This window comes from Zingiber officinale, chromosome 5A (genome assembly GCF_018446385.1).
Source record: "Zingiber officinale cultivar Zhangliang chromosome 5A, Zo_v1.1, whole genome shotgun sequence".
NCBI classification, from domain to species: domain Eukaryota; kingdom Viridiplantae; phylum Streptophyta; class Magnoliopsida; order Zingiberales; family Zingiberaceae; genus Zingiber; species Zingiber officinale.
Window position 1 is genome coordinate 122,331,434 of NC_055994.1, and position 72,089 is coordinate 122,403,522.

The 72,089-nt window shown below is 35.8% G+C and overlaps 3 protein-coding genes across 4 annotated transcripts; 2 read left to right on the forward strand and 1 right to left on the reverse strand.

Moving 5' to 3' along the window:
• Window positions 1-12,861: 12,861 nt before the first annotated feature.
• Window positions 12,862-14,175, forward strand: LOC121981528 (caffeoylshikimate esterase-like). Its single transcript, XM_042534096.1, has one exon. It carries the CDS (start codon window positions 12,913-12,915, stop codon window positions 13,927-13,929), a length of 1,017 nt encoding a protein of 338 aa, XP_042390030.1. The 5' UTR covers window positions 12,862-12,912; the 3' UTR covers window positions 13,930-14,175.
• Window positions 14,176-24,538: 10,363 nt separating this feature from the next.
• On the forward strand, window positions 24,539-40,127 carry LOC121981529 (NAD-dependent protein deacylase SRT2-like). Its single transcript, XM_042534097.1, has 11 exons — window positions 24,539-24,754; window positions 31,758-31,800; window positions 31,894-32,146; window positions 32,274-32,339; window positions 32,422-32,467; window positions 35,867-36,027; window positions 36,104-36,233; window positions 37,346-37,510; window positions 39,263-39,390; window positions 39,665-39,764; window positions 39,842-40,127. Exons 1-11 carry the CDS (start codon window positions 24,722-24,724, stop codon window positions 39,875-39,877), a joined length of 1,161 nt encoding a protein of 386 aa, XP_042390031.1. The 5' UTR covers window positions 24,539-24,721; the 3' UTR covers window positions 39,878-40,127.
• Window positions 40,128-43,529: 3,402 nt separating this feature from the next.
• Window positions 43,530-46,991, reverse strand: LOC121981530 (inactive protein kinase SELMODRAFT_444075-like). 2 transcript variants are annotated; one of them, XR_006111832.1, is made up of 11 exons: window positions 46,658-46,991; window positions 46,474-46,580; window positions 46,273-46,394; window positions 46,060-46,184; window positions 45,427-45,963; window positions 45,081-45,329; window positions 44,825-44,991; window positions 44,666-44,745; window positions 44,372-44,568; window positions 44,140-44,289; window positions 43,530-44,042 (listed from the first exon to the last, which is right to left on the reverse strand). XR_006111832.1 is itself a non-coding variant. In XM_042534099.1 (11 exons), exons 1-11 carry the CDS (start codon window positions 46,947-46,949, stop codon window positions 43,788-43,790), a joined length of 2,232 nt encoding a protein of 743 aa, XP_042390033.1. In that variant the 5' UTR covers window positions 46,950-46,991; the 3' UTR covers window positions 43,530-43,787. The 2 variants fall into 2 exon arrangements, 1 of the variants encoding a protein (XP_042390033.1); XM_042534099.1 differs by having other exon boundaries at window positions 44,421-44,568.
• Window positions 46,992-72,089: the final 25,098 nt, after the last annotated feature.

The following is a 72,089-nucleotide window of genomic DNA, read 5'->3' on the forward strand; positions in this document are numbered from 1 at the left end:
ATAATAACTGAGGTCTTTGTTCTTTTATAAAGTCAGTATAAAAGAAACGACCTCTAATGGTCCTACTCAATACACTCTGAATGTACTAGTGTAATTATATAGTCAAGATAAACTAATACCTAATTACACTACGACCTTCTAATGGTTTGTTCCTTTCCATTTTGGTCGTGAGCTTCTGTTTATAATTTATAAGGTACTGATAACATTATCTTCTGCATATGACATCACATGCTATGTTATCTACAATATAAATTAATTGAACAACTACAAACAAATGTAGATAAATTGACCAAATGTGATTCTTTATTTAACATGAATGTTTACAAAGCTTAGGCTTTCAGTATACACTCCAACAGTACCACCTCCTCGAGAATATCCAAATGAGTTTGAGGAGAATCCAAATGAGGATTTTATAAAGTGTTTTGATGTCAGTCTACCTGTGTTTAGTACCCTTGTTGAGCCTAGAAAGATAAGGATTATGTTAGCTACTACAGTACTAGTGTCATCCTAGTGGGAGTAGTGATGACATATCTATTATCTAGAGTTATTTATGAATTTATGTATTGTCCTTATGTTTATTTGCACTAGCATATGTGTTATGTATTAATAGCATGTTTGATTGAATGTGTGGCATATATGCATGTTATGTGTTAATCACATGTTTGTTATTAATGGTTTGTTCATTTATTTGATGAATTGTATGTAATATGATTGAACAATATTGATTAGATTTGATCGTACGAACAATAAGTGGAAATATAATTACCACTTGATTTTGTAAATTAAATTAGACTACATTGATGAATTACATACAAAGCTATGGATTACATTGAATTACTAAATAATATATTTATTTATATTAGATTATGACTACTAAAAATATCACAGCTGAACTAAATAAAGGAGAGAAATTAAATGGAGATAATTATAAAATATGACACCTCAAGATGTACTATGTACTTGAGGAATAGAAAGTTATTGGGACTGCCAATCAAGTTATAGAAGAACCTACAGATAGTCTTATAATACAACACAAGTGTGATCTAGATACCGATAAGGTATGAAAGAAAAAGGACTCTACTATTAAAAGAATCTTGATCAATTCTATGATTGATAACTTGGTTTGTGAGTATGAGCGGTTTCCAATGGCTCATGTTGTTTGGGTTGTCCTTAGAGACAACTGACTATTAAATTTGACAATTGCAAGAAGCGCCCGAATGTCACCATAGCCCAACACCTAAGGGAAATGGCAAATATGATCCGGGAGAAAAAGGCTATTGGTCATGAGTTGACCAATGAACAACAAGTTTAGGTAGTAATCCGCTCCCTTTCTAATTCTTGAGAAACAATGAAACAAAATTTTATCACAGTGAAAGTATCAAAGCTTTCACTGATGTCTCACGCTATGTTGAACTAGAGGGGAAGATAATAGAATCTCTAAGGATTTCTAGACAGGTTTTTATACCTAAAGGTTCTGTTGGATCCAAGAATAAGAAAAATAATTCAAGAAAGATAGTACTGTTGTTGCTGTTGGGCCCAAATAAACAGAAATTTAAAGAGAAGAAACATGGAATGAAATCTAAAAGCAAGCTAACTTGCTAGAACTATATCAAGAATAACCATTTTGCTCAGGAATATACTAGTCAAAAAAGGTATATCCATGTCTATCTTTTATTCATAAGCATTATGTTGCCAGCACAATATTGCTAACTAATTCTTATCCTTTGTGGACTATAGATTCAAGAGCAATAAACCATGTAGCTCATGAACGAGTTACATTAGTAGAGTACCATTGGATATCAATTGACAAAAAGTGAGTATACATGGGAAAAAATGGAAAGATTTAAGTCAAAGGAAATGACATATGCAAACTCAACCTTTATGGTGGACATATCTTGTTTCTACATGATGCCCTTGTGCTCTTGAAATCTGACAAAATTTAGTTTCTTTCACTAGTCTTCTTGAATTGGGATACAATTTGAACTTTTACAGTAGGTGTGTAGAACTTATTATTAACTTTATGTTAATTGGATATGGTTTTTTAACGAATAGTTTCATGGTTCTTGATGTAGAACATATATTGATTATGAAATTGATAGTTATTTTTTAAATATTACTCTTACTAGTGATGCTGATATTGATGTTCAAATTTGACATACTAGATTAGCACATATCAGATAAGAACGAATGAATAGATTAGTTAGAGTGAGAGTATGTTAAGCATTCATGCTAAGATTAACTTATATATATGCGAGTATTATCTTGCTAGAAAAGCAATTAGGAAACTATTTGGTAAGACTACTAGAGCTGAATTACCATTGTAGTTAATTCCTTAAGACATTTTGATTTAATGAATGTAAAGGATAAACATAGTGTAGGATTGATGCATGTGAAGGGAAGGGAAGGGGGGGGAGGTAAATCACGTGATTTTAAAAACTTTTCATAGAAACATAAAATAAACAACATGAACTCAAGCAATTACTTAGTTCAGAGTTTTCAGTAGCTCCTACTCCAAAACTCATGATCCCTCGGATCATATGGTAAGCAATTCACTAAAAATCTTTTCTGAAACTATCAGAAAAGAGAATCAAGTACAAATGATCAGAGGAAGTGCTATAATCTTACACTTCATCTATTCAATAAAAACAATAGACAATTGCAACTTTAAATTAAAATGTATCGACTCGTAGTAGAGGGAAGTTGAAACTTGGAGTCTGTGTCACAACGTTGTAACAGAGCAGTTTGCGCATGATCCAAGAAATCGAATGATGAAACGATCACATAGAGGGGTTGTTCTAAGGCTACTGGTCGAGACTCCTTTTATAGCCATCTTTAGGCGCTTGGACCACCTCCGAACGCCTAGATTGAAGCCTATTCAATCATGTTTCGTCGCTGATTTACCCATGTTCGGAGGCCCGGACCCAGTCTGGACCATGTTACACCAGGCGCCCAGACTGGGTCTATGCATCCAGATATAGATAAATCAACGACGAAGCAGGATCAAATAGGCTTCAATCTAGACACTCGGGGATGGTAAAAAATTGGAACTAAATGAATTTATTTATGAAAATAATAATAAAAATGGATAATTAAATATGAAATAGGTTTATATGAATTTATAAAAAAATTTAAATTTTGTTTAGATTTTAAATAAACTATTTTAAATTTTATGAGAATAAATGGATAATAGAAGAGCCGGTTTAAAATGACCATTTAAATGGGAGTTATTGATATATAAAATTAAGTTAGGTTTTTTCAATCTCATGTTCGTCGTTTCTCCTTCGCCCAAGCGGACGCCCGCCGCGAGAACGACCACGCGGCCTCTGCGTGCCGGCCGTGGACTTGCGTCCCTCTCCTCCATCTACATCACCGGTTGCCTGTCTCTCTGATCGCTGGCCGCCGCCCCTCTCCTCTGCGCGCCTCACCCTACGCCCGTGGTGCTGACCGTTGCAAGAGCGATCAGCGTCACTTCCTACGTGCCAACCGCCAGCACCGCTACTCCTCCCACACAACCGGCTGATGCTGGCGTTGTGTCCGTCTCCTTCCCTGACTGTCAGCGCTGCCTGCTTGGTCTTCGGTCTGGCTGTCTCCCTCGCGAGTGCCATCTTCTTCCCCCCGTCAACCAGCCGAGACCACTGCTGCAACGCCACCAGCCACTGCCTCTGCTTGAGACACCGAAAATCTACACAAACCACCGCGAGGAGACCTCTGTTGTCCACGCGTGCTCGCGTCGCTGCCGATGGTCACTACCTTGCTCCTCACCGTCGGCCTTACCCTGTCCCAACTGCTGAGGGTTGCTGCGGAAGGTAAGGGGATAATTGTAGTTTCTTTGATATGTAATTAATTAGGATTTAAGTGTGTTTGGAGTTTGGGTGATCGATTAACAAATTTAAATTAATTAGTGTAGTTGATTAAGTGTTAACTAGTTTGATTGATTTAAGAAAAATTGATGACTAATTTATATATATTGATGATTAATGGAGATTATTAGGTTAATTCATGATGGGTCGGATTAGCACTCGAATATTATGAGAGTTAACCGTTAGTGATTAAATAAATCCACTTAAGGTTACGCAAAGTATTAATTCAACTTATAATTGATTGGATATCAATTTAGAGTTAATTAAGTTATTGACTAGTACTAGTCAATTGAATTAATAATAAGACAAAGGTTAGATTAAATTGTGAATGGATTAATTGGTTAATTAATGTATTAATTAAGTAGATTAATTGGTTCATGGGTTAATTAACTAAAGGACTATCAATTAGTTAAGAATTTGCTATATCATGTTTTAGAATGTTAAACGATCACTAAGAAGAGGGGAAAACAATAAATAACCTACATATACTAGTCATTGTTACTAGAAGTGTTATAGTACTTAGTTTTATTTCGAATCATATACTTGTAGGATTCAAGAGCGAAGTAAACCTCTCTGACTTGAAGACGGATAGGATGATCTATATTTGAGGTGGGTAGTTTCTACTTATCTTCTTTAGATTTTTTTTATCTTAGTGCATGATTATATTTGTTTATATAGTGATTAAATAGCGTTTACTTGCTTATCCTGACTTCACTCTAATTATTTCTTGAGTTGATACTTAACTACTTGTACTTAGTTTGATCTATTCGATATTCCTGCAGTCTCGTTGATATCCATGCTATTTATACTTATACCTTTATGTAACGATACCATATGGTGGGATATCGAATTCCCTACTATACCTTGTTAATTTTATAGGCTCATACTTATAATTTAGTAAGATCATACCGTAGTGTAGGGTATCGAGTATCCTACTAGACCTTTATTTGTTACTTATGTTCATGCCTATACACTAGCGAGGTTACACTGAGGTGTAGTTATAGAGTATTATATTAGATGAGATATTATGATTAGATGACTAGGATTTTCCTTGGTTGTGATTGTTTCTATTGTATTTACTGTTGTAATACTTAGATACATATCATTAGACTAGTCACTTATTGCATGTCTATGTATTTAAACTACAACAAATAGTAATATTGAGCTATCAAATGTAAACCGTAGCTAGATAGATAAGTATCCTACTTAACCCCTTGCTGGTTGTTGGCCCGGTGACAATTTACTATAGAGACCATTCAGTTGTGTAGCTAGCAGAGTCTACACTTGGAGGTGATTGTCACTACTTATCATTTTTGGTTTGTACACTTATACATTTTGTCTGCCCATGGAACCATCCATGGTAGAGTATTCTTCCGCTGATAGTGATTGGTTACTTACCATGACTACCCACGGGACAATCCATGGTAAAGTGTTCTCCTATAGTCAGTGGGTGAGGAGCTAGATAGCTACCTCATCCTGTCCGCTCATGGGGCCATCCATGATAGAGCGTTCTCTCACGGACAGTGACTATTTATATACCTTGACCATCTACTAGATCCATTTAGGGTAACATGTTGTTGTGCATAAACAAGACTTGTTAGATTCTTGTTATATGCTAGTTGTGTATTTGTGTGTGTAGGTCTGGATGTACTACATATACTCTCGATTTATTAATTTTACTTGGTGAGCAGGTTAGTGGAATGTCACATTGTTAGTTATGCTTTTGGTTGGCAGATGATTATATTGGTGTTATTACTTTTGTAGCAAGTATTTTATTTAAGACTGTACCTTTTGATCTCCTTACCTTATATAGATCATGCACTATCTTTCTATCTACTTGTTGAGTCATTGTACTTACTACCCCTTGCTTTTCCTTTATCTTTTAGGTTACTAGATAGAGAATGTGTTGTGTCATTTAGAGGACCTGCTGGCCAGTGCCACTCGAGTTGGATTTTTATTGAGTTGCTTAGGTTTGGTTTATTTTCCACTGCTAGTATTTATGGTTTTCCTTCCACATTAATTTTAAGTATGTTCACATGTACATGCATACATATACACCTTAGTTGTTATGAGTTTGGTGATTTTATATTGCATTGATGGTTGTGTTGGCTATTATTAGTTTGATATTAGTTATTTCTTATATTGTCACTAGGGGTACCATCCGGTTTGACGGATAAGTATACCCTAGGGGCATGACACCTAGACCACTAACGTGTTCGTACCTCGTCGAAGCTTTATCTCTGAGTATTTGTCCTAGTCTGGGTGCCTGGACTCTGACGTGTGCCGACTAATCCGAGTGTGCCACCTCAACTAGTCGTCTGCCTAGTTTTGGGCCAATCTAGGTGCCTAGACTCAATCTGAGCGCCTGGATCCTTCTTGGGCGCCTAGAGACCCTTTTTCCAGTCATTTGATTTCCTACATCATAAGGTTAGTATAACTAAGTATAACCTGTAAAATAGAGTTAGTACAATATCAAAATATGATCAATTTATGACTTAAATCATATCTTTTCAAGACTAGGATTTAGTCATGGTCTTAGCTTAGACATCTGAGATGGCTCTAAGTTGGATCACACCTATAGTCCCACTAGGACTCGTTCTTACCAGATCTCTCTCCTTTAGTGGCTTACCTTCACTTGTCATTTGCAATCACTTGACTTGTCTCTTGACCCACCAAGTCTTCCTGCCAGTGTCAAGTCCACATACCCAACTAGACTTCGGCCAATTGTCAGGTTTAGCAAATCTAGCCGAACTTTCTACTAGATATCGGTTCACTCCTTAACCTATCTGGACTTCGTGCCAGTTATCAGATCCTCAGATCTAACTAGACTTCAGTTTGGTGTCAGGTCCTCTAGACCTATTAATTTCTGTACACTTGGTAATAAGGTCAGATAACAAAACATTTAACTTTAATCCATTTGTCATTTATAAAAATCTAAGTTTGACCATTGGTGTTAACTGCACCAACACATAGAACTTTCTGTTTCATTACATTTATTAATAACTTCACATATGTGGTTTTGTGTATTTGATTTTTCTCATAAATCTAAATCATTAGATTGCTTTAAATGTCATTTAAACAAAGTTGAAAATCAATTATATCATAAGGTTAAAAGCAATATTTATCTAATTAATTCAAGACAATATATAGCGATAAAAGAATTATTAGACAACTCACAATCTCATAAACTTCACAGTAAAATAAAATTGCTAACAGAAGAAATTGAACTTTTCTAGATATAATTAGGTCTATGATAGTTCAAGCTAATTTATTGATTTCGTATTGGGGAGATGCATTATTAGTAGTAACCTATATACTTAATCGAGTGCTTTCTAAATCTATTCCATCTACCTCATATGAATTTTAGACAAGTAGAAAACTAAATTTAAGTCATTTAAGACATTGAGGATTAGCTGTCTATATTCATGATAAAACTGACAAATATAAAAAATTAGGAGCCAAGAATAAAAAGTATATCTTGTAAGGTATTATGATACCTCCAAGGGTGCGTTTGGTTCAAGTCATCATGTATAACCTTGGTTATGTGATTACCAGGTAATCACATAACCAAGGTTATAGGGAATAAAACATAACCAAATGTTGTTTGGTTCAACTTAGGTAATGCAACAAAAATTTGTTTGTCTGAAGGTTTTAATGAATACCCTAGTTTAATATTTTACCGTATTACCCTCAGTTACAAAACCAACTATACATATTATTATTATTATTATTATTATTATTATTTTTAATGTTTTTTTACTTTTCTTTTTCCTTGTATATTTTTTTACTTTTTTATGTGTTTTTTTATTTTTTAATGTTTTTATATTTTTATATTATTTATATTTATATATATATATATTTTACATTTTTTAAATTTTAATTTTTATTTATTTATTTTATTTTTAAATTTTTTAAATTTTTATAATTTTTTTTTAATTTTTTTAAAATTTTTAAATTTTAAAAAAAAAATTAAATTTTTAAATGTTTATAAATTTTTTTTTAATTTTTTAAAATTTTAATTTTTTTAAATTTTTTAAATTTTTATAACATTTTTAAAATTTTTATTTTTAAAATTTTTATTTTTTTAAATTATTTATTTTTTAAAAAAAAATAAATTTTTAAATTTTTTAAAACATTTTTTTTATTTTTTTACATTTTTAAATATTTTTTTTATATTTTTTCTCTTTTTTTCATGTTTTTTTCTTATTGGAGGGTATTTTTGGTAAAAAAAATTCGTTAACCCCGGAATCAACAAAAACCTTAGTTTTCTGAGATTTTCCGATTCCGGGCTACATGACCCTTTTGCTGACGTGTCAGGCATGGAACATTACTTGGGAATCATCAAATACCTAAACCAAACAAGGTTTTTGTTGATAACCTTGGATGGATAACCAAGGTTATCAAGAATAACCTCGAACCAAACGCACCCCAAGAGTTATATTTTCATTGGCGAGTAGCAAAATTGAATCATTTCTGAAATAGAGTTAAGAGATGTAATATTTTTTGAAACCGAGTTCTCATTGAGGTGGCATTGATAAAATTATTCCTTTATCTACAATAGAAGAGAGGAGAATGGTAATTTGTCAACAAACAATGTATCACAAGAGAAGCCTAAGTCTAGTCAACCTAATGGGAGTGATTTGACAATTAATGAGTTGATTTCTCAATAGTCCAATATACGAAGGAGTAATCATATGATTCCATATAAAAGGTTTGACATTGATAATGAGGCCTTAATGATTCTCTCAGTTGACAATGAAGAACCTCAAACTATTAAAGAAACATTGAAATGCTCAGTTAGAGAAAAGTGAAAAAGTTTCAATGAATGAAGAAATGGAGTCAATGAAAAAATAATTATAGTTGAGAATTAGATAATCTTCCTCCACGCTTAAAGGCTATTGGAAATAAATGGATTCTCAAAATTAAGAGAAAAATGGATGAATTGATTGATCAATAAAAGGCTAGTTTAGTTGCAGAAGCATATATCTAACAAGAATGTATTGATTTTGAAGACATTTTCTCTCGTCGTAAAATTTATGTCAATTCGTATTATTTTAGGAAATCTATATGACACAGCTAGAAGATTACATTGTTGAAGACCAAGAGGACAAAGTGTGTAGACTTAAAAAGTCTATTTATGGTATAAAATAAGCATCAAGACAATGAAATATAAAATTTAATAAAATTATTTTATTTTATTATATTGAAATGATCAATAAAGATCATTGTGTCTATTTTAAAAGATAAAAAAGAATGTTTGTCATCTTATTTTCTATGTTGATATGTTAATAGCTGGAAGTGACATAGAGTTTGTGATAGAAGTCAAAGTATGACTTTCATCACAATTTGACATAAAAGAAATGGAAGGAGCTGAGTGCATCTTAGGAGTAAAGATCATAACAGATCGATTAAAGAGGCTATTGAGTTTGTCTAAAGAGGTTTATATTACTAAGATATTACAAAGCTTCAACATGTCGAATTGCAACATTGAACAGACATCTGTAGCGAAAGATAATGTTCTGAGCAAAAGTATGTGTTCCAAAACTCTTGAAGAAATAACCCAATGAACAAAAGACATATGTCAGTGTCATTGGTAATTTAATGTACACTATATTGTGTACACGTCTTGATATCAGCTATAGTGTTGACTTAATTAATCATTTTCAGTCAAACTCAAGACTAAGGCATTGGAAAGCAGTGAAGATGATATTTAAATATCTTAAAGGGACAACATATTATTGTCTTTATTTCTAAGAATCTAATATGAGCCTAAAAAGCTACACATATGTAGATTGGGCTAGGGACCTTAACAATAAAAAATCCGCATCTGACTATGCTTTATTTCTGAATGGTGGAGTCATCTCGTGAAATAGCAAGAAATAAACTTGTGTAGCATTATCAACAATGAAAGCTAAATATGTGGCATGTGCAGCAACCGTGCAAGAAGTTGTCTGGTTAAGAAAGTTCCTAAAATCTCGAAAAATTATTAGGACAAAAAGAGATCTATTATTATTTATTGTGATAATCAAGCTGCCATAACTTTTCTATAAGGATCCTAAATATCACAACAAAAGCAAGAACATATCTATTAAGTATAATTTTTGTTAGGGATATAGTTCATAAAGAAAAGATATTTCTTGAGTATATATCTATACAGGTTATTTTTCTTGATCCTTTTACTAAGTCATTGAATAAAGAGTCATTTTAAGAACATATGAAGTCTTTGGGACTTTATAGAATGTAATATATTATAAGATGTTTAATTGTGGAATGTCATGATCTATTCAATGTATATGTTATTGTTAAATTTGGATAAAGTTTTGGTGAGCATGTTAAGTTTTGGATAAAGTTCAATGTATATTTAATTGTGGCAAGTTAAGATTGGTCCTCTCACATGGACAATCATTTCTATTTGTTAAGAATAAATAAAGGTAATATCAATACTTATGGGACAACTAATGAAGTTGTGAATAGAGACATACCCATAAATTAATGTCACCTTGAAAGTAGTATCAAGATGAGATTATTTGTAAATTGATAATGATTGGAGTAAATGTACTCACCATTTACTAAACCTGTTGAAAGATAATTTGAATTCATGAGTTGAATTCAGAATTAAACATTAGATATGTCTATATCAAAATTTGCATGATATTAAATTTGTAAAACCATACACTCTTTATTAGTAAAGAAAATAACATTATAGCATGTGATTCATATCACATATGTTATAACGATAATAAAATTAGTATGAGAATGAATCCTTACTTCTCTACTATGTAAGACTTTTGAAATTATAAGATAATACCAGTTTTACCCTCAATAACTTTTTTAGTTGTCTATTTGAAGTTTTTAATCAGTATTTACTATTTTAGTATATATCTTAATAACTATGGTTGATTCAATTTATAGAACATGACTAAGAAAATGACTGATTAATATGAATGAATCCTAGCTAAAAAAAGAATAAATAGATTTATATTTTTTATATTTATTCACTGGTCGACCAATATATTTTTTATTTAGTACTAAAAATGTGATTGTGAATAATTGTAATGATTGAAAATGTTGAACATATTTTTGACATAATAGTCATTACGAGATATTAGAGATGTTCATATTGATGTAAATTATTTAATGTAAAGTAAATACAAGATATTGATGTCTCCAATTTATTTTGAAATGTGACTATGTAAAATATGATAATTTTCTTTGCTTTAATAGCTTAGTATATTATTGTTGTACAAACTATTTTTTCTCAAGTATAAATTGATTATTTGTGGCTTGATTGGACTAATGAGAGATGTTGGTAGTGAGCATGCAGTTACCATGCTGCACATGAAGTTTTTTTTTTTAAAAAAAAAAAATACTGCTACGTGCAATTTTGGAAAACTTCCTATTTATCCCTTTATAAAAGCATCCAAGTAAAAAGTAGAGAAACACTCGAAGTTTTGCAAGATAAGATTATTCTAACAAAGAGGAATTTAGCTCATGAGATCTAGGGGTGATTCGTCGTGATCTTAACACAAGAAGACAATACATCAATCCCAAGTGAGATTATCTTTTTTATTATTGAATTGAATTACTGAAATGACAAATGTTCATGCTTTAAGTCTAATAGCTCTACTCAATGGTTCCTTCCAACTCGGCATCTTAGACATCAATCGATTACGGTAGTCGACTATAATACTTTCTATTCACTTTTGAGTTGAAAAATACTATTAAAAAAAATATTATTCATAAGTCGACTGTTATAGTCGACTGAAAGATGATTCACAGTGCTGAAAATACTATTTACATCAAATTATTTTATGCCAAGAGATTCTCATACCTTAGTAACTTTCTTGCATGATTAATACTAGTCAATCTTGACTTCTTATGACCTCCTTGTCTAATATTAAATTGACTTCAATTTACTTGACTTTCCTTATTAAAGGTCTTTCTTCTCTAGGATTTCTTCCAACTTTTAATATCATGTCAATCTTGATTTGTCAGAATTTTATCATTGTCAAACATCTAATCCATTTTGACTTATTTAGACTTCCATTCACATGCTTAACATCTGATCATTTATAACTTATCAGGACTTCACCTCTTATTCTTAATATTTGATTCTACTTGTTAGGATTTTACTCCTTATTAAATGTTTGATCAACCGTGATCCATTTGAATTTTTTTCTTTGTTAGACTTTCAATTACCAAGTATTAAAGTATCTGATTAATCATGATTCACTTGAACTTCTTCATTATTAAATATTCGATTAACCTTAATATACTGATGTCTCACTCAACTATCAATCAAATCCAATTTGAATTTGGTCAATCTAGAGCTCGATTGCACCATCAAACTTGAATAAAGGGAACAATTGATCGTAAAAAGGGCAGTCTTGTAAAATAAATAGTCACTAATAATCTAAATCAAACACAGTATCACTTGGATACAAGATGAAATTTAATGTATGCAAATACTAGTGCCTTGTCGAGTGTAGTGGCACTCTCAACAACTAACGTTGCACATATTGACCATTATGTTGTCATATCCAAAGTCGAATGGAATGTGTTCTGGGGTATAATACGATAGTAAAGTGACGGAGCTCTTTCTCAATGCTCCACATTTTTGAACATCCACGTAGAAGCTAGGGATCTCTTTATTATTCATCTATATTTTTTGAATTTATCTGATGATCAATTTATGGGCTCGGGCTGTCTATCTCATGGCCTCATTACTCGGATCGTAAGAGTCGGATAAAATTAAAAAAAAAATCGAATGGAACGAATATATATATGCATGAAAACCACGATGGTCTTCACAAAGAAGACGTGAGAAATGATAATTACACGTAGTACCACAAAAAACGTTGTAACAGTAAGTGAGAAGGAAAAAAAAGGACAAAATGCTTTTTAAAATATTATCTTCCCTTTCCACCGATATTTTATTTTTATTTTATTATATTAAACCAAAACAGGAAGTTATTTTGGTAGTTGGGGAAAAGGGGAATTTATTGCTTTTTGCCCCGTCAAAATCATCGACGGAAGAGGGCAAAAAAAAATTATGGATCTGGAGACGAAGACGAAGATGGTCCATCCGGTGGCGGAGGCCGACGAGCGCAGCCCCTTCGGCCCCCTCACCGCCGACGAGTTCTACGCCCGCCACGGCGTCACTCACTCATCCTCCTACTTCGTTAACCCCCGCGGCCTCCGCATCTTCACTCAGTGGTGGGAACCCCTCCCCTCCGCGCCGCCGCCTCTCGCCATCGTCTGCATCGTCCACGGGTTCACCGGCGAGTCCAGCTGGTTCATCCAGCTCACCGCCGTCCACTTCGCCAAGCACGGATTCGCCGTCGCGGCCCTCGACCACCAGGGCCACGGCTTCTCCGAGGGCCTCCAAACCCACATCCCCGACATCGGCCCCGTCGTCGATGACTGCGCCACCTTCTTCGACGCCTTCCGCGCGCGCTACCCGCCGTCCCTCCCTTGCTTCCTCTACTCCGAGTCGCTGGGAGGCGCCATTGCGCTGCTGCTCCACCTCCGCGAAAAGGCCGGGACCGTGGGTCGCGGTTGGGACGGCGCCGTGCTCAACGGCGCCATGTGCGGCGTGAGCGCCAAGTTCAAGCCGCCGTGGCCGCTGGAGCACCTGCTCTCCCTCGCCGCCGCTGTCGTCCCCACTTGGCGAGTCGCCTTCACGCGCGGATCCATCCCGGACGTGTCCTTCAAGGTGGAGCGCAAGCGGCGGCTGGCGCTAGCAAGCCCCTGCCGCACGGTGGCGCCGCCGCGAGCCGCCACCGCGCTGGAGCTGCTCCGCGTGTGCCGGGAGGTGCAGGGGCGGTTCGAGGAGGTGACGATCCCGATGCTGATCGTGCACGGCGAGGCCGACGTCGTCTGCGACCCTGCCTGCGTGGAGGAGCTCCACCGCCGGGCCGCCAGCAAGGACAAGACGCTGCGGATCTACCCGGGAATGTGGCATCAGCTGGTGGGGGAGGACGACGAGAGCGTAGAGCAGGTGTTCAACGAAATCATCGAGTGGCTTCGTGCCCGATCACTTCGCCGTCCGGCGCCCGAGCAGGCTTGAGCCTCGGCTTGGCTCGATCCATCGTCCGGCGCAGTCTTCCCTATTTTATCGAATAAAGTAGTAGATTTGAAATGCCATCAGTTGTTACTTTGTGTGAAGCATCCAGAGTCTTCTGTAACTTGTTCATCGGTTCGTCCTGTTGTCGTGTTTACTGTAAGAACTGTAATAGAACTAATTATGTTAAAATAGTAATATTTAATTGTACTAATAAACGATGAGCATACAATAAACTTTAATAATAGCAAAGGGTTAAGAAATTGTGTATCTCCGGTCGAAGCGTCGGACGTGCCGACTGTCTTTAGAGAATTGATTGCCGCCCACGGTGCAAAGGCTCTCTGGCAAAATCCTCCCAAGATCCGACAACCGCTCGCGTCGCTCATAGGTGCACTCCAAAACGAGCACCGCACTCGGACTCAACCTCAAATCGCAAACCAAGCCTCAGAACTCGGAACAAGGGGAGAGAAGAAGAAGCAGAAGGCAGAAGAAATGCTTTTCTTCGATGTGTTTTTAGAAGGAACGGAGGAAGTGTATTTATACACTTCGAAACAGTGCAGAGGAAGGGACGCACTTCCTCTTCTCACGCGCGGATGCGTTGTATCGCATCCTCATACGACGCGCTCCGCGCGGATGCGTTGTATCGACGCGGAGCGCTGCTTCGTTTCCTCACGCGGACCAGAAACGAGACCAAACCAGAAACCAAACTGGTTTGGTTCAGACTGAACCAAACCAGCAAAAAACAGACCGGGCCGCCCGTGAGCGCAAGGCCCATGGGCTGGGGATTTGCACCCCCCCTGCGCGCGTTAATCGCGCACGTGACGCCCGGTTTATGGATGTCCGGCTCGAACCCCCCAAATCCACTCGATTTGGGCTTGGCCCGCTCATGCGTGTAGGTCTTCTTATTATTGCTAAGCAAGGATGGAAGGGCTTCATATATAAGCCCTTCCAAGCTTTTCCACTTAGCAATGTGGAACTAAAAACCACTAAAAAAATTGCTTTGAATTTAAAACAAAACTCAACAATCCCCCACAAATTCAAAGCAATTTTTTTAGTCAAAAACAAAGATATGTTCTGAGGCTTGGTTGCAATGAGCTTTTAGTGAAAATACCTTCCGGTTTGAATTTGCACCTAAGTACACCAATCTTATTCACATAGGTTTGAAGAGAACAGAGTCTTGATCTTAAACCTTTTATATGTGAAGATCAATTGGTAACAACTCATCACTGGCGACGGTTGAATCCTTCTGGGTTGGTGCATTACAGCCATGCCACCGAATCTTGTTTCATAAGTGCTAAGGAGAGTTGCCTAGACCCCCCACACTGCGGCCTCACAGTTACACTTACATAGGTGAGTTCTCCAAGGATGTACTGCAAGCATCCTGTCATTAAGACCTTGAACTCATTAAGAGCTCTTAAGCTCATCCTTACTAGCAGTCAAGCATCTATCCAGGGAAGAGACTATGAGATTATATCTCAATTAATTTGATGCCTACGTTTCACCCTTATAGCTTGTTTGTACCACATTGAACCTATTTTTTGGGATCTCCAATCAGATAGGTTGGGTTGCCGCTATAGATGAAACCAGGACAGGCCTCAGTCCCATTCCCTTACTGGATCTCTTGATTTTCTCAGAATCAATTCCTTTAGTGAGTGGGTCAGCAATATTGTCTTTTGAACTTACAAAGTCCAATGACACCACTCCAAGAGACACTAGCTCACGAATAGACTTTAATCTTATTCGTACATGTCTCTTCTGTTTCTGGTTATACTTGGAGCTTCTAATCTGAGCTATTGTTGTTTGATTATCACGGTGTACTTTGAAATAGAAGGTATTGGCTTCATCATCAAGGGAATTTCGAAAGAAGACCCTTAAGCCAATCGGCCATCGTGGTATCCAAAGCACACCCTCGATGTAGAGGTTATAATCGTCTGCTTACAGACCTCCAAGCAATGCACCGCCTCAGTGTAAAGACATAACCAAGAACGCCTTTACACTCAAGCGATGTCGACTATCCAATGGCATCACTATATCCCTCCGGATCGCAGGAATCTCCATACCACAAGCCCAAGGATATAGTGCCTTTCAGATATCTGAGTACTCTATCTAATGCATCCCAATGCGTTCTGTCCGGACAGCTGGTAAACCTGCTCAATTTCGATATAGCAAAAGAAATGTCAGGTCTAGAACAATTAGCTAAATACATTAAACTACCTATTATTTGCGAGTATCTTAATTGAGACACTGCCACACCACTATTATTCTTGTGGAGAGTTTTTGAAGGGTCATATGGTGTGACAACAGATTTAACTTGGCTATAGCCATATTTCTCTAATACTCTCTCAACATAGAGTGATTGAGAAATTGTTATTCCTTCAGTTGATCGAGTCAACTTCAGCCCTAAAATCATATCAGCACAACCCATATCCTTCATATCAAACTTACCACTTAAGAGGGCCTTAGTCTCTTTTATAATAGAAAGGTTAGTTCCAAACAGTAGAATATCATCTACATATAAGCATAGGATAATACAATTATCACCTTTCATTTTAGCATATACACATTTATCAGAGTCATTCACTTCAAAGCCAAATGATAGCATAGCTCTATCAAATTTTTCGTGCCACTGCTTTGGGGCTTGCTTCAAACTATAAAGAAATTTGACTAACCTACAAACTTTGTTCTCATTTTCAGAAACTACATATCCCTCAGGTTGATCCATATATATCTCTTCTTCAAGATCTCCATTAAGGAATGTCGTTTTGACATCCATTTGATGGATCTCAAGATGATATATGGACGCCAATGCTATTAACAATCGGATTGTAGTAATTCTTGTAACAGGAGAATAAGTGTTAAAATAATCAATCCCTTCTTTCTGTTTGAATCCCTTAGCAACTAGGCGGGCTTTGAATTTATCTACTGACCCATCAGGTTTTAGTTTTCTTTTAAACACCCATTTACATCCTATAGTGTTACACCCAGGAGGTAAATCTACCAACTCCCAAGTGGCACTAGAGATAATAGAGTCCATTTCACTTTTAATGACCTCTTTCCAGTGCTTAGCTTCAGGAGAAGCCATAACATCTCTATATGTCACAGGGTCACCTTCTATATTATAGGTGATAAAGTCCTGGCCTAAATCCGTAGACACACGTTGCCTCTTGCTCCTTCTCGGTTCTGTATACTCACTAGATTCATCTAGTCTAGAGTGACTTGAGGAAGGTGTACCCACTACGGATAATGGGACCTCTACGGAAGAAGGCTCATTTCTAGTAGGAATACTAGATTGAGGTGTTCTCGTCTTCATAGGAAATATATCCTCAAAAAATGGAGCATCGCGAAGTTCTACAATAGTATTTGCATCTATTCCAGGAATTTCTGATTTAATAATCAAGAACCTATATGCAATACTATTTTGAGCATAACCCAAGAAGATACCATCTACGGTCTTTGGACCAAGTTTTTTCCTTCTGTGTTCAGGTACTAGTACCTTTGCAAGGCACCCCCACACTTTAAGGTATTTCAAACTTGTCCTTCGGCCTTTCCAAAGCTCATATGGGGTTTTATCCCTTGACTTCATTGGGACTCTATTTAGCACATGACATGTAGTGTATAGAGCCTCCCCCCATATAAAGTTGGGTAACCCAGAACTGCCTAACATGGAATTAATCATATCTTCAAGGGTTCGATTTTTTCGTTCTGCTATACCGTTGGATTGAGGACTATATGGAGCAGTTACCTCATGGATTATACCTGTATTTTGACAAAATTTTTGAAACAGGTTCGAGGTAAATTCTCCACCCCTATCAGACCTTAACCTCTTAATAGTTTTATCGGTTTGATTCTCAGCTTCAGATTTAAAGTTCATAAATTTATCTAAAGCTTCATCCTTGGTTTTTAGCAAATAAACATAACAATAACGAGAGTGATCATCAATGAAGGTAATGAAATACCTTTTATGATCTCTCGTTATTACACCGTTAAACTCACAACAGTCAGTATGAATCAATTCTAAAATATCAGAATTTCTATCAACTGATTTGAAGGGTTTACGGGTTTGTTTATATTGCATACAAATTTCACATTTTTTCTTATCATTTATAGCATGCTTAGGGATCATGTCAAGATTCATCATCCTTTTTACGATATTAAAATTGACATGTCCTAATCTGTCATGCCACAGATCATAAGACTCAATGTTATATGAACAACCAATATCAGAAGTTTTATTTAAAGTAGCATTTTCTACATTGAGTTTAAATAAACCTTCATTAAGGTAACCTTTTCCAATAAAGGTTCCTAAATGTAATATTACAACTTTATTACATTTAAAGTTCAACTCATAATCAGCACGGACTAACTTTGATCCGCTAATCAAATTCCGACGGACCGCTGAAACGTGATGCACCTCATGTAGTGACAGGACTTTTCCAGAGGTGAACCTCAGGTCAATTTGTCCTATCCCAAACACCCTGGCTGCAGAATGGTTCCCCATGGTCACGGAAGTGCCTTCAATTACCTATCGCTGGTGTCGTCACTAGCAGTCACGACATTTACTTGTGCCTTAGTATTGCTTTGGTTTTTCTCCTTGTCCTTTCGCTTAGGGCAGAATTTGGCATAATGTCCAACCTGTCCACATGCCCAGCAAGACTTAGGTTTGGTTCCAGTTTTCTTTTGAACCTTTGGGTTGGGTTTCATCTTGTTTTTCATTTTCTGGTTTTTGAATTTCCTCTTGTCAGATGAGACTACTACATTTGCCTTTGGAATAAAATCCATAGGCATTCTTGTTTCATCACTTTTATGTTGCTTTCGATGTTCTTCTTCGATATTTAAGGCAATCATCAAATCTTCGAGAGAGATTTTACCTCTTCGATGTTTAAGAGTCATGCCAAAATCTTCCCAACTCGGAGGCAATTTTTCGATGATAGACAAGACCTGAAATTTTTCAGGTAATGGCATATCTCCTTCAGCAAGACCATGAATTTGAACTTGGAATTCATGTGTCTGCTCAACCACAGATTTACCTTCAACCATTTTGAAGTTCAGGAATTTTGCCACAGTATACTTTTCTAAACCAGAATCTTCGGAGTTGTATTTTTTATCCAAAGATTTCCACAGCTCTTTAGCTGAAGAGGTTAAACAGTCAAATAGTGCGTCTGAGAGGGCAGACAGGATTCTCCCATGGCAGAGATAATCCCTTTGCTTAAACCTCTCTAAGGTAGCACTACGGGCAGATTCCTCTTCATTAGGTGAAGGAGGGTCTGTTTCTATAACGGAGAATAGCCCTAGCGTAGTAAGCCAAAATTTCATTCGTTGTTGCCAACGTCATCAGTTTGCCCGTAAAATCTGGTCGGGCACTAGCCTCATCAGACCCCGTTACCCTATCGTTCATCATGTTTATTGATGCTACAATCAATTCTCTAAAAATTGTAAGAACTGTAATAGAACTAATTATGCTAAAACAGTAATATTTAATTGCACTAATAAACGACGAGCATGCAATAAACTTTAATAACAGCAAAGGGTTAAGAAATTGTGTATCTCCGGTCGAAGCGTCGGACGTGCCGACTGTCTTTAGAGAATTGATTGCCGCCCACGGTGCAAAGGCTCTCCGGCAAAATCCTCCCAAGATCCGACAACTGCTCGCGTCGCTCGTAGGTGCACTCCAAAACGAGCACCGCACTTGGACTCAACCTCAAATCGCAAACCAAGCCTCAGAACTCGGAACAAGGGGAGAGAAGAAGAAGCAGAAGGCAGAAGAAATGCTTTTCTTCGGTGTGTTTTTAGAAGGAACGGAGGAAGTGTATTTATACACTTCGAAATAGTGCAGAGGAAGGGACGCACTTCCTCTTCTCACGCGCGGATGCGTTGTATCGCATCCTCATACGACGCGCTCCGCGCGGATGCGTTGTATCGACGCGGAGCGCTGCTTCGTTTCCTCACGCGGACCAGAAACGAGACCAAACCAGAAACTAAACTGGTTTGGTTCAGACTGAACCAAACCAGCAAAAACAGACCGGGCCGCCCGTGAGCGCAAGGCCCACGGGCTGGGGATTTGCACCCCCCCACGTGACGCCCGGTTTATGGATTTCCGGCTCGAACCCCCCAAATCCACTCGATTTGGGCTTGGCCCGCGCATGCGTGTAGGTCTTCTTATTATTGCTAAGCAAGGATAGAAGAGCTTCATATATAAGCCCTTCCAAGCTTCTCCACTTAACAATGTGGGACTAAAAACCACTACAAAAATTACTTTGAATTTAAAACAAAACTCAACATTTACTTGGACCGAAACTAGTAGTGGCGCCTAAAGTCTTCTTCTCTTTGGCAATTTCTTCTTCCTGCAGGTGTTGAGGAGGCTGAATTGAAGACAACATTGGAAGGGACATTTCAGCATGGTAGTGCATCAATGTCACTTAGTCGTGTTGGATATCGCTCTAGCACAAGCAACATTACCAAGAAAAATGGGCACATTAAATTTGAATCCTATAAGTTAATAAGAAGGTTGTAGGCAAAAAATAATCAAAAAAATCCAATGAAGCCAGTGTAAATCAGTGTTGCAAAAGATTGCAGTGGTAGTGAACTCTTGAATGATCGTTAGGTGTTCTTTGAAGGCAAAAGTGATGAACAATTGTGGCTTAAGAGACTACGCAAGTCTAAAGGACTTGTGAGGCAATGAACAATTCATCATACAAGAGGTATGGTATTATGGCATGGTACTATTGCTAGCTACTAAAATTTGAAGATATTTGGATGTCATGTTTATGTGCTGTGTAGATAATGAAGGCTTGGAACTTAGATTTATCAAGAATGTTTGTTCTCGGCTATAAGTCTAGGGTTAAGGGAACTTGGATGTTGGATCTATAGAGTATGTTTTTTCCTTGGCTACAAGTCTAGGGTTAATAAGGGATATAAGCAAATTGCCAAATCCATTAGAATTTTGTTAGCAACTCATTTCAGGCTTTCATCTATTTTATTTGGGTAACTAAAGATGGAGTAATTAGTTGTGTTGATTTTGATTTTACTGGAGACCTTGACAAAAGAAGATCTCTTATAAAGTATGTTTTAACTATTGATGGTTGTGCTATCAATTGAAATGCTACGTTGCAGACTACAATTTAGTATCTACTATTGTGGTTAAGTACATGATTATCACTGAGGCTTATAAAAAAGTTATTTGGATGATGGGGTTGTTTGGTGAACTCGGTGAAGACTTGCATATTCCCATAGTTTGTGATGGTGAGAGTGATATTTTCATCACCAAAGATCAAATATTTCTTGAGAGAGTAAAACACATTGGTGTCATATCATTTTGTGTTGCTTGTGGTGATATTCTTGTTGCTGATACGATGTCATTTCCTGTGGCAAAGTTTAATCATTGCTTCCACTTCCGCTGGTGTTCCTTGTTGATCTATGTCATTTGGGGTTTTTGTGGGAGAGGTGGAGAATGTTTTTGTTAAAAATTGTAGTCTTATTTTATTTCCTTTCTTTGGAATTTGTATCGAGGTGGAGATCGTTAGAGTTTGTAATTTGAATTTTGTTGGGTAAAAAGTAATTAGAGTTTCTCACACACATATTTATCAAATTAGAAATTTGGCAGTATGTCATGTGAGCCACAAACACTCTTTAGTGGAATAAAAATTTATGACAGTTGTTAAATGGGGAGCCACTTGCTCTGCAAGACTAATTGGGTCTAAATACCTGAATTATATATATAAAAAGAAAATAATGTAAGCCACAATCACAATGCTTTGCTCACTACACATAAACTACAATAATATTCAGGTAGAATACAACATCTAATATATCTAAATCGACTAGATGAATATCTCTAAGAAGACTTCATTAGTATCTTTTAGTATATTAAAGGGGTATTCTATTTTGATTTTTTTTTTTATCAAAAGTATATCCCACTCCTTGTAAAATGATACAAATATTCTTTAACACACTGTATGTTTTTAACATGTGCATTCTTGCCTATATTTCCATCTAAATTATATCATATTGTAGCAGTCACAAAATCATAACGGTTACAACTGTGCAATGTCTTAGAGGTCATAACTTTTGATTCGGCTTGAACCATGTGATGTATAATATATTAAATCGAAACTCATTCAGAGATATTTAATTTAATATATTTTGTATCCTGTCGTTCAACCCGAGTTAAACATTATGATCTCTGAAAATTTACTCGACATACACGTTGTAGCAATTATGAAACCGTATCTGTTACAACTATGTGATAACTTAGTTGTAACAGCTACGAAATCGTAGTTGCTATAACTGAAAACTAAACTTTAAGACAAAATAACTTTTGATTCGGATTGAACTATGAGATGCAAAATATATCAAATCGAATCTCGTTTAAAGATTTCAAATTTGATATATGCGTTCCATGGTTCAATCTGAATAAAAAGTTATGATCTTTTAAAATTTATCCAGTATACATGTTATAGTAGCTATAAAATCATAGCTGCTACAACTACAAATTATAACTTTTACAGGTTACTACTTTTGATTCGGGTTGAATCATGATATGCATAATATATCAAATCAAAGCTAGTTCAAGGATATTTAATAATTTGATATATTGTACGTCTTATGATTCAATCGAAATTTAAAATTATAACATCTCAAAATTTATCTAGTATATACATTGTAACAATTACAAAACTATAATTGTTACAATTATGTCGTAATTATAAAATCTTAACTTCTATAATATGATCTGATTTAGACAAAAAAAATATAGGTACAAGTGTATATATCAGAATTATACCGTGCGTCAGAGAATATTTGTATTATTTTATAAGGGGTAGAGCGTCCCTTTGATAAAAAAAATTAAAATGGAGAGCTTCTTGTAACAATTAGATAAAAGACGTGTTCTTTTACAGCATGTTTGGAAAGACTAAGAATTGAATTCTTAGTGGAATTGGAATTCAATTCCATTGTTTGGTATAAAATTTTGATATGGAATCGCTCAAGAATTGAATTCTAATTCCATGAAATAGTGCAAAAGCAAATCAGACCAAACCCCATCTGATTTGGATAGGGAATTTACTCTGAAGAACTAGAATTACTTAAATGCCCCTTTTAAAACTCCCTTTTTTTTTCATCTGCCGACTGCTTGCTCCCGTGCGCCGTGTGCCAACTTCTTCCCGTGTGCTGGATTGATCAAGAGTGGTATGCTAACACTCTCTTTGTTATTAAATGGTTAGTTATGAGGATAAAATGGTAAATGTATAAGAATGAAATTCAATTCAAATAGATTTCAAATTAAGGAATTCAATTCAATTCTGTTATTCACTAATCCATTCCAAACATAGGAATTGAATTGAATTCCTGGAATTCCAATTCCTAATGGAATTCAATTCAATTCCTTCATTTAAGTTGTTTCCAAACAAAGTGTTAACTTTTGCCCCAATGTAAATGTAAAGTGGGTACAATAAAGAATCGATATAATGTATCTCATTAAAAAAATTTAAATAGCAGTAAATAATCAAGAATAACATTTTATATTTAATTAATCTCATTAATTTCTTATCAAAATTTTTCTATGTCAATTATTTGAAAATCAATGCACAATATAAAAAATTTGATGAACCTGGTATTATCCAACCTGGGCCATTTAGTCTCATCTTATAAAAGTTTTTCACTAATCGTGAAGATAAATTGAAAAACGTTCAGGGTTGATGATTTAAAAGTTTAACATCTTATGATTATACGTCTCATTTAAAGAAAAGTTTATACAACTACATCATAGTTCAGATCCAACTATAAATATTTGAGTGATAACTTGATGCTCTCCTACTATACCATAGAGGTAATGCATAATGTATTATATAAAAGGTGGATATTGATAATTCATTTAGGGAGTCTCACATATTCAATCTCTCAAATATAACAATGAGTCATTACTTAGTAAAATGGAGGAAATGGAAACCCCTCCCTCCACTCCCATTGACCACTCTATCATTCTTATTCTCATTCTCATTCTGGTCCCGCAACTAATCGCACCCTTAGTAGATGATGCATTATAATACATGAAACCCTAGTTAATTTGATAATCGATTATAAATTTACTCGTAATTTATCTTATTTTATATAATCTAGAGACGGATATTGAAAAATACATGGGATTAAGATAATCCCCAATTACTACCACTGTAATACAAGAAAGAACCGTGGATATTTTTTTTAATCATAAACCAAAAGTTTATAGGATAATTAATTTTATTAATGTCATATAATTAGTGATGTAGCTCTTTTAAAGTGTGAAATTAAGTTTTGTAGAATAAATAATTCAAGGATTATGATATCGGTCTTTGAAAATAAATTAATATTTTTTTAAAAAATATATCTTAATATTTGATTTGTTTTAAAAAACTTTAAAAAATTTCGTAATATTAAAATTTCTTTTATAATTTTTATCTATCTGTTTAGTGATTTGTATCTAAAATTAAAAGACATATTTTTATATTTTTAAATTTGTCGTCTAAATTTAGTTATTTTTAAAGAAAGAAAATATTTTAACGAATAAAAAATTAAAATATATTTAATGAAGTTTTAAATGACCGTTTTAAAAGAAAGAGGTGAAGTTTCTGGTAATTGATTGGCGAGTATCTTTAATTCTCTCTTTCAATCAAAAAGGCCTACGCCACACATGAAATAGCGAGCAGGCGGCGTTTACGTGGTCGTTCTTCCGCTGGTGGGGCGATGACTACCACCCAATTTCATCGATTTCGCCGCAATTCCCACCTCCACCGCCTGATCTCACCTTCCTCCTGTGGCTATCACAATGAAGACAGCCGCACACCGCCATGCCGCCGCAGTAAACTCTTTCTTTCTCTCTCTCTCTCTCTCTAAATTTGGACCTTTGCTCCATCAATTAGGAATCTGTTTTGGTCTGGCTACCGGTTGGCGTTGGTGAGTAGTGGGAGGGGAAAAGTCTGTTTCTTGCTTTAATGGTACGATTTGCCGGAGGAATGTGAGAAAGAGGGGTTTTCAAACTATGCAATCAGGAAAGGCAGTACTCCGTCGATGTTAGCGATTGTATGTGAAAAGATATTATTGCTCAGGTACTGCACAAATTTGAAATAAAGAGGGGAAAGATGATAGATAAAGTTCCTAAATTGTGCTTTCGTTTTTCTCAAAAGTGCTCCAGCCTCCACGCACTTTCATTTAGGGCGCACACGAAGTTGTGAGGTTGTCTTAAATGCCATCTAAACTCACTCGAACTATTTGCCTATTCATAAAAAATGCCCTTTTCGAGCTAATCCGTCACCATAACCTGTAGACGCAAAAACAAAAACAAAAAAAAGAAGCCAACTATTAGTGCGGGACTGTAATCCCACTGGAACAATAGCCTTTTTTTAAATCTAGGTTAAGCTGGCCGTTGACAAATGTTTCCCCTTCTTTAATCTACACTTAGGAGCTATAAGATTAGGGGGGGCCATGACCCTAAGGCGGAGGAAGAGTTTGAGCTGGTTGCCTAGAGGCCGAGAGCAAGTCATCACATAGCTAGGAGATGCACCAACCTGCCCCCCAAACCTAAAATCCTGGACGCTATCATTCTTTTTTGCCTCTTGCTTTCCTTTTTTGATGTATTTGCATTTGTTGTTTATAGTCATATAGCGCTTTTGGACCCACCTAAGTCTATAGAAATCTGAAGTAAATAGAAATTTTGTGACTCGAATACGATATGAGATAAAATGACATTAAAGTTAAAAATAGTAGTCAAGAGTGTACTCGGTGAGTCAACGGATTGTGCACCACCGAGTAAAGAATCTAGGTAGTGGAATGAGAAAATACTAGAGAAAATGAAGGGAAAACGAGCAGTCTATAAGATATTATACACTTATAAAAATGATGAAAACTTTAAAAGTATACAGTATTCAAGAAAGAGGCAAAGAAAGTAGTGAATGAAGAAAAAAATGAAACCTATGAACACTTATATTGAAAATTGAATATAAAAGAAAGGAAAAATGATATTTACAAAATACCTAACGCTAGAGACAGGAAAACAAGAGATCTTATCCAAATAAGATATATTAAAGATGAATGCAATAGCATACTATTGAATACACAACTAATAACAATCAAGACTTATCTCATAAGGAGGAGTCAGCTAATAGGGCTATTGGATGATGAGGAAATAAAAAGGTGATGAAAGATGTATTTTCATCAACTTTTTAATGAAAGTTTAGGTAAACAACTTAACTTAGGTAATTTAAGTAGATCAAATGAGTATATAAATTTAAACTTTTATCATAGAATTCAAACTTCAAAAGTAGAGCAAGCTTCCAATGGGATGCACAATGAAAAAGTAGTTGGACCTTATGATATTTCAATAGAGATATGGAAGAACTTAGAAAAATAAGGTATTGAATGACTTATAAAATATTTAATTTGATATTAAAAATGAAAAAAATGTTTGATTAGTGGAGGGTAAGTATTCTAATTCTCTTATATAAGAACACCGGAGACATACAAAATTGTGCAAACTATAAGCTTATTAAATTAATTAGTCATACCATAAAACTTTGAGAAAGAGTAATATGACAAAGAGTAAGGAGGAGACCATGGTGATCGAAAATTAATTTAGATTTATGCCTAGAAGATCGACAGTCGGAATTATACATCTTCTTAGCCAATTAATTGAAAAATATCCAGGAATAGAAGGAAGACTTACACATGATATTCCTTAGCCTAGAAAAAAGCTTATGATAAAATCTCAAGGAAAATTATATAGAGAATTGTAGAGAAGATAGTGTATATTGAACTAATTAAGGATATGTACGAGGATATAATGGTAAGAGTGACGACTTCAAGGGGATTAACCGAAATGTGTCCCATAAGAATATGGTTACGTCGAATTAACCCTACGTCCCTATCTTTTTATACTAATCATGGACGAAAATCCTACGTTCCTATCTTTTTATACTAATCATGGACGAATTCACTGGACACATCCAAGACATGGTACTGGCACTGTAGTGCTTGTTATTTGAAGATGATATTGTTTTAGTATATGAGACCGGAGTAAATGCTAAACTTGAATCATAGCGGAAAACACATTATTAAGATATGAAATATAAAGATAGAATATATGAAATTAAGTTTATAATATTAGATGTAATGAGACAATTGCTAAGATAAGAGATAATGAGTTGTCCGTAACTAAGAGCTTTAAGTATATAGGATCATGTTTTTAAAAAAGATGGAAGGATTGAGAAAGATATCTTACATAGAATACAAACATGATACTTGAAATGGAGAGCATTTCTTTGTTATCATAAAATATCTCTAAGACTAAATGGAGAGTTTTACAAAACGGCAGTTAGACATGCTAAGTTATATAGCTTTGAATGTTGGATTATGATACAAGCACTAGAGTAGAAGATGAGAGTTGCAGAGATGAGGATGCTAAGGTGGATGTGTGGACATACAAAGATGGACAAGATAAAAAATAAGAATATTAGATAAAGTCGGGGTGCAGGGTTGCACCTATTGAAGGAAAACTCCGGGAGACACATGGTATGACCATGTATCTAGACGACTAATAGACGCTCTGGTTAGGCGGTGAAACCATGACAAATGTACAAATCAAACGAGGAAGAGGAAGATCAAAAAAGATTTAGCTGGCAACAATAAAATAATATGAAATTTATTTAAATATAAATGATGATATGGTATGGGATAGAACTCAATGATGTAGAATGATTAATATAGCAGACTTTATTTAGTGGGATAAAGCTTGATTGTTATTATTATTGTTGTTGAGATCTTTAACAAGCCTAAATTTCACAAACAAGAAATTTCACTCATTCCAATTTTGACCGGTTTAGGCCAATATAATGATTAAGCGTCCATGCAATATTTTTTTGTCAAAATTGCTATATAGACTTAAATTTGGTCAATTTCAAAGATGATCTCTCTGTTGTGTTCACTAAAGCCTTTGGAGTTATTGGATACCTTTGTTTTCTAATTTAGAATAGTTTCGACTCATATATCAAATTTGACCAAATGTCTTATATGATTCTAAATTGTCCAAATTTCACAAATGAACCCTTTGTTATGTTTGTTGAAGCCTGCAGAGTTATCTTATATCTTTGCTTACCAATTTTGACTAGTTTATGTACATGTACTAGTTTTTTTAAAAAAACTGCTTTATACACATATAATGTCCAAGTTTCATTTCTAATTTTGATTAATTTAGGTTTATATAGTGATTTTTAACCAAAAAAAATGCTATGTAGACCTAGACTGTGTAAGTTTCAAAGATAACCCTTTAGACTCATAATATGTTTTTGTTTTCTATTTTTCATCAATTAGTTCCATATACCAAATTTAACCAAAAGAAAAGGAGCCTTGGTGCAGTAGTAAAGATGTGCAGCGGTAAAAATACTGCCGTGTGACCTTGTGATCACGGGTTTGAGTTGTGGAAATAGTCTCATGCGATGTAGGGTAAGGTTGCATACAATAGATCCAATGTAGTCTTGACTCTTCCCTAGGACTCCGCATTAGTGGGAGCTTGGTGCACACTGCCCTTTATACCAAATTTAACCAAAACTACTATATGGACCTAAACTCTCCAAATGTTTAAGGCAATCTCTGTTGTTTTCCCTACCTCTCTGAAGTTGTTCTATGCCTTTCTTTCTAATTTGACCTGTTTAGGTCGATATAATAATTTTAGCCAAAACTACATGAACTATGAAATGGTTTTGGCTAAAACTAAAATTGCTTTAAAAATGGCACCTCTGTTGTGTTCCCTAGATACAATGGAGTAATTTTATACCTTTGTTTTGACCGATTTAGGTTCATGTAACAGACTTGACTAAATTTGATACATGAACCTAAACCCAATCCTTTGGAGTCATTCTATAAGTTTCTTTTCTAATTTTGACTAGTTAAGGGGCTAAAACTTCACATGAACCTAAACTGCTCAAATTTCACAATGAACCTTAGTTATGTACCCTAGAGCCTATAGTTTAATTTTATGCTCTTAGTTCTATTGTTCGAGTTTTATGGACATTGTAACCTAAATTCTCCAAATTTTAATGGTGACTCCTTGTTGTTTTTAAAACTTGGACCCTCTGGGTCATTTTATGCCTTTCTTTTCTAATTTTGACAAATTTAGATCTGTATGATAGTTCTATCCAAAATTGCTTCTACCAAAATTGTCACATAGACATTAGCTGTCTACAATTTAAAACTGTTGTGCTCTTGGACCTTTTGGAGTCATTTTGTTTTTAGTTATGTTGTTTAATTCCTAGGAGGCAATGTGACACTTTTGACTAAAATTGTAATATGCATCTAATCTTGCCCAATTTAAAAATGGTTCATCCGTTTTGTTCTCTGGAGCCTTTAGATTATTTTATGCCTTTGTTTCTCAATTTTAATTAATTTAGGTGCATGTAGTAGTTTTGATCAAAGCTACTATATATAGATCTAATCTGACATAGTTAGAGAATGAGAGATCAAATGCTTACAATTTCTTTTAGTATTTATTTTAAATAGGAAGTTGACCCCACTTAGTGGGATAAAGCTTGGTTGTTGTTCTCTTATTTATTTTGAATAAGAAGTCACCATTACCCAAGGATCTTTTCTTTCTATTGGAGGACCTTAAATTTTAAATATTTTTTTGGATGGGGGAAGTAGGTCAGTGTAGTAAAATTCCAAATATAATAGGAATTGGTGAATCTACTATGCCACAAGTTCCCTTAAATGACGATCTTAGTCTGCGAAGATTCAATGACTTCATTTTTGACAACCATCATTTCACTTTTAATAATGGTTTTGAAGGTATTAAAAATGGATCTTGCTAAGTATGATGAGATAGAATACTCTTTTCAGGAGCTTGATGATCTATTTGAGATAAACACACAAATGTCACAAGTGCATAATTTAAGCTCTGATGATCAACTTGCTTGGGACCTTTATGTTGGTCTCATATTGCTGATTTGCTAGGTTTGTATTTATGATTTATTGGAAAAGAATTTAACTTGATGATCAACAAATGTTTCCCTCAAAGGATGACTTCAAGATAGCCCTATGAATATATGCTGTTAAAAAGCGTTTTGAGTGTGTATAACTAAAGTCTCCTGAGCACATCTTGTAAAGGCATTTTGCAAGGATGGTGGCTGATAGAGGATAATTGCGAGGAGCACATCTTCTTTTTCAATTACAAAGTTTCAAGACCAACATTAATGCACATACAACACAACTTTAGGTGATCATCTCGTACATATGCTTTTATTGCATTTGAAGTGTAGGGACAGTTTGTTGCCTAAAATGATAATGAGGGACTTATAAGAAGACTTACATAGATTAGCAGAAGACTCTTTAAAGGGTCGGAGGTGATTATGACCTAGCCTATAGTGACCTCACTGGGTTTCTAAGGGAGCTGATGCATCGAGATGCTGGCACATAGGCAGACATTAAAAGTCTTCAAATCATTGAAAGGTTTTGTTGGACTTTTGGTACTTGTGCAAGAGTACTCAGAAGATATTTACAAAAAATGTTTGACATAGATGCAACACACGTAAGCAGTAAGTACCAGTGTGCTTTTTATGGTTGATGGTAACAATAGATTGTTGTCTCTAGTATTTACGATTGTTGAACTAGAGAGCAGGGATGCATGAGAGTGGTACCTACCTCTCTTGCGAAGATTTCTTGCTATAGATCTAACACAATTTAGCATTGTTTTTGATAGACATAAGAATGTGGTTGTCGTAGTCAATTTAACCTGGATGCATCCATGCATATTGTTGTTATCATTTGTCGAACAATATGGTGACATGTAAATGAAATGTTGTGTGCTTGGCTCGAGGTTCCTATGCTCTCGGGATTGCATAACATATTTTACCTGCCTTACCATGCATGCTACTTATCATCTGTATTCTTGCCATAGTGCTTAGTTGAGATTGACTAATTCAAAGTTGGAGCCTAGAAACTTATCTGGACACAATTTCTACATTGCCTAGTCCACTTGGAGAGTATATCACTTTAGAGTTGAATTGTTTCATGTAAATGTTTTTATGTTAGATTGTGGTTATCAGAAAATGATGAGTTGGAAATAGAAAATAGTTTTCTTCTTTTTCTTTTTGGAGAAAATGACTTTCCCACTAAACAAGACATTTTCCCCATGTCCATACAAGCCTTCCACTGCCATCCCAACTTGAGCCTGTTTGCCACATTGCCATGCCTCTTTGTGAGCCACCTCTGCCTCTTGTCCTCTTTGTCCTATCCATCTCCACTTGCACTACTGCATCCCTCCAACCCTCATCCCCTCCAATCCTCATAGTCTCCAACAGTGCCCCCTTCACTCCCTCATCCTCTCTATTGCTGCCTCCTATGCACCAAATCCTCTTCGGCTGATTTGCTCTCACCTCCACTATTGCCACCTTCTCTGTCCTTTCATCCGCTCTTCCATGATTGAGCAGTTCTAGTAGGGTTTAAGCAACAAGAAGATGACAGTAGAATTGGAGTAGACACCAAAAGGGGGCTTATGAATCATAGAATAGGAGGAAGGGTCATCAGAGACCATGGAGGCAGGTGATGGCAAGGCAAAAAGGAAGGAAGCACCAGAAAGTATTTTAAATCACACAGGCAAATAAAAGAAAATATTGTTTTTTCTCTCTACTAGGTTTTCTTTGGCAATATTTTACAGATAAATTATTTTCTAGCAACATGGACCCTAGTGTTAGATCCATTGTTATCGAACCTGGTTTCCATTGGTTCTTGCATATATAATTTCTACAAATCCCATGTGCGATAAGAAACAATTTGCTGCTCCAAAATTTCATTGACACTTTGTTATCCACAAATTGCAGCTTGTTGAAAGTTTACAAGAAGCTATTGGTTCACTATCAAAAGGCAAGTTAGCTTATTACATGTTAAAATTTTCTGTTGGGTGTCTTAGGGAAACATATTTAGCTCAAGAGTAGTTGACAGGTTATCATTTGTTAGGTTCTAGTCTTCACATGTCAACTGTTCAATCAACTTTGATGCATGGATCATTATACACCAGAAGGCGGGAATCTGTATCTAAATGCTGCATAAGTCAATTATTGACAAGCAGCAGCTATTCTACTTATAGGCCCACATTGAAAGATAATAATGTATCTCGCTTCCAGAATTTGAATAAAAGGAAGATAGTTCCTCATTCTGATCCTCCTAGCGCTGGAGATGTCAACCTTCTGAATGATTTTATTGATCAAAGGTATTGCTTCATTTTTGCACATTCGATACCTTTTGTTGAACCATGAGAAAGAAAATGAACACATTTAGAAATGTTGTTTCTCTATAGTTTTTGTTCTATTTAGTGATTGCCTCTTAATTTACCTCAGTCACAAACTCATGGTGTTGACTGGCGCTGGAATAAGCACAGAATCTGGAATTCCTGACTATAGAAGGTTTATAACTTATAAATCTGAAATTTAATTTTCAAGCATATTGGTTCATTTTGGTCATTTTTTGCTTTCCTTATTTTCACAGCCCAAATGGAGCCTATAGTACTGGATTTAAGCCAATCACACATCAGGTGATTTAACTCGTTACAGAAGATTAGTATTGGTGATCTTTAGCTCTAACATCAAGATCTTTATTTTGCTTGCCTAAAGATTCCTTATATTTTGCCCAATAACTGTGTCCTCCATTTTAAAAACAAACTGTGTAACAACCCAAGTGGACTCTTTCACACGATTTGGATAGAAAACAGTGTGAACAAACGCTATGTTAACCATTGAATATTGTAGCAAGAGCACTAGACATGAATAAACACTATGTCAGCTTAGGCATACCAAACAGAATGGTAAGGAGTCGACATAGTAACTTCATGCGGACAGCATTACTAACTGTAAACTGTCTGCAACTACACAATGATAAAAAATCTAGAGACTACAAATAACTTTAATGATAGAAGATGCTCACATCGTGCATGAATAACTGAAATTAAAGGTAAACTAGACAATGAGATGAGATCTCTGCAAGTCCAAATAAGTCCTCAAAGCCCCAGAGGCAGATAATCCAATATCTGAACTATTGAGGACCTAATTTTAAATAGATCAGTGTTATTTATAAATATACTAAATTTAGAGATTTAAATGTAAAGTGACAATAAGGCAATATAAATTTAGAGGAGATTACCTTAGTGAAAAAACCCCTAATAATTTTACCTGTCTAACATGGTATCAGAGCCTCAATTGGGGCTTGTCACCATCCGTACATCACATGAATTCCTCTGTTCGACATCTCCAGCGTAGAAAAGGGTCATTGCCTTCTTTTAACCCCTTGTTTGCCCTCTTGGTTGCAAGGCCTTTTTAGAATTTTTTTTCCCCCTACGTTGTGATTTCTGCTGTTCAGATATGGTTGCCTTTCACACTAGTGATCTTAGGATTCAATTCTCTTGGAAATCAGGCGATTGCATGATCAGCGATTTCAACTGCTGAGGTGCTATCTTCATCAGTTTTCATTGGTCTTCTTGAGAGATATCTTTCTCTTCTTCTGTTACTCATTCTTTTTGGCAACTTCTAGATTTCTGGCTGTGGTTTTCTGTTTCCTGCTCACAAATTATGGATTCTACATCCAGATTTCTGTCCAATATGCAACATCATGCAACTTCTGATTCTTGGAGAATCTGCAATACATTTCTGCCCGTGTCTGTTCGCCACTAAATCTACTCGATATTAAAAACCTGATCAATCTTTAGATTTAACGATTTTAGCTTCATGATCGCAGATTTATTCCCGCAGACATTAAATTTAAGTAGAGATTGTTTTTGCCACTGGTTATGGATTGGTTTTAAATCTATTTTCACTGGTCTCATATTGGTTTTCAGGAGCAATCTTTTTTTCAATCGTTATTCACTTTTGGGGCCTTGTTACCTTAGAGAACAGAAGCCTGAGGGAAATAAGGGAAAGGAAAGAAGGGAAATGAGAAGGAAAGAAAGTGAGGAGAGGAGGGAAAAAATTGTTTTCATAGAAATGAAAAAATAGAATAAAGTGTCGATTGCCCCTCTCCTCAATCTTGCACATCTTGCTCAACCCCTTTCCTCCCCAATTTCTCTTGCTTGCCTGCTGATCTATCCACTCAGATGTCTTGCTGTTTCTCTTGCAGATCTCACTGATCTCATCAACCTCAGCAGATCTAACCCACTCTCAGCCAACCTCATCCTTTCTTAGCTGATCCTAGTGGCCTCAGTCAGTCTTAGCCAATCTCATGGACCTTAGCCAATCTTGCACATCTTTCCAATCCCATTCACTCAACAAGAGTTCGCCACCTGACCACATCTCACCGACCACAACTAGCAGTCAAACTCATGTACAACTTACCATCTGTTGCTTGTCCCAACCAGATGCGAAATCCGAAACATGATCTAGAATAGGAGGATGGGTATTCATGTAATTTCATTGGCTTTCATAGAAATTTCCACTTCCCTTGATTTCTGATGGAAGCAATTTGGGGAAAATCCTTTTGCAAAAGGGACTTTGAACCCCTTTTGCTGGCACTTCTCCCAGGTAAATGAAGGAAAAAATGCTTATTTTGCCAAGACTTCAGAGTCGATCTGCAGAAAGTGTTTCCGTCCTCTAGGTAAATAGGCCTTTAGTGTTGATCCATCAGAACTTGTGCATCCTTTCTTTGTGGCTTTCACTTCAATTTTTGAAATACTGCAATATAACAACAATATGTTCATTCTGGTTTCCTTGGTGGCAGGCTTTTTAGCACTGACTATTCCATTCCCTTACTGGTTGATGAGTATAAATTATTTCTTCATTTAGAATGTGTCAACTTATTGTGTTTTATACTCGGTTGTTTACCCAATACTTCTCTGGTTCAAGTTAGATCATGGATCGGACATGTGATAAAATTGGTAAACAACCGGTTGAACCAATTGATTGGGTTGGTTTTTAAGAACTTGGTCAATTGGCCATGTGATTTGAAATGTCAAAAATATCCATTTATAATTTTAAATAATTAAATTTTGGATAATAATGTAATTCCTTTTTTATATTTTAACCTACTCTAATAATAAACATATTCAAAAAATATAAAATTATAAAAATATAGTCGCAAATGATTATTCTAATATTATATCAATATTTATTCTATATGTACTAGTATTTTTTTATATCTTATGCTATCATGAACTAGTAATTTTTTATATTAATTCTTAGAATTAACTTTGAATTGTTTCCATTCTAGTATGTCAGAACAAAATATATAGTGGTTGATTATTAGTAAATCATGGAGAAAGTGCAATCCAATGACATATATAGAATATGATTATTACTTTATCTGGGAGAAAGTGCAATGCAATGGCATTTATCATCTCTTTCGTTAGTTCTGACAAGCTAGATTTTTTCTAATATTTTTCAAACCAGCTTGAGGGAGTGTCAAAGACCTAATTGTAAATAGATTAGGCTTTACTTACAAATTTAGATGTGTCCATTAATGCAATATAATTTTATAAATAAATTGGGGTTGTGTGTTGCGCTAATAATTTGGCCACTCTAGCAAGAACAAAGAAAGGATGCCAGCTAGTAAGGCTAATAAGAATACAATAGTTTCTAACATACAAGCTAAAAGGTAAATGGTAGGATGCTGCAATAAGCAATGTTTACTAGAAACATCAATCGTCACACATGAGCATCTCTGAATTATGAATATGACTGTCTCAACAATGTCTTTGTGCATGCATTGTTTTCACACTGCTAACCCTACATCACTTATCTACATGCACTAAGGTTGGTTGAGTACTGGACCTGTGGAGTGGTACTTTATGTTCACTCAAGATTTGCTCGAATGCCATCTCACTAGCAGCTAAAATTCATTCAATGAGAACCCAGCTGTCTTCTGCTTCTTTTCACATGGATTAGTAGAAATTTTACCAATTCATGACTCTAAAATAAATATTTGCACCTCTTGAAACTTTTGTATCTAGGAATTTGTTCGGTCAATCCGTGCTCGGAGGCGTTATTGGGCTAGGAGCTATGCTGGATGGATAAAATTCATTTCAGCACAGCCCAATGCAGCTCATCATGCTTTATCATCATTGGAGAAGATTGGCCGAATTTATTACATGGTCACCCAAAATGTAGATAGGTAAGGTGACTATTTTCATGATGTAATTAATGTTCAAATTTTTTTTCTCGCTTCAGAATCAATGATCTATTTGCAGGTTGCACCATCGAGCTGGGAGCAACCCACTTGAGTTGCATGGAACTGTTTATACTGTAGTGTGTTTAGAATGTGGAAATTCCATTAATCGTGATTCATTTCAAGACAGGCTCAAGTCCCTTAATCCAAAGGTAGGTAACTGAATCATATTAATGATAAGATCATGGATTTTTTTCATTCCTCCTACCAGGTGTATTGCTATAGATCATCTATCCATACTGAACAATCAAGTTCATGGTAATAAAATGTGTATATCTGGGTTTTTATGCTTTGCAATGTTATTGTAAACAATACAAAATCTTTACCATGTTACTTCCCAAGCTAAAGTTTGGAGTAAATCATATTCTTTTTTTTGGGGCAAGAAGGCAGGCACTTAGGCCAATGTATTAAAAACTACTATGAATTTAAACAAGGTGCATCGATTCAATCCTTATGGGGTAAATCACCCAAAAGAAAGGCTTCTGACTCAGTTGATACAGTTCTACCACAACACAACTTGCCAGCTGATTTTGTTAGAGCCTTAGAGGATCTGCCTCCTCGTTTTGTACCCTTGGGATATGTTTAATAGCAATCTGCCAATCTCTTTGCCATCATTCTGGAATTGCATTTACACATCTCTCCAAGAATCATGAGAAGGGCCAGGTCTGCTGATGCACTTAATATCCATCATGTTGCCCGTGAAGATGTTAAGCGATTGAATCTCTCTACTCCAGGCCAATTCTATCCCAATACATAGCTTTCCAGTTTTGCACCCAACAAAATACAAGCTCAAGCGACTCCATGAAATGTCAAAATACTTGTCCTTGACTATTCATCAGATATGCACCTGCTCCGGCAACACCAAAAGAATATGGAGCACTCACATCCACATGTGTGAATAAACCATTTTATAATCTGTAGTTTGTGACACAATAAATGATGTTACTGGCTCTACATAACATCAAACAATATGTTACCTAAATCAATTTTTTTATATCCAACAATAAGTTGAATCACAATAAATTGATGGTGAAGTCATGGTGATTAAACAATACACTGAGTGATAGTTACACAGTTAGTTATATCGATTTTGTTTAATTCATTTTCTATTTAACAATTTTGATCTGGTTGATGCATCAATTAAATGCTGCTTTTCTTTATAGTACAATGACATAAAACAACTAACAAAAGGTCATCTTTGGAATTCTTCTTCTTGTGGGATCACGGTGAATGTAGTGTAATGCGTTGAGATGCAATGTTGCAGTGGGCTGCATCAATTGAAAGTCTGGAATCTGGAAATCCTGGTTCAGATAAAAGCTTTGGAATGCACCAACGACCTGATGCTGACATTGAGATAGATGCCAAGTATTGGGAGGAGGATTTTGAAATTCCAAACTGCCAGCTATGTGGTGGAATGCTAAAACCTGATGTGAGAATGCCACTCAGTAATATGTTAACAGTGTCTTCTACCTGCACATGTTAAACATCCTATGAAACTTATGAATACAATCAGCATTATGGTTAATGATTCATTTTTTATATATCTCTTCATATTACCCTATGCATTAATTTAGTCATAAGCATCAAAGTTGATGTAGTTCAGTTATTTTGAAGTCAAAATTGAGCAAGCTATTTCTAAGATTAACCAATGAATGTTTAGTGCTGCATAATTTTTTGCACCAACTTTTTAGCTAAGATCATGTAGTGTTGTCTAGTTATAGTCAAATCATTTGGAATGGGATAATATTGGCTAGTTACAATAAGATCATGCGCCTTTTAATATAGCATATTTCTCTTGTTAAGTAGATTTAATATACCAGATCTGTGTGTATTTCATTTTAAATGCTCCCCTTCAGCTTTTAGTCCAGGACTTGGTGTTGGACAAAACTGTGTTCAAACTTGTAAATCAAAATATCATTCTAAAATTCTGTCAATATACTCCATTTACAAAAGAGCCATGAATTCATTTTGTGCAAATTTATCCATTTCTGTTTCTCCAAATTTATTTATCATTGCAGATTTTAACCTCCCTATGGAAAATGGTTATCTACTTTATTCACTGGTATAAGATTGACTTATTAAGATTAAAAATTTATGTTTGATATTTTGTGCCCTTTTGTATTGCCAATGAGGGTTTTTTTTCATTTGCACTGAGGTTATATTGAATTCCAAGAACTGTGAACGGCTATAAGTTTTTTTCTTTCTATGTTGGTACTAGATGATCTGTCAACTTATGTCCAAGCTAAATGCCTTTGGTATATGTCATTTACACATGATATTGTGCTAATTGATGACAGTGTAAACTAATTAAATTAGAATCTTGAATTGGGGAAAAACTTAAAAACTAAGGGTTTCAAGTTAAGTAGTACTAAGTTGAATATAGAAGATGTGGCTTCAGTAATTAGAAATGAATAAGATGAATGCTAAAGAAATTCTTGTAAGAGTTCTTGATATTTTGGACCCATGATTCTTAAGAACATGTTGATAAAGATATCACTATTAATAAAATAAATAATTTATAGTCCAAATAGAGAGGAGCTTTTGAAGTCCTGTGTGCTTCTTGTAAATAAAAAGTTTTACGAGTGTGGTACAACCCTTCATCATTTATAAATCAGGGTGTTGGATATTAAGAAGCAAAACAAAAGGTTAATGTTAATATAGTAGAGATAAGAATGCTAAAATGATTAAGAGTCACTAGAAAAGGATAAAATGAAAAAAGCTAATATGTGAAAGCAGTTAGTTGTGTTTTGACTTGATAATAAAATGAGAAAATATTTTGAGAAGATGCACATATGTTAAGGCAATCAACATATTTTATATTTAAAAGAGTTGTGATTAAAATGGGAAGTGTAAGTGGTAGAGGAACACCACATAAAAGTTTAGTTAATGTAATAAAAAAATAATTTAACTAATTTGAAAATGGCTAGTGATTAGCTTTATAAGGATTTTAATGGAGGGTTAGGATCTATCATTCGACTATAATTAATTGGGACAATTTGGCGTGTTGTTATTGCTATTGATGATGATGACGATGACAACGATGAAGATGAGGATCCATAGTACATACTCAGTGAACTTGATTGTCAGTTCATGTTGTCGATGTGGTTCTATGTGTGGCATTGGTTTCATTTTCTATTTTCCTAGTGCTATTTGATAACTTTTTTTTTTTTAAACTCTGAAGGTTGTCTTTTTTGGTGATAATGTCCCTAAAGAAAGAGCTGATAAGGCTAGGGAAGCTGCAAGAGAATGTGACAGTTTTCTAGTCATTGGTTCATCAGTAATGACTATGTCTGCTTTCAGGCTAGTTAGGTCAGTAAGAATATATATATATGTTAGTTTACCTTATTTTCTTTGTCAGCAATTCAAGGATCTTTGGTTAGCTTGCTCTACTTTGACTTATGTTGACAGTTCTTATCATTAGTCAAATAATTGATAAACACTCATTTAAGTTTTAAAGTACATTTCAAAACCTATTCATCTTATAGAACTTGCTTGTCCAATAATCTTTTCTCACTCATTCTTGCATTATAAAAGGATGTAACCGGTGTTCTTATTACCAATGTGTAAAAATTTTACTTCGCAGAGCTGCACATGAAGCAGGTGCTCCTGTTGCAGTAGTCAACATAGGTGAGACTCGGGCTGATGATTTTGTTTCCGTGAAAATAAATGCAAGATGTGGGGAGGTAGGCATATTGTGATTTTATTTAAAACTTTGCTTCATCATTGTAAATTCATAGTATTTCTATTTGGATAATTTCAGATTCTTCCTAGAGTTCTTCAGATGGGCAGCCTTTAACCCGATATCAGGTGAATATGGAGTCGGTAACTGGTTCCTTCTTCCAATACCCTCCCTCAAATCCATGGATGATTCTTTTGTTACAATAGACAATCAGATTACAGGAGCTTTTCTATGATTTTCTGGTATTATATCTAGTCATGGAAACAACGCCCATGTATAATTAATATTGTGCAAAGTATATATTGTGCAAATAATTTTCTTCCATCAAAAAACAAAGTATATATTGTGCAAAGGAGTTTCATATTCATATGGGGATTGGGAATGATCCAAACTTTGGCATATTTTTATTCTTAGATCAGGATTCAACAAAGGTAAATGGATAATGCATAATTAATTAGGGATATAATTAGGTTGTGTATTAATTGGTTAAATAGTTGATATTTGATAACATATAATATTTAAAATATAGTTAATATAACTATTATTTATCTATAGGGTATGCAATTTAAGTAATATGATATATACATTATATAAGAATGGATCTGATGTAGTAGTTTTTGAATTGTCATATATTCACACAATAGATGAGCAAACAAACTTGAAGCCTAAACTCAGAGACCAAACTCTTCTTTGAAGGTCAACAAAGGGTGTTTTGCGTTGTAGTATATAATCTTGACGAAAATCTTCAAAAGTTATAGTTAGCCTTGTTGGTGTTGCGGAAGCGGTTCGGATCACTAGATGGGAGGGATGAATGGCGACCTGTAAAAATTAATGATCTTTCTTGTGCTAACTACTTAGCAAGGACACACACTAATTAAATGAAAATAAACACAACATAAAAGAAAGAGGTTCAGAGTTTTACTTAGTTTACAACCCTCAAGTGTTAGTCCAAGAACAATGAAGGTACGTCCACTAAGATCTCTTCATAAACAATATGGAGGCGAAGAAGTTTCTTATAACAATTGAGCACAAATGTAGATCGCAAAGACACTGAAGAATAGAAACAATAAATTCGAGTGTGTTAATTTTGTTCTTCAAGCTTGAGTACTATTTATAGACTCCATCTCGATTTGATCGTTATGCTGACGTAGCGTCTTTGATTGATCGGACCCTCTTTGGTCGCTTGGAAGATGTTGATGTGTCATCAAGCTTGATCCACTTTGACAACGGCTTTGACACTGATCGTTGTGATGATGTGGTGCGTTCTAGTCTATCGGAGGCTTTCAGTCGCCCGACCATTGCTAACATGGCTTCCGATTTGAACCGTTTCGACAATGATTATGGATGACTCAGCTACCCTCGTATCGGTCACTCGGAACACTTTTGGTCGTTGGAAAACAGTTAACCTTAGACTTGACCATTTTCTAACTTCATTCGTTGTGGTCGCCTGGATGATTCACCGGTCGCCTGGACTAGAGGTCAACTGACCCAGATCTGATCACCTAGAGCAGACTTCCTTTTGATTTCTCGTCCCTCGGATGCACTGAGTCTTTTTCGGATGACTCCCCATGCGCCCTTCTCACTCCACCAAACTCTTCCGTAGCTCCTCGTATCTCGGATGCACCTAGTCCGTCGGCTCTTTTCCCGTACAATCCTCCAAGCTTGCTTGCGTCTTCTACCAAGACTTTGCAGTCTTCGATGATCCTTAACTATCGGGTACTTGTATGTTCTCCTAAGTCTCTATATACTTAGACACACATTATAACACAACAAGATCCTAACTTAAACTTATTTGACAACACATTAAAATACTACTAGGGGTTTTAATAAGCCTCAACCACCTCTTACAATGAGACTACCTCCTTGTCCCATCACCTCTCCCCTTATGGACTTTATCACCTTAACAACTTCGCTTGAGGTGGTCTTAGGTTTTCTCATTTTAAACTTCTACTTATGTATGCCTATTTGACATTAATAATACATGATAGTTGTAATAAAAAGGTGATTACGTTCATCCCAGACATCCCTCATAATCCGTCCTAAGTTATGTGAAGAAAAATAAATCACGGGATCAATTTATGACCCATTGTCAAGTAGCTAGGGAGTAGGAGGAGTTTTCCCCTGAGAGTATGCATCTGTCGGAAATTGATTCATGTCTCATTATAATACATTTGTCACTCTCTAATCAACTGGATACCTCGTGGGGACAATAATGCATGATAGTTGATGCATTATTTGTTGTTGCAATAATGCTTTTAGTGTGGTCGAGTTGTTGTCATGGATAACATGACGCAATCAAGTTGGATGAATTATACTCAGATGGTAAGTCCGTAACAATGTGAACTTCAAGGTGATCAATGATGGATGGTTTGGAGCTTCTAAGGCATTGTAAATTTCTAACAATGTGAACTCTAAGGCAGTGTAACTAAAGGAGGATTCCATGGGTGAACAAAGAAGAAAGATATATTAAAGTAGACTTGAAAATTTTAGTGCATACAAGGTCTTGAGGGTGTAACACAAGATGAACTCAAGAACAACGAGGTTACAAATGAAATGAAATGAAGTGAAATCTTGGGTCTTTGGGGTTATCATCGAGGATGATGTGTTTAGCTAAATAAAGGTTGAATATCTAATATTTTGAGTGAGACTTTTGACCAATTGACAAGAGGTCCCACGTTATAGTTATGGTTGAGCAAAATCCAGCTAACTGATTTAATTTGGTTCGGTTAATTCTAAAATTTATTTTTTAAAAAAAATCTTGATTATTTGGTTTATTCAGTTTGGTATTGATTTTTAAATTCGGAATTCAATTAAATCATCCATTAGGATCAGTTGACCATCGATTCAGGTATGTGATAAAAAAAATCTCTAAAAATCTCAGACAATGAGATTAGCAGTTGAGTGACTCAGTCAATTGACGTCCGTAAATGGAGTACAGTAAGTTCAATAGTCAATTGGTACAGTCTTTTTGTCCACATAGCAGCCAACTGTTGGTGGAGGAGTAGCCGACTATGGAGATTTTGGCTACCGAATTAATCAATTTTATATCAATTCAATTTGTTTGATTTTAGTAGCAAATTTTGGATTCGATTCGTCCACAAAAAAAAAAGAAATCAGTTAGTTCAGTTTTAATTAATTCAGTTTGGTTAGTTCAGTTTAAACCGAATGCCAGTCCTAATTATAGTTAGCAGTTAAACTTCATTCTTGTTGTTTTCTGTGGGCTTAGTAGTTAGCAGTTAACTTCAGTCTTGTTGTTTTCTGTAGGCTTAGGAAGGTGCAAGCTGAGTGAAGTCAATTTCTAAGCAGATTCTATAATTGTCATCAAAGCAGGGCTATCATTCAACAAGAAGATTAACGTCTTCGAGCTAAGGTGGTGGCAGAGGTTCCAACTGCTAACAACATTGAATGTGCCACCTCCGATTGGATTTGCAGGGGCATAATAACAATAATGGGTTTAGTTGGTTCCAACCAATCGAGATCAACCTTAATCAATTCAATTAGTAATCACGGTCTTAATCAATTTCAATCATGATCCAAATCAATAAATAAATGTGTTATAGGAGAATTTGTATCATAAATTCATACAACCAACTTCTATATATATGTCTCTTTAGTTATTGCAATACAACAAAAGAAATTTCACAATCTCATCCTCTCTCCCTACACTTCTTGTGTTTTATAGTCAGGTGTCAACCGAGCAAACGTCAAATATGAGGCAAGCAACACCCTGATATCGGGTGGCAGTTGAGCATTCACTTAACACCTGATGTCTAAAATAAACAAGATCTAATTGTTTTTTTGTATAGTGCCACTTGAACCTTGTAGTGACTTAATACAAGGAATTTTAGCCCCTTTTCGGGCTTTCTATGTTCCTCATCCTTTAGGTTGAGGAACTTCTCAACTAGAAATGAAATTGTCCCAACAATTGCTCAAGGAGCGGAGGAGGGTACCAACACCACCTCGCATCCATCCTCCTAGAAGTACAAGCTAAAATTATAGTGAAAAAATGACTATTGTAAGATAACCATCAATCAAAGCTCGAGGAGCGACTCCATCTGCCTTGCAAATACTCCTCGAGAGATAAGCTTGCTGTTGGTGGTTCTATGCTGCTGACCGATGACGAATCATCGTCTATGTCTTCAAGTGCAAGAGTGATATGAGATTGGATGTTGTTATTCCCAAATGCTCCCTCATCATCCAACCCATCCAACTCTTTTGAATTTTGAACTTGCAATCTCGCCCATCGTAGGACCTCATCATCACCTTGCAGTAGTTTCAGTACCTATGATAGGAGAAGAATAACATGATGGAAATGGAAATTAGAACTATTACCAAATACGAGATAGTTTGGGGCAACTATAATGATGATGAGATCTTACAAGTGTCATATGAGGCCGCGATCGAGAGGCACGCTTAATACAAAGGGAGATGGCTAGGATCATACTTTCCAGTTGAGCCTCATCGTAACTTTTTCCTAAACATGGATCAAGAAGCTCCTTAACTCCCTCACCTTGGAGGATTGGCATTGCCTGTTATTAGGATCAAAATATTGCTCAAAATTTATAGAATCACAAAAGAAATTGCAATCGCTGATTCTGAATAAAATCTTACTGTTTTGTTGTTCCCACACAAAAATATTGAATTTCGAACTAGGACGTACCCACATAACCAAGCTCTCTTGGCCCTTGGGGCACCCTGTGTCGATGGGCTTCCTTCCTGAGATAAGCTCCAAAAGTACCACACCAAAAGCATAGACGTCGATTTTTTCGTTCACCTTTCCGTACACGAAATATTCTGGAGCCAAATAGCTATATAGGAACAAGACTTGCGACATGTTAACTAGATCAATTCTGAACTAACCTGCTTAACGAAAGGTCTCAGGATGATCAAGAATGCACAACTCACCCGAAAGTCCCGGCTACATCACTGCATATCAGTTGTGATGCTGAAAGTGATGCCCATTTAGCGAGTCCAAAATCAGCCAACTTAAGCATAAAAAGTTCAAAATGAGTAATTGGTGAGATGGAATGGAAGGAAAAAAATTTCTTTAGACTTTTTGAATACCTTTGGTTCAAAATCTTTGGAGAGGAGAATGTTGGAGGACTTCACATCTCTATGGATCACAGGTTGAGCATTGCTGGCTCCATGAAGATAATTCAATGCCTCAGCAATGCCGACTGCCACCTTGTACCTCTCAGGCCAGCCAAGGGCATTTTCGATCAAACTCTCACCTGACAACAAATAGGATTTTATTACAAGACTGATGATTGAATCGAAGTACACGAAAACCAGTATTTACGAATTCAACTGGATGCCTCACCATGAAGGTTGTCCTCTAAGCTACCTCTTGATAGGAAATCATAGACCAATATGAGATTCTCTTTTTCAATGCAAAATCCAACCAAAGAAACAATGTTCTTATGATGCAAGGATGCCGTGATCTCGATTTCTGTCACGAATTCATCCATTACATCTGCAGAAGATTTCAGAATTTTCACTGCCAATTCCTTTCCATCCGAAAGGCAACCCTTGTAAACACGACTGCTGCCTCCTTTCCCAATCATTTTATCTGCATGTTTCACAAATATCTAAAGCTAAGTTCTTGTCATTGCTGTTGATCCAATCAAATCTACAGGCAAGATAACAGATGGATGAAAGTAGAGAACCTGGTGAGAAGCCAGAAGTCATATGAGCGAGTTCCTTGTAGCTGAACAATCTGCAAACCGATGAGCACTTGTCTAGGAGATGTTCCAATTCCTTGGGAAATTCCATTTCTTCTTCTACAATGTGTGAATGCATGGGCTTGGAGTCAGGATGAATTGTGGATGCTGCAGAGAATCGACTCGGCAGACGCATCGCCCATTGAACAACCGAGATCTGTGATCCATCAGTTGAAGAAGTTCGGGTGTGAGGAGGCACTACTTTTCGGAGGAGAGGCCAACCAAGTCTCACTTCCTCATGAGAAAGAAGCGAAATGGAGCTTGAAGAATCAGGTTCACCTTTCCTCTCAGGAACCAGAGCCAAAGATAGATCCTTCATTCTATCATCTTTCTCTATGATCTCAAGGCAGCTGGAGCTGCTTTTTTTCAGATTAGAGAGTCTTGTTCTTGCGTTTAGGAGCTTTGTGTAGCTCCTATCCAACGCTTGCCCGCCTGCGTATGCTGTTGCTATGTTCTTAGCTTCCCTGTGGGTTTCCTTGTCCTCTAATCATCGATTGGATCATATTCACAATAGAAGTGAATCAGGCAATACACATCGAATTCAAAACCATCCAGCAATATTGTAAACAGGCAACCAACCTACGAGCTGCGAAGGCACCGAGGCTTCTCTCTTGAAGACGATCTTGCTGTTGCTCACCTCGAAAACTGAGCAATCTCGAGGTAGCTTCCTCGCACAGTACTTGGCGATCGAGTTGAATGAATACCTAAACGAAATCAATAGCTTTTAAATCAACCGAAACAGCGACCAGGGGTAGAATTTGTATGAAAATTGATCGGATCGAATCGACTCACCCAAGAGCGCGATCGTGCTTAGCGGCGCCTACGACAAGCTTGCCGGCTCGGTAGGAGAGGGCTTCGCGGACCAAAACCTTGCGGACGGAGAACCCTCGGGCTATCTTCATCTTCAAGTCAACCTATCAAGGAATCAAGATCGAAGAAAATAAATTAGCCCGCCCACCAAAGGAAAGCAGCGGAGCAGCCTCCAAAATCCACCTGCTTTAGGTTGCAGAACCCCTCGTAGACGGCGAGCGTGGCGTCGAACGCTTTGATGAGAGATAAGAGAGAGGAGTAGGAGCAGCTGAGGCCGTCCTCCGACGAGTCTACCACCGAAAAGAAGAGCGATCACAAGGCCGGAAAAGAGAAGATGAACGATTGACCAGCGGACGAAAAAAAGTACCGAGCGGGGTTAAGGGGAGGACGTGCAGGGCGATGACGCGATCGCCGGCGTCGGCGAGTTTGACGAGGGACCAGGTGAGGAGTTCCCGGCTATCGGCGTCCATCTTTACACCCACCACCATCGTCCTCCCGCCGCCTCCATCGGACTCGTTCTGCTGCTTCTTCTTCTTCTCCTGCAACTCTTTCACACCGGTTTCTCGCACAGCGCGCAACGGCATCGCCGAAGAGCTGTTGATTCCGCTCCTCTTCTTTGTCCTCTCCTCCTCTTCCTCCTCCTCCACTCCGATCCTCATCGATCGAGTGCCTCCTCTGCTGCGATGGAGGAGCACCCTCCTGCGCGAGTCTTAAGCTGAAGAATGAGGATCCCCTACAATTAGCTCCCCCACTGGTTGTGATCTTGTGCATCGTTGACCGTTCGATTCTGCATGGAAGAGTAAGACCTTGGACGGGATCCTAACTAGATCCTACACTAGAGTGAGGAAATTTAAATATATATATTTTTATTATTTTGCTTCTAATTTTTAATACCATTAAATTTATAACAAAATAATATCAATAATATTGTTTTACTATTACGTGTAAATATAAAATCCGAAAGTATGACTCGAAATAAATATTTTATTTGGGTTGAATTGGAATATTTGACCAAGTAAAAGGAGAGAATTTTTTTTTCCAAGGGATGGACGTCTCATTTGACCAATGATAGAGAGTTGAGTGGAGGAATTGTGGAGCCAGACGTTTAGATAGAGAAAGTAGAGTGAATGAATTTAGAGCCATACAAGTTGGAATGTTTAAATTGTTTGACTTAATATTGTTTTTTTCTTAATTTGAGTGTTTGTTTTGAGGTAGGTTTATTTATATGTTAATAAGCTTATTTCCCCAGATAAAGTTATTATATTTTTAAATTTATTTGATTGATGAATGAGTTTAATTTACATGTTTATTTGTTTTTTTAAAAAATTATTAATGAATGAATAGCCTCGAATTGAAAATATATTTAAATTTGTTCATTTTAATTTAATGAGTTCAATTATCTTTTGAATAATAAAAATAAATTTCTGCTAAATTGAATATTAAATTTGCTCATGGAAAATTTGATTGGTTTATTCTAAATGAACAAGTGGCAAACTAGAGGATAAATTCCCCGTATAATAGTGCAGGGACAGGATAATAGTACTGTTTTCTTAATTTTCTATAATTTTTTATAGATAAGAGTTTTGAAATTATCAAATTACTAGAGTAGTTTATAAATGATCAAATTACGTACCCATTTCTATTTTTACATCTACTACAATTCTCAATCGAGTCGATTTTTTATCAGACGAGTTAATATTTTTAGCCGATTTTAACTGATTCGTGTTAAAAAATGATTGTTCTTAAAAGTAAAGTATAAATTAAATTAAGTAATCTACAATTAGGCCTGACCTGCCCTAATTTGGAATAGTGCTTAATATGGCCCACGAAGGAATAAATCATGTCGTGCCCTATCAAGCTGAAAATGCGAATTAAGTTGGGCGCAAAAGGGGACTCAACCCACACGTTGGGACACGCTCACTCGGCACTAACTTGGGCAAAGTACAACCTACCGTCAAAGTCGAATCAAAATATTTTAAAATATAGAAACATTACTAATAAAATAAAATATTTTCCTTTTTTATTTTCATAAAAATTTCCAATTTTTATACTCAAAAAAATATTTCTAAATTTTTAATCATTTTATTTTTAATTAAAAAAATCAAAACCCAACTGCCTTAAATTCCCACCGCCCCGCCATTGGGCCCCGCCCGCTTCGTCCTTCGCCGCCCCAAAATTGTTGCCGGCGCGCGGCGATCCGTGAATCGGGCTCGCTTTTGCGGGGCCGTCGTCGGTTCCGCCGAGCGGACGACGTCGCCTGCGCCTCCAGATACCACGTGACGGCGGTAGGGCCTCTCTCTTCTCGTGTTTCTGGTACCCTGTCGCCTTCCCATTCCCATGAATAATGAAAAAGGCCGGTGGAGGTGGAGAGGCCGCAAATGAATGCCCCAGACACGGACGAAAGCACGTAATTTGGGTGTTTGTTAAAATGTCAAGCCCAAAAATATATTAAACAGGGTTCGCTTTTACTTGCTTTTACCCATTCCTTGTTACTTAGTAAATTTTGTATGCCATGTTCGGTTTAGTGGCTGTTTCTGATAAAAGTTACTTCAGGTCTGACCGGGCGACTTGTCTTGCTCGATCAACTAGTATACTTGGCTCGACTGACTACCCTACTTGGCCCTCATAGAGCAACCGGCCGGGCTAACTGTCCTATCCAACCCACCTAGAAACCTTTCCAGATCAAGCCGCTCACTCGGCTCTATTGACTCGACCATATGCTTGGCCTAATTGAGCTTCTTGCATCGATTGATTGGTTCGTTTGGATGAAAGGTCTCGGTGAAGGACAAAGAAAGAATTGTTGATATAGTGAACGATTCGACTTGACTTGTAGATAAATGACATTATTTCATTGAAATTATGATACTACATACTAAAAAGAAATAGTTTATACTGATAAATAAAATTGTCGAATAAAAAGGATCGGACAATTTATGACCTCTCAAAATTGTTTAACTTACTTGGACTGAATCAAATCATGGCAAGAAATAAAAAAAAACCTTACTTATTTCAGTAAACTCTCGTCAAACACTTTTTTGATAAAATGTATTTATTAGTCCTAAAGATTTTGGAATACTTTCAAATTAACATAAGTATTTGGTAGCCTTAAAATTTTCAAATATGTGTTTAATGAACATAGTTACACTTCAAATAACCTCCTAACTCCATCTATTTAATTTTTGATTTTAAGCCTTCAGATACTTTTGGTTAACAAAGATGTAATTGATAGCCTAAAGGACTTGAATTCCTTTCAAATTAGCAATGTTGCCCGCATGATAATCTCCTAAGTTTATTTCTTTATTCCCCCTAGATTTAAAGCACTTTAAAGGCATCAAATGTCTTTTTTTTTCAAAAAGTATTTGATAGTCCTTGGTGAAACGTGTTTGGTGACTCTAGAAGTCTTAAATTCATCCCTAGTGATCACCTAAGTTTGTTAAAAAAAATTTTCAAGATTTTAAACTCTTTAGTTTATCGTTGATATGAGTTATGACGAATCGGATTCAGGAGATGACATGGATATTAAAATCAAGATTAGGGCATACTAATATTTGTTACCTGGTTCTGTTCATCGCTCTACATCAAAATCCTAGAAGCGTGCCCGAGCGTCACTTGAGTAGGATGCCCGAGTGAAGGCCAAGCGAACATAAAGCTGCTTGTGTGCGTTCGACTAGGCAAAGTCGGGGCGAGCTTAAGAGTACTCAGCCTTATAAAAATCTTAGCATACGATCGGCCGCGTGAAGGCCAAGCGAACATAAGGTTACTTGTGTATGTTCGACCAGGCAAAGCTCAGGTGAGCTTAAGGGTACTCAGCTTTATAAAACTCTAAGCATACGATCAATCGGGTGAAGGCCGAACGAACATAAGGCTGTCTATGTACGTTCTGTTGGATCATGAAAGTGCTAGAGAGAGTGAATAGCGTTCGTTGAAAATCGTTATCGAGTAAGCAGCGGAAAGTAAATATTAAAGCAATACCAGAAAAAAAACACGAGCAGTTTTTACTTGGTTGGGATCTTTCGGCAACTCCTACTCCAAGGCCTAGGTCCCGCGGATCTATCGATGGGCAATCCACTAAAAATCTCTTCCGGTGCCCTCGGAAGAGAGAATTGAGTACAAGAGACTTTGGTTAAGTGCAACACATTGCACTTGTCCTTTTGTAGAAATTAAATACAGAAAATAAATGTTACCAATACTTTTAGAAATCGTAATGGAGCACTTCGTGTTGATGTCTGTCTGTCGGGCATGATCGGAACTCCTTGGAACAGTCGTCGGACTCAGCAGCTTTACTATAGAGTAGCAACAGTAACCGGAAGCAGTCAGAAGCTCGAATGTACGCGTAGTAGCTCAAATATTCTTGATGATCACATGCTTCCTCGACACTACCTTATATAAGGCTTGGAATGCGCCTTCCATAAGCATGGAAGGCGCCTCCACTAAGGCAAAGTCCATCCCGAAGTGATCGTTGCTTATCCTTGACTTTGGACAAATTTCATCCAGTGGAAGGCACCTTCCAAAGTCATGGAAGGCGCCTTCCATGAACAGTACCGAGGCGCCTTCCATAGCCATGGAATGCGCCTTCGCATACTGTTCACCCAAAGGGCAGCTTTGTTCCTTTGCTTGCTTTCTTGCCCTACAACAAATATGTTAGTCCAAAATACCCTGCAAGACAAGTGTTAGCACAATATAAAAAATAAAGTAATCAGTTCATGTTCTCCCAGGATCAGGAACTAGTCAAGGTCTCAGTTTAGGGATCCCAAATGGTCCTAGACTGAACTGACGCTTACTGTCCCTCAATTGGGATGTGTCCTCACAGTCACTCTCCTCCAATAACTTACCTTCACTTACCGTTTTCTAGACACCCGGTCAGCCCGCCGACCAGTCTGGACTTCATGCCAACTATCCGGTCAGCCCGTCGACCTAGCTGGACTTCGTGCCAGATATCCGATCAGCCCGTTGACTTATCTGGTCTTCGTGTCAACTATCTGGTCGGCCTGTCGACCTAGATGAGCTTTGTACTAGCTATCCGGTCAACCCGTCGACCTACCTGGATTTCTCCTGCACACTCAGTCAAAGTGTTATATCACATTAAAACTAACCTAACCTACTTTGTCATTTCATTAAAACCTGAGTTACGCCGTTAATGTTAACCGCACCAACACGTTCGACTGGGCAAAGCCCTAGTGAGCTTAAAGGTACTCAGCCTTATAAAACTCTTAACATACGATCGCCCAAGTGAAGGTCGAGCGAATATGAGGCTACCTGTGTACGTTTAACCGAGCGAGCTTAAGGGTACTTAGCCTTATTAAACTCTTAGCATACGATCGACCAGGTGAAGGCCGAGAGAACATAAGGCTACCTATGTACGTTCGAGCGGGCAAAGCCCGGACGAGCTTAAGGATACTTAGCATTATAAAACTCTTAGCATATGATCGACCGGGTGAAGACCGAGCGAACATAAGGCTGCTTTTGTATATTCGACCGGGCAAAACCCTGGTGAGCTTAAGGGTACTCAGGCTTATAAAACTCTTAGCATACGATCGGCTAGACAAAGCCCGAGTGAGCTTAAGGATACTCTATCTTATAAAACTCTAAGCATACAACCAGCTTAATGACCGACCGAGATATATTCAACAGAAAGTATTCTCCGCATACGACCGGCTTAATGATCAGTCAAGATATATTCAACAAAATGTATTTTCAATATATAGCCAGCTTAATGACTGACCGAGATATATTCAACATAAGGTATACTCAATACACGACCAGCTTAATGATCGACCGAGATATATTCAACAGAAGATATTCTCAATATATGATCAACTTAATGATCGGCCGGGATACATTCAGCAGACAAGTAGTCGACAGCATTAGAATAGCCTGGCAAACTTGTCAGGGAATATTCCCTTGAAGCTTCTTCATTAATTAATCAATTACAACGAAACACTCCATTAGGTATTTCATCAGGGGCCCAGGTCATAAATGACAAAGGAGATATCTAAGGTAGAAAAAAGATTCCTCGGAGGATTATTGCATGACACTCAGGCTGTACTTTCTTCCATCACTTAACAAACTCTAATAAACCGGGGACCACCTCACAATCGCAGATGTTATGTGAGGTGGTATAAAAAGGAAAATCCTCTCTGCTGGTAAGGTACGCAAACATTTGCATCTGAAGCCCTACTTTCTGGTACTTTTGCTACTGTTCTTCTTCCACTTTTCAAGAGAGGAGACTGACTTGAGTGTAGGATAGCCTAGCCAGGGATTCTCACCTTGATCTTAGATCACTGACGCTTTGTTGGCTCGTCTGACTATGCGCAGAATCATTGAGGAGTTTTCTTCAGATCTCAAGAAACTCTTTGTTCATCGATCAACCACCCATCAGAGCCAGCGCACTATCTCATCGTCTTCAGATAGGATCAAGTTTAGCATTGTCTGTGGGAATCTTCGCTTGAATCTGAAATTTTACGATGGAGGAGGCTGGAAAACTCAATACCGTCACCTTAACACAAGAAGATCTAGAGTTGCTCATCAACATCAGAGCACAAAAGTTGCAAGAAGATCTGGTGGTATGTTGCCACTATCAAATCCGGAAGCATAACAACCACTCATCAATGGGAGAGAGAGGTTCATAAGGAGGGCCCTGCTCACTTGCTCCCTGCACCTCTCTCACCAACTCGATGCCCCGAGTACTTTTTCGTATACCATTAGAACAGTTGGGCCAAGTAATAATACCCCAGGAGTCTTTTAGAGAGGTACCTGTGCGAGACAAGTATAAAGGAAAAGTTGTTGCCAGTGATAGTTCTCCTGAGCGAATTGCTACTCCATTCTCTCAGAGGGTGTTGGATGGTATATTACCCAAGTGTTATCAGAACCTGAATATAGGAGAATATTCGGGAACAACTGACCCGGAGGATTATCTCCTCAAATTTGAGCATGCATGCCACCCTTCTTCAGCAATTTACAGACGATGTAAAATATCGAATGTTCCTCACTACATTTGGCGGAGCAAGCTAGTGATAATTTAAATGATTGCTAGATAACTCTATTTGTCACTTCAAGGGTTTTCATAAGGTATTTCTCTATCACTTCTCCAGTAACCGACGATATCAGAAAATCTCTTAGAGCCTCTTCTCACTTAAGCAGGAGACCATTCGAGCCTATATCAAGAGGGTCAATCAGGTGGTTATAGATATTCCCACGACCACCACAGAGCTTTTAGTAAATGTCTTTTCTCAGAGACTTAATGATAATGATTTTTTTAAAGATTTGATTAGACTCGGCCAACTTTGACCTATTGATTGAATGGGCAACTGAATTCATTAATGTTGAAGAAGCTCAAGCTGCTCGAAAGAAGGAGGGTGTTGCACCCGCTTCCGCTCCACGGTCAGGAACTTTATAACTCCCGGCCAAGCAAGCTCAAATGCCCGTTCGGGTGCAACAAGAGCAGTCATCCGCCTGGTAGAAAGAAAATCGTAATAATGCCACTCGAGATAATTAATATCAGCATGATAGCTGGGGGCCAACTGATGGTGACTCTAATTGAGCGACGAAGTCACATGCTTGGCGTTTGGTCATCCATGAAGTGGGATGCAGTGCAGAGCAAGCGATGATGTGATCGCTTGCATCGGCCAGTTTGACGAGGGACCAAGTGAGGAGTTCCTGGCTATCGGCGTCTATCTTTACACCCACCACCATCGCCCTCCCGCCGCCTCCATAGGCCTCGTTCTGCTGCTTCTTCTTTTTCTCCTGCAATTCTTTCACACCGATTTCTCGCACAGCACGCAATGCCATCGCCGACGAGTTGCTGATTCCGCTCCTCTTCTTTTTCCTCTCCTCCTCTTCCTCCTCCACTCTGATCCTCATCGATCGAATGCCTCTTTGCTTCGATGGAGGAGCACCCTGCTACGCGAGTCTTAAGTTGAAGAATGAGGTCCCCAGGGCATAGTATAGACGGTGGACGCATAACATTTCTGACGTAATGGCCAGAGGTCGATTATCAGGAATTGACGACCTGAGATTTAATTACTTCACAATACGTCTAACGTCTTTGTACCTATATGTATCTCACTCTATATCCGTAGGACCGATATTAAAAAATTGTTAATGTAGCGGATCTAATTTTTATTTTTTTTGTATGTTGAAGAATGAGGATCCTCTACAATTAGCTTCCCACTGGATGTGATTTTCTGCATCACTGATCATTCCATTCTGCATGGGAGAGTAGAGACCTTGGACGGGATCCTAACTCGATCCTAGACTAGAGTGAGCAAATTTAAATATATATTTTTTTATTATTTTGCTTCTAATTTTTAATACCATTAAATTTATTAACACAATAGTATCAATAATATATTTTTTTTATTATTACGTGTAAATATATATAAAATCCGAAAGTGTGACTAGAAATAAATATTTTATTTGGGTTGAATTGGAATTTTTGACCAAGTAAAAGGAGAGAGTTTTTTCCAAGGGAAGGGGATGGGCGTCTGATTTAACCAATGATGGAGAGTTGAGTGGGGGAATTGTTAAGCTAGACGTATAGATAGGAGAAAGTAGAGTGAATGAATTTAGGGCCATACAAGTTGGAATGTTTAAGTTGTTTGACTTAATATAGTGTTTTTCTTAATTCGAGATTTTGTTTTGAGGTAGGTTTATTTATATGTTAATGAGCTTAGTTGACGTTTAAAGTTATTATATTTTTAAATTTATTTGATTGATGAATGAGTTTAATTTACATGTTTATTTGTTTTTAAAAAACTTATTTATTTATTTATAAGACGTTTATTAATGAATGAATAGTAACGAATTGAAAATATATTTAAATTTATTCATTTTAATTTAACCAGTTCAATTATCTTTTGAATAATAAAAATAAACTCTTGCCTAATCGAATATTCATTGATTGGTTTATTCTAAATGAACTAGTGGCAAACTAGAGTATAAATTTCCCTCGGATAATCGCACAGCGACGAGACTTTCTTAATTTTCAATAACTTTTAATTGAACCATATAAGTATCATTTTAAAATTATCAAATCACTATAAATTCATAATCATAAATAACCGAATCCCGTATCTATTTTTATTTTTATCTTTACTATTGTTCCCAATCGAGTTGATTTTAAACTTTAATATTTTTGTTTTTTTTTTACTTTTTCTTTTATCACATTCCTTGTTTTTTATTTTTTAAAAATGTTTTTACGTTTTTTTTTTTTTGTGTTTTTAATCTTTTTCCTTTTTTTAACATTTTTTTACGTTATTTATTTATTTTTACGTACTTTTTTCTTGTTTATTAAAGTTTTTTTAAAAAAATTTAAATATTTTTATTTTTATTTTATTGAACCATATAAGTATCATTTTAAAATTATCAAATCACTATAAATTCATAATCATAAATAACCGAATCCTGTATCTATTTTTATTTTTATCTTTACTATTGTTCCCAATCGAGTTGATTTTAAACTTTAATATTTTTGTTTTTTTTTAACTTTTTCTTTTATCACATTCCTTGTTTTTTATTTTTTAAAAATGTTTTTACGTTTTTTTTTTTTTGTGTTTTTAATCTTTTTCCTTTTTTTAACATTTTTTTACGTTATTTATTTATTTTTACGTACTTTTTTCTTGTTTATTAAAGTTTTTTTAAAAAAATTTAAATATTTTTATTTTTATTTTCTTTACGTTTTTTCTTTTTTTTCACATTTTTTTCTTATCCAACGGTATTTTTGATAAAATAAATTGTTAACCCTAGAATTTTTTTAAAAAAAACTTCAATTTTTCAAGGTTTTTCGATTTTAGATTACATGTCCCTTTTGCTATCGTGTTAGACATGGAATATTACTCGGGAATCATCGATTACCTAAACTAAACAGGATTTTCGTCGATAACCTTAGATGAATAACCAAGGTTATCAAGGATAACCCCCAACCAAACGTACCCTTTAAGTTGATTTGGCCAAAATCGGTTGATGGATCTAGAGTGTTCGAAATGACATTAAGCCAGGTATTATGAGTTCATATAATTCTTATGATTATATTCATATTTTTAAACATGAATTTGACCCAATATATTAAGAACTATGATTTTGTTTACACAAATTAATTTTTCAAACACATTTTTAAAAATCATTGCTCTCAATATATTTAGTCAAATTGATGTTTGATAGCATTTTTATAATCAAAAGAAATAGACGAATATATAGAATTAATTTCACATAATTTTGAGGTTTCTAGATTCATCAGTTGATTTTGACTGAAAATGGTTGATGAACCTAGAGACCTCAGAATGACATAAAACCAACTCCTATGTATTCGTCAAGTTCCCTGATTGTAAACATACTATCAAACATTAATTTGATCCAATATATTGAGAGTAATGATTTTTTTTAATATGAATCAATCAAAACTAGTTAAAAAAATTCGATTTAACTAATAAAAAATCGACTCGACTGGAAATAGTTGCGCGACAAAAATGGAAATGGTTATGTGATTTGATCATTTATAAATTATTCTACACGATTTAGTAATTTTCAAATTTTACCGACACGATTCTATAAAAAGTTAAATTTTCTAAGTATTTAAGGATCGAATTTTAGGAATGGACAGTGGACCTAAGAATATTAAGCTGATCGATCGTTGACTACTAATGCTTCCCATTTTATCTAATAAGTGATTAGCAAAAAATTTTCATAGGACTAAATCTATTACCTTTGCATAAATTGGATACCTAACATCATCTTGAATTAATAATAATAATAATAATATTAAATTAAATTAAGTAATCTACAATTAGGCCTGGCCTGACCTGCCCTAATCTGAGATAGTGCTTAATATGGGACTCAACCCACTCGTTGGGACATGCTGACTCGGCACTAACTAAATGGGCAAAGTACAACCTACTGTCAAAGTCGAATAAAAAAATTTTAAAATATAAAAACATTACAAATAAAATAAAATAAAATATTTTCATTTTTTAAATTTTAATAAAAAATTCCAATTTTTATTCTAAAAAAATATTTCTAAATTTTTAATCATTTTATTTTTAATAAAAAATCAAAACCCAAATGCCTTCAATTCCCACAGCCCCGCATTGTTATTTTATTATTATTATTTTTTTTTTGAGAGTCTCGAAAAATATTTTGCTTGGTAAATGTTTTACGCCATGTTCTGGTTAGTGGCTGTTTCTGATATGAGTTACTTTAGGTCTGACCGAGCGACCTGTATAGCTCGACTGAATACCCTACTTGGCCCTCATAGAGCAACCGGTTGGGCTAACCGTCCTATACAACTCACCTAGATCAATCGGATCAACTAACCTTTATAGATCAGGCTGCTCACTCGGCTCTATTGACTCGACCATATGCTTGGTCTAATTGAGCTTCTTGCATTGATTGATTGTTTGGATGAAAGGTCTCAGTGACTGAAGGACAAAGAAAGAATTGTTGATATAGTGAACGACTCGACTTGACTGGTAGATAAATGACTTTAAAAAAAAAAACAATTTCATTGAAATTATGATACCACATACTAAAAAGAAGTAGTTTATACTGATAACTAAAATTGTCGAATAAAAAGGATCGGAAAAATTTTCAAATATGAGTCTTAACTTGGACTGAATCAAACCATGGCAAGAAATAAAAAAAAACCTTCCTTATTTCATTAAACTTTTTAGGATCGTCAAACACTTTTTTGATAAAATGTATTTAATAGTCCTAAAGAGTTTGGAATACTTTCAAATTAACATAAGTATTTGGTAGCCTTAAAAATTTCAAATTTGTGTTTAATGATCATAGTTACACTTCTAATAGCCTCCTAACTCCATCTGTTTATTTTAATATTTTGAGCTCTTCAAGTACTTTTGGTTAACAAAAATGTATTTGATAGCCTAAAGAACTTGAATTCCTTTCAAATTAGCAATGTTGCGCCCATGATAATCTCCTAAGTTCATTTCTTTATTCCCCCTAGATTTAGATCACTTTAAAGCCATCAAATGTTTTTTTTTTTTCAAAAAGTATTTGATAGTCCTTGGTGAAATGTGTTTGGTGACTCTAGAAATCTTAAATTCATTACTAGTGATCACCTAAGTTTGTTCATTTTTTTTTCAAGATTTTGAACTCTTTAGTTTATCGTCATTAGATATTTTTGGCCAAAAGTGTTTAATGACTCTAAAGAGCTTAAAAATTCAAATTAAGCACTTTTAGTGGTTTTTAAATCTATTCATATTTTTTACCTATGGTTAAGTGAAGTAAAATGCGATATCGTTTATCTAAAACAATATAATATAATCGATCCCACGGTTAAATACAGACAAATAAATTTTGGAGAACATTTTATCTTAACACAATAGTCTTTTGCATAAAGGCCAGGTATATTTTATACTTGTTGGGAATTGACCTCAAAACTTATCGAAGTAAATACTCATACAATTATCAACTAGGGTCGTCTCAGTAATTCTTGATACCCTAGACATAAATTTGAAGTCTTAATATTTTACTAAATAAATAAATATTAAAAATATTATTAGAAATATTTAATTTTATTAGTAAAATTTAAAAGATAATTTTATACGCAAAAAAATATTTATTTCATTGGAATAAGATGAAATTTCATCAATAAAATGTTAAAAATACTAATTAATTTGGCAATGAGTAATAAATTATTATAATATTATTAATATATATTTTCGTTTCTATTTAAAAAAAACATCGATCAGTTTTAACTTGGATAAAAATAAATTTTGACACAATGATAAAATTATTATTGTATAATCTTGAAGTAACAAGTTTGGGTAGTAGATATAGTTACTATGTATAATAGATCTTTCCTCGAAATTCCATATTGGTAAGAGCTTCGTAAATCAAATTATCTGTTTATCAATTTTAATTTTGATAAATTAACAATCTAATTTATTTAGTTAAAAATATTTAGTTAGTAAACATTAACGACAAATTATTAAAAGTATGTAAAATATCTTGTGAGGAGCAAGTGCATAATAATAAGTGTATAAATGATAATTAACGAAGTGTAATATTAAATATGCTTTTACTTACAAAAAGTAATTTTATAAATCAATATCAATTACTAATAAGTATAATCAATAAATATTTTTAATTTATTAACCAAACTTAATTTTGGTTAATAAATTAATTTTTTATCAATTAAAAATTTAAAATTATGATCAAATTTTAATTAAAAAATAAATTACTAACCAAATCTAATTTTTTATCAATCAAATATAATTTGACATGTAACAAACAAAAATAAATAAATTTAACTTTAATCTATTAAAAATTAAAAATTATTGGTCAAATCTAAAAAATTAAAAATTATTGATCAAATTGAATTTGGCTAATTAAAAAATTAAAATTAATGATTAAAATAAATCTAGACTAAAACTTAGTTTAAACAAAATTTTAAATATTTAATTTCTAAATTCATATATTTCTAAAGTAATATTCATATTTAATTTAATAAATATAAGATATATATATATATATATATATATATATATATATATATATATATATATATATATATATATATATAAAAGTTGCTAGCCCCAATATCATAAAGACCTACATATAAGCCTCAATGGCCTATTCCTTAGCCGCGCCCTAACCAACTGCACCAACCACTTTTTAATCACTTCTAAGTTGCCAGAGAATTTAGATTTATTGGGGTTCTCCGAGTCTAACCATGTTTTATTTCCTTAGATCACTCAACTGTGTAAATTTGAATTTTTAAAGATTATTTAACACATTTGCTCAAAAAGTGAGTAGAAGTGATTGATGATTCTAAGGGGGCGTTTGATTCTCTCCTAAGAATCAAATGGAAATGAGTATCATAGTATTATGGAATGAGAATGAGTATAAACTTGAGTATCATTCTTAAAAATGATGTTTGGTTAGTTAAATATTTTCAATCGGAATGAACCTAAATTTCTTTTTTTACCCTTACAAGAAATAAGAGAAAAAATTAGATAGGAGAGAAAGTTAAATGTGAGAGAAACATATGATGAGAAAAAATGATTAGAGATAATGATGAGAGAGAAAGTGTGTATGATGGGAAAAATAAAGAGAGAGAAAGTATGATGAGAGAAAATGAGAGACTGAGGAGAGAGAAAGTGTGCTGAGAGAGAAAGTGTGATTAGAGAAAATAAAGAGAGATAATGTGATGAGAAAGAATGAAGAGAAAGAAAGTGTGATGAGAGAAAATAAGGAGAGAGAGTATGCTAAGACAGATTGACGAGAGAGAACACTGAAAAAAAACACCCGTATAGGGGTGGTTTTTTTACTTTTAAGAGCGACTTTCAACCACTCCTACACTTTTACCAACGGTTGGAAAACTGCTCCTCTTGTCGCCGTCCATATATCCTATCGAAATGATTTTCGTAACCGTTGGTAAAAATTAAAAAATCGCTCCTATTATACTCTATAGGTACGGTTTGAAACCGATCTTACACGTTATACATTTAACAACGATTTCAAACCACTTCTATAGCTATATATTCAAGAGCAGTTCAAACCACTCTAAAACTCTTTAAGTGTTATAATGGTTTTAAACCGCTCTTACATACCATGGATATAAGAGCGACTTCAAAATGCCTATCCTACAGGTAGACTCACCGACCTCGGGCTCTTAACCAGGTCAATGGGTCAAGTGCCCGTTGATCCTATTTTTATTTTTATTTTCTTTTAAAGTTGGAAAAGAAATTAGTTGTTATTGGGATTCGAATCTAGGTCTCCTAAATTAGAACTCAATCTCCTAACCAACTAGACTACAACTATTAATATTTGTATATGTTAGTTATTTATTTAATAACTAGTCAATAATTTCTTTTGTTATATTGTTATTCTTAGTAATTAGGAGAAGATTAAGAGACATATTTATTCATTTATTTATTAATTTATAATCGTTTATTGATAGATAATTTTATATGCTAGTTAATTATTAAATAATTAATTAATAATTTTATTTTACTATATATTTATTCTTAATAAGTCCAACAATGTTGAGTTTAGTAAACGATTTTGATTACGGAATATGCGACTAGGATGATCTATGGAAAAATTTAAGAGAAAAAAATAATAATATTAATATATTTTAAAAATAATGGTTCTATATAAATAATAATAATATTTAATAATATTATCATAAATAATCTAATATTATTTTTTTAATTTTAAAATAAATACTTTTTAATAAATGTCATTATAAAATATTTATAAAAAAATATCAAAATTATATTCTAGTAGTGCGAATTGGAGGATGTATAGAATCGAATAAAGAAAGAGAAAGATTTTTCAGAGTGAGATTTAGGATTTTGGAGTTGAATAGAGGAAGAAGAAAAGTCTTTGGCGTGAGATTTAGGTTCAGAGTTGAATAGAAAAAGAGGAAAGATTTTTGACATGAGATTTAGAATTTCAGAGATAGATAGAGGAAGATGAAGGTGTGGAGGTTGCGTGTGATGCCGGGAATGAAAGTTATGTGTTTAGGGAAAAAATATTAAAGAAAATACATATAAGAAAAGAAAGAAAATTGGTATATATAAAATTAAGAATTTTCTTTTAACAAAAATAAAAATAAGAAAAGAATGTAAACAGATATAAATAAAATGAAGATTTTATAAGTTATTTAAAGAATAATTTGTTTGACTAATAGATATTTATATTAAATAACTAAATTTAAATTTGAGATGTACAAAATAAAATCACATTAAGTAAATTGTACACTTTAATTGTTATTTTTTTTTAAAAAAAATATTGATCAATTTTAACTCGATAAGAGTGGTTTACAAAATGACTGTTAAAAATATACTGTTTGATAACTGTTATTAGAAATTAGAACAATAGAAATAGTTAGTAGCAGCGTTTAACATAGAACCGCTGCTAAATGTACCTAATATCAGTAGTTTCAATATTGCTTTTAATAGTTGAATCATTAAGAGTGGTTTCAGCAACGGTTTATTCAAATCGGTGTTAGAACTATTCAGTAAGAGCGGTTGTAAAATCGTTCTAAAAAGGTAAGACATTAGAAATGATTTAGTTAAAACTGTTTCTATTGTTTGATTTTCAAGAGCGGTGTTAAAATCGCTCCTAATAAAACGCTCCTATTCGGGTATTTTTTTATATTGAGAAAGTACGATGAGAGAGAAAGTGTGATGAGAGAGAAAGTATGATGAAAAAATAAGGAGAAAGTGTGTAATGGGAGAGAAAGTGTGATGCAAGAAGAGAAAGAAAATGAGGAGAGAGAGTGTATGATGGGAGAGAATATAGAGAAAAATAGTAAAGAATGTGTGATGAGAGAGAATAAGGAGAGAGAAAGTATGTTGAGAGAAAGTGTAATGATAAAATAAGGAGAGAAAAAATATGATGAGAAAGAACAAGTAAAGAGAGTGTGAAATTAAAAAAAAATTAAACAAATATACTAAGGGTATTTTTGTCTAAAACTTAATTCACATTCATATTCCATCAAGACCCAAGGGAAAGGGTGAGTTTCATCCATACTTAAATTTTTTGATTTTATTTCAAAATCTTGATTCCATTCCCATTAATCAAACACAAAGTTTGGGAATGAATCTATTCCCTCATTTCCAAATCTATAAACCAAACGTTACCTAAAATTGAGGGTGCGGAATCAATGTATTTAAGAAATCAAACTTTTCATTAGCATGATCACCTATGTTGGATGGCCAAAAAAGGTTGAAAATCTAAAATCAAGAATACGAAGAAACTGAAGAGATCATTAGTGAAATAAAACAAAGACCTTCGTAGACAACAAAGACCTTGACCATAACACTTTTAGCTACTAAAAGGTGTTTGATGATTTGAACTCCAAATTTGAAAAAAAAAAAAAAAAGAAAAGATAAATGGACTTATGGGACCATGAAATGCAACTATGCTATTTTTTATGAAAATTAAATTCTTCAGTATAATCAATCGTTTGTTAAAAGTGTCTGACGACCTCAGTGAGTTTAGATTTTTTTTTTTTTTTAAAAAAAAAGAAAATTGTATTGTGACACTCCTAGCGGTTCCTTGAGCCCATCTATGTCAATTTGACACAAATTTAAGACTTTATAATTAATAAAGATTTTTGGACGGCGATGTCGGATTATTTGGTGCTTTCTGAATTTGATGATTGATAAAAAAAAATTTGTGAGGTGAAGTTAATCATCTTAGGTTCAAACAGTAGGACATCTGAATTATAAAAAATAAAATAATTTTTTTTCACTAAAATGCTTAATAAAACAACTAAAACAAAAAAATTAATTAATTTTTTTTCTTACAATTGTTTAGCTCGATTTAGGTGAGCAGAGACTATTCAACTCTTTGATTTAGGTATACTTATACCAAAAAAAAAAAAAAATAGGCTTACTTGACTACTAGAGTTTAGATTTCATGTCAGGGTTGGCCAAGCTAAGGTCGACTCGAGTTTAGATTTTAATTTTTGATTAATATATTTGTAAAAAATTAAGTAGATCAAAGTGACTGGATACTTGACTACTAGAGAAAAGTCCAAATAAATCATAGAGAACTGAATAATTGGTGATTAGAAGTTCAACGAAAAATTACAAAAAAAAGTTCAAATAATGATTCATAGAAGATCAGACACTTGGTAATCGGAAGTTGATAAGAGAAAAATCCAAGTGGATCATAGAGGACCGGATATTTGGCATGAGATGAAAAGTCTAAGGGTGTCAAGAGTGACTGAACACTTAACGACGAGGCGTGAAGTCCCAGTTGGTTAAAGTTGATTAGATATTGGGCAATGAGGAAATTCCAACAGAGCAAACTTCCAAAGATCGTAACTTTTGACTTAGATGTGAGAACGAGACGATTTTCATTGCGAAACGGAGCTCGTTTAGAGATCTATGTTTGTAAAATTTATGTTACATGTATAAGTCAACTAATAGGTTTGATCAATCAACTAATGGCTTCAAAAACTGAACAGAAGTAATTCAATTCGATTGTAAGACTCAACTGATGGAATCAATCGACTGATAATAATCCAAACCAAATAGAACAAGTCGATTCGATTGTTAGACTCGAGTAATGACATCAATCGACTTATGAGTTTCATCAATTGACAGATAGTAGTCAAACAAGTAAAGAAAGAGTCATTCTGTTAGTTTAAATGGTCGAATTTGACATATCAATCGATTGATGAATAAGATCTGTCGACAAATAGGCTAAAATAAGCCCCGACTTGAAGCCTATAAAAAAGGTTCTTGAGGAGATTTTGGGTGCCGGTTCTCGGAGATTCTGAGATGAAATGCTGATGTATTTCTAAATCAACAAGAGGTATTTTCAAATAAAAAGATAGCTGGCAAAGCAATGTTTTCATTGTAAAGTCATTTCGCTTTTGATTATATTTGTGTTTGCTTTTTTTGTTATGTTCTTGTGTAATCAAGCTAGTAAGACTACGTTTGGTATGAGTGATAGGATTAGGATTATGTTTTTAAAAAGTTATTAATATGTTGTTTGGTAGAGTTGATTAGGGGTAGGATTAGGGTTAATTAGGGTTGATTAGGAATGAGATTCACAATCCCTAGGCATAAGGAGTGATTAATAATCCTACCCCCAATCCTATCCTAATCAACCCAATTCTAATCCTATCACCCCTATCAAACGGAGCCTAAGAGTCTTCTTTGCCTTCGGAAAGTTTATGAGAAAGAGGAAGATCATAGTGGAGGAAAATCGCTATGAGTTAACCCTTAGATTAGTCGTCTCAAGGAGACGGATATCAAGTAAAATTAGATGTTATGCATGTGGTATCAATATTGATTGTTTCGTGCATTCAACGATGAACACAAAGTGAAGACAGGAAACAATTGGAGCAATTCATCCCCTTGAATTCTCATGGTCCTAACAAGGAAAAGAAATTCAAGACAAAAAAAAAATCCTTCTTGCATTAGGCAAATGAGCATTTTCGAGTGGAGGGAATACTATCTTTAGTTAAATATTAAAATAGGTCAAGCCTTTTAATTGTTTATTTATTTTCTGATAAATAAATAAATTCAAGAGGAGCACGATCTTCTTCTTTTGATTTGTCCATCAAATAAATATGACAGTACAAACGATTCTTCGCCTAATAGTCATCATTTAAAATTTTTCATTTTATTATAGGTAAATATCCTATAGTCTATGATCCTATCTGAAATGAGAAAGATAGTGCGCTGGTTAAATAGTTTTGATGTTGATTGTGAGAAGTCGAAGACCCTGATAATGTAGATAAACATGCTCGGCAAAAATGGGAATTGGGAGAAGAAGTGTTAGTGAGTAGGCCAGGAAGGGGGTTTTTGGCGCGACACTCCGACAGTTACGTTAGAACAAGCCCGAAATGAACAGTAGAATAATAGTATGGATGAGTATGTGGATGCGTGTGCACGTGTCCTTGACTAACATAGAGGACTCTTTTTTATACCGCTTCTCATAACCTCCGTAATAATGAGGCAGTAGAGAATGTCTAGCATCAGAATATGTCGAGTGATAGAGGATTTATAACAACCTTCCTCTAGACGAAGGAAAGTTCCATTACGTGTATATGTCAGAGAAATGGAATATTCTCTGATAAGTAATCGTTATTTTCTGACAAGTTGTTACGATTCTCTGATAATGTTATTGCCTAGAGGGAGTCCGATTGGTTTGGAGCTGACTGGGTTTATGTTGGTAATCTTGCCCATGAAAAGTGGAGAACTAAGTCCTGTAGATTCGATCAGCTCTAGGGTCGCCTTGATTTATACTGGAAGTCTTACTGATGAAAAATTAAGAGTTGAGGCTCATAGATTTGATCTGCTCTAGATCCGCCCAAATTTATGATGAGAATTTTACCCATGAGATTATCATCTCACTTTAATTTTAATCACCCCATCATTTTACCATTAACTATCATATCATCTTAATTATCCATCTTATATTATTTTTGAGTTTATTCATAACGCATCGTATGAATATAGAGATGAGATCCACTGTCCCGAAAATGTTGTGTCCCCGTGTCCCAGTGTTGATCGGATGGCTATGATATTTTCATGATGTACACTGCATCCTTGAGATATGATTTAGTTCGTCCGATCGATGCTGAGATATAAGGACATAATATTTTCGGGACAGAGGATCTCATCTCATGAATATACGTTTTAAATACTCTGTAAAGTTGAATCCCTGATTTGATAAATTCCATAAAATAATCTCGGATTAAGTAAGCATTGAGTGGAAAGTATTCATGCAGGTTTGGTATTCACACGATTGAAGAAGTTGACAGCTAAGATGGAGATTTTATTGGCGTTGGCAATGTGGTATAGAGGATCTGCTTTCGGTGGGGGATCGAGTTCTCTGGATCGCTTTGTGGTCTAAGGGATAATCTCTCCATATACATTGATGGAATAGATGACCCACTGAAATCCAAGGATCCGGTCTCCCACCGAAAGCGGCCCCCATCGAAAGCGGTCCAAAGGATTCGGTTCCCCACTGAAAGTAGATCCTCTGGACCATATTTTACGATTTAAGGGATGGTCCCTTCACATGTATTGGTGGGTATGAATGATCCCCACCTACTTTATGAGTGGGGGTCATTTATTCTACCAATGCATGTGGAGGGACCATCACTTGGATCGCAAAAAGCGATCCAGAGGATCCAATTCCCCACCGAAAGTAGATCCTCTGGACCACATTTTACGATTCAAGGGATGGTCTTTCCATATGCATTGGTGGGGATGAATGACCCCATCTATTTTATGAGTGGGAGCCATCTATTCCACTAATATATATGGAGGGATCATTTCTTGAATCGCAAAAAAGCGGTCCAGAGGATCCGACCCCTTGGCCACCACTAGGGTTGCAAACGAATCGAGCCGGCTCGACAAATATTCGATTCGTATTCGAATTTATTGAATTCGAGCTGAATTCGAACATGTTCAAACTTTTTTTCGAGCCGAACTCGAGCCCAAATTATATTGTTCGAGCCGCTCGCGAGCTTTAATATTTATTAATATAATTTAAATATATATTAAATAAATAAATTTTGAGTCTTTTGAACTTATTTTCGAACAATAATTCAAATAGTTTGCGAACATATTCGAATATTTCGAGCCGAACTTGAACCTGAGCCTTAATTTGAACCGAACTCGAACCAAATATTTTGAATTTTTCGAGCTTCGAATCGAGCTCGAACTCGAATATATCTATTTCGAGCCGAATTCGAGCCTTAAATTTTTTTACATATTCGGCTCGATTCGTTTACACCCCTAGTCATCACCCTTTGGATTTCCCTTTTTTTGTTTTTTCGTTGAACACGAGCTTTTTCTTCTGAGTGTCATGTCGCACTTTAACCGCACCACCTCAAACTCTCAAGTCTCAACGGCTGTTTAAGGTTTGTTCGGCGACTGCTTTACTTACTTTATCACTCGAATTGATAACAACCATCTATAGCTCGAATTGTTATAGATCGACTAGGCGATCATTGTTGGATATTGGGGCCTAAATGGACCAATACGATTTTGAGGAGGAAAAATCGGAAGCCATCAATTGTTGAAAGTCGTAATTGACTTCAAAATTGAAATCTACGTTTCGCGTAGATAGATTTAGACTATTAATTTGCTCAAAACCGATTAAGGGTGAATGAGAAATTAATGTTCAAAGTCGGCCCAAAATAACGTTGGTTATTCATTAAGGAAATGCAAGGGAGAATAGTCCCACATCGGAAATTTCCGATGTGCATTCCTTACTTATTAATGATGTTGAGTTATTGGAGTTAACTCAGAAAAGTACCAGGTACTCTCTGCTCAGGGGCGAGCAGGTGCTCGCACCTGTGAGCCCGCCACCCGCCACGTGCGCAATGGGCGCTTTGGGCGCTTTGTAGGCGCACTTTGCACTTCGCATCGTTGTGAGGAGCATTGAGGAGCTTAAATTTATGCTCCAGGTGACATTGCAGTGCCTACATGGCACTCGGGTGACGTGTCAGGCTAGTACCTGACATGGCAGTGCCTATGTGGCATCCTCGTGGGCAAAGGGAGATGACTGGACAGTTGGTTGGGCGAACGGATGGCAGCCGTTGATCAACGTTGATCAAAGAAGTATGGTGGATCGCTTGTGATGCGATCTAGAGCGTTGGATCACAATGAGTCACGATCTGACGGCTTGGGATGAGACATGATCTGAAGCATCGGATCAATGGATCCAGATCCGATGGCTGATAGATCTGAGGGTCACAACTCTTAGATCTGATGGATGAGATTAAAGGGGCTATGTGAAGGGTTATAACTCTTCAGTCCGGACGGCCCACCTTAATCCACCCAAAGGTCACACCCCTCCCTAAAGCCTCTTCCTTCTGTATAAATAGAACCCTCCAGATTGGAATCAAATTACTCAACTTAATCTTCTCTTCCTCAAGTATTCACTCACTCATCTTGTGCATTCAAGAGTCCAAGAAGCCTACGATTAATCCACCCAAAGGTCACACCCCTCCCTAAAGCCTCTTCCTTCTGTATAAATAGAACCCTCCAGATTGGAATCAAATTACTCAACTTAATCTTCTCTTCCTCAAGTATTCACTCACTCATCTTGTGCATTCAAGAGTCCAAGAAGCCTACGAGAAGGTTCGCTGGTCTCGGAAGTCGGAGTGCTACGATTCCGAGACGATTGTCGTCGTTGTATCTTGGGAACGAATTTCAACAATCCGTTAAGCACCGTAGCGGAGCAATATCGTTTACGGAGATAGTGTCGAACACTAGCCTCGACGATCAGTTTGCATACTCCGGAATTTACCGGTTCCAACAGTCGTAAACGATATTCCGTACAAACTGATATGGCTACCAACGATGTTCCAACCGCCATTCCGACCGCTGTTCCGACGGCCGTTCCGACCTCCGTTCCGACATCCATTCCGCACGGAGAAAAGCCGGAGAAATTCACCGGAGCCGACTTCAAAAGATGGCAGCAGAAGATGCTGTTCTACTTAACAACGCTAAACCTTGTACGGTTTTTGCGTGAAGACCCGCCAGTCGCTACGGACGGTAGCAAGGCTGCTTGCGATACGTGGACGCACGGAGATTTTCTGTGTCGCAACTACATTCTCAACGCCTTGGACAACACGTTGTATAACGTGTATTGTTCATTGGAGACAGCGAAATCTTTGTGGGAATCGCTTGAGAAGAAATACAAGACCGAAAATGCCGGATTGAAGAAATTCATCGTCGGCCGGTTTCTGGATTTCAAGATGGTGGACTCAAAGAGCGTCTCATCTCAAGTCCAAGATATGCAATTAATACTGCATGATCTGGACGCCGAAGGAATGAAGCTGAACGAGTCATTCGCAGTTGCTGCGGTAATTGAGAAGCTCCCTCCGTCATGGAAGGATTTCAAGAATTACCTAAAGCACAAGCAAAAGGAGATAGGGCTGCAAGACCTGATCCTGAGGCTACGAATAGAGGAGGATAATCGAAAGTTATCCGACTGCAGAGGAACCAAGCGGACTATAGACGATATGTCCAACCTGGTCGAGCCGAACGCTAAAAAGCCGAAACAGTTCAAGAAGAAGGCACAAGCGAAGAAGTTCAAGGGATCCTGCTACAACTGTGGAAAGGCAGGACACCTGTCCAAGGACTGCAGACGCCCGAAGAAGCCAACCAAGGGGCCAAAGGATGCTGCGAACCACGTCGCAACCTCTCTTGAGGACTTGGATCTCACTGCGGTTGTATTTGAAGCCAACTTGGTGGATACCAACCCGAAGCAGTGGTTCATTGATACTGGAGCAACTCGTCATATCTGTTCCGATAAGGCGATGTTCTCCAAGTATACTCCGATAAATGGCAGGAAGCTCTATATGGGTAATTCCACGACGCCGCCAATTGTCGGACTCGGGAAAGTTGTTCTGAAGATGACGTCCGGAAAGGAGCTAACACTCATTGATGTACTCCATGTTCCCGACATCAGTAAGAACCTAGTTTCTGGAGCGGCACTAGTTAAGGCCGGATTTAGGCTAGTGTTCCAGTCAGACAACTTTGTACTTACGAAGAATAATATCTTCGTAGGAAAGGGGTACCTAGAAAATGGTCTATTCAAAATGGTTGTAATGCCTGTACTCCGAAATATTGATGGTAATAAAATAAATGCTTCCAGCTATGTTGTTGAGTGTTTTAATTTGTGGCATGATCGACTCGGACATGTGCATAATAATACTCTTAAACGTCTCGTCAAATTAAATTTATTACCAAACGTCAATGTTGACGGAACACACAAATGTGAAGTGTGCGTGGAAGCAAAAATGACGAAACTACCTTTTCATTCGGTGGAAAGGTCAACGACTCCTCTAGAGTTAATACATAGTGATCTATGCGACTTGAAATTTGTGCAAACTAGAGGAGGTAAAAAGTATTTTATTACTTTTATCGATGATTGCACAAAGTTCTGTTATGTCTTTCTTTTAAGAAGTAAAGACGAAGCCCTAGAGGCATTTAGAACTTATAAAACAGAAGTTGAAAATCAACTTGACAAACGAATTAAAATAATTCGTAGCGATAGAGGTGGAGAATATGGTGCACCGTTTAATGAATTTTGTTCAGAATCTGGCATTATTCATCAAACAACGGCACCTTACTCACCTCAATCGAACGGTGTTGCCGAACATAAAAATCGGACACTAAAAGAGATGATGAATGCCTTGTTGATAAATTCAGGCTTACCTCAAAACTTGTGGGGGGAAGCAATATTATCGGCAAATCACATTCTCAACAAAATCCCTCATAAGAAAAGTGATAAAACTCCTTATGAACTATGGAAAGGCCGCGAGCCATCGTACAAATACCTGAAAGTGTGGGGGTGCTTGGCAAAGGTCGAAGTACCTAAACCAAAGCAAGTAAAGACCTAAAACGTTCGATGCGGTATTTGTCGGATATGCCCATAATAGTAGTGCATATCGTTTCCTAGTTCACAAATCAGACATTCCTGATATTCATGTGGGAACAACCATAGAATCTCGGAATGCAATATTCTTTGAAAACGTATTCCCAAATAAGAAGGGAAATGTTGAAAATGATAACAACGGAAGTTCAAACGAGAATGTCGTTACCGAACTTAGCTGTTATAAAAGAACTATTGACGATCAAAACAAAGAGCCACGTCGTAGCAAACGGGCTAGAGTTGAGAAATCGTTCGGGCCAGATTACATGACTTTCATGTCAGAAATGGAACCAAGAACATTAAGTGAGGCTCTCTCTAGTCTCGATGCTCCAATGTGGAAAGAAGCTGTCAATAGTGAGATTGAGTCTATCATGAATAATTATACTTGGGAATTAGTAGACCTTCCTTCTGGTAATAAACCATTAGGTTGTAAGTGGATACTAAAACGCAAGTATAAAGCTGATGGATCAATTGACAAGTATAAGGCCAGACTTGTAGCCAAAGGGTACAAGCAAGAGGAAGGCCTTAATTACTTCGACACCTACTCACCAGTGACAAGGATTACGTCCATACGAGTGCTAATAGCCATTGCAGCACTGTATGACCTTGAAATACATCAAATGGATGTTAAGACTGCGTTCTTAAACGGTGAGTTGGAAGAAGAAATTTATATGGAGCAACCCGAAGGGTTCATAGCTCCAAGAAATGAGAAAAAGGTGTGTCGACTTGTTAAGTCGTTATACGGACTTAAGCAAGCGCCTAAACAATGGCACGAAAAATTTGACAAAGTAATGCTGTCAAACGAATTCAGAATAAATGAATGTGACAAATGCATTTATGTCAAAGACACACCCAAAGGCTATATAATCGTCTGTCTATACGTAGACGACATGCTAATAATGGGCAGTAATCAT

What these genes read in the sequence shown, in the direction of transcription:
- LOC121981528 (XM_042534096.1), top strand. Translation starts at nt 12,913, where the DNA reads ATGGATCTGGAGACGAAGACGAAGATGGTCCATCCGGTGGCGGAGGCC.
- LOC121981529 (XM_042534097.1), top strand. Translation starts at nt 24,722, where the DNA reads ATGAAGACAGCCGCACACCGCCATGCCGCCGCA. An exon ending in AATGATTTTATTGATCAAAG is followed by an intron (nt 32,147 to 32,273) that starts GTATTGCTTCAT and finishes AATTTACCTCAG; the next exon opens with TCACAAACTCATGGTGTTGA. An exon ending in GTGGAATGCTAAAACCTGAT is followed by an intron (nt 37,511 to 39,262) that starts GTGAGAATGCCA and finishes TAAACTCTGAAG; the next exon opens with GTTGTCTTTTTTGGTGATAA.
- LOC121981530 (XM_042534099.1), bottom strand. Translation starts at nt 46,949, where the DNA reads ATGAGGATCGGAGTGGAGGAGGAGGAAGAGGAGGAGAGGACAAAGAAG. An exon ending in GATGTAGCCGGGACTTTCGG is followed by an intron (nt 44,569 to 44,665) that starts GTGAGTTGTGCA and finishes GTTCCTATATAG; the next exon opens with CTATTTGGCTCCAGAATATT. An exon ending in AAGAGAGCTTGGTTATGTGG is followed by an intron (nt 44,290 to 44,420) that starts GTACGTCCTAGT and finishes TCCTAATAACAG; the next exon opens with GCAATGCCAATCCTCCAAGG.